A 71342-nucleotide genomic window follows, 5' to 3' on the forward strand; every position below is an offset into this window, starting at 1 on the left:
TACTCTGTGCATAGAGCTCACCACTCCCTAATATGAAGCTCATAACTACACACCAAAGCAGCACAGAATCGGAAAAACATAAAAGCTAAAACCTGAGGCATCATTTCCCTCCTTTAGAGCTTCAAAAGGCCTTTATCTTGTTGAGTCTCTATTCTAAATATCTACTAACAATAGGTAGCGCCCTGAGCCCTGCCCTGACCCCCACCCCACAGCCAAGAGCTCACTTTTCTCCCAAAAAGTCAGAATTTGTCTGTGGAACACAACAGCAGGCATGAGTACCCAAACCACCACCCAAATTTAAGATTTTCTTTAACAAGTGGCTGAGTTAACAGGAGAGGCTTTGATGAGGCAGAGGGGGTTGAAGTGGGAGCTGGAGGTCAGACCTCACCCAGAGCTCTGCCTCAGGTGTACATGGACCTGTTGGAAAGGCCACAAAGATGCTCAGAGGGCTGGAGCTGCTCTCCTGTGGGGCCAGGTGGGAGAGATGGGGATGTTCAGCCTGGAAAGGGAAGGGGAGACCTTATGGGAGCCTTCCAACACCTGGAGTGGGCTTATAATAAAGTGGGAAAATGACTTCTTACACAAGCAGGTAGTGACAGGAACAGAGAGAGTAGTTTTAAATTTAAGGAGAATTAGAACTAAAAGATATTTAGACTAGATATTAGGAAGAAATCCTTCCCTGTGGGGACGTGAGGCCCTGGCACAGGGTGCCCACAGGAGCTGTGGCTGCCCCATCCCTGGAAGTGTTCAAGGCCAGGCTGGATGGGGCTTGGAGCAACCTGGTCTGGTGAAAGTTGTCCCTGACAGGGGGCTTGGGACAAAATAGTTTTTAATATCCCTTTCAGTCCAAATGACTACCATTCTATGATAATTCTATCACTAGCTAGTAAAAAACCCAATTACTACTGAGAGAAAAATAAAATTTAAAAAATCCCAACAGTTCCAGCTGCTCCTCCAGCCCTCCTGATGGGCCCCCCTCCCCGAGCACAGCTCCTGCTGCCCGTCCCTGCTGCCACCCCAGTGCCCAGGCCTTGGGCAGCCCAGGGCGCTACAGGGAGTGCTCGTGAGGCTGATCTGAGCAGGGATGGTTGGGGCCAGCCTGGGGAGCCCAGCCTGGACACTGAGGCAGCTCCAGAGCCTGAGGGCACAGGGGACACAGGCACAGCCCTGCTCATCCTCTGTCAGCACCCAGGGCATCCCTCTGGCTGTCCTGAGCGGCCCAGACCCTGCCAGGGGGCTCAGAGACCCTGGCACAGAGCCCAAGATGCCCCTGTGGGTTTGATTATGACCCATGGAGCAAGTTACCAACCTTAGATGAGGATCAGCAAGCCACAACAGTTTAGGTATAATAATAGTGAAGTTATCACAGGGTGGAAAAGTAGATTTTGGGGTTTGTGGTATGGGGATTCAGTGGGAAAAGATGGAGGGATCTGGGCATGTCCAGCCTTTCTCCTTCTTCTTGGCCTCCATCTTCTGCTGTGATGCTGGCACTTTTGGATTGGTTTAGAGTAGAAGCTCACTGTCTAACATAGGTGATGGGTATTGGGAAGTTACTGTAAACATTGTACATGTAGTTTTTAGTATAAAGACATAACACCACCCCAGGGGCAGGCAGAGTGCCTGGAACTGTCCTGCTGAGCAGACCTCAGCAGGACAAGAGAATGATTTTTATAGATAAGGAACAATAAACAACCTTGAGACCAAGAAATGAAGAGCTCTGACTCCTCCTTCAAGCTCCAGGCTGGGAAAAGAGACTTTTAACATTTCTCGGAGTCACTGTGACCAGCGAGAGATCCCGACAATCCTCCATCCCACACACCTTCCATCCTCATCCTCACCTGCAGGCTCTCCTGCAGCAGGGCTGTTCTGGACCACCCTCAGCAGGTCTGAGCTCTCTCTCCTTTCCAGCCTCAGAGTCGTGGCTGCAGGGAGCAGGCTGGGGATCAATGCTGCCTTTAAACAGCCTGCCCCAAAGCCTCTCTAAGCAGCTGGCTCTGCCAAGCAGCAGTAAAACTGCCTGGCTGTGAGCTTTTCTATCCAAACATTTCATGTTAACATTGCCAGATAAACTCTTCCCTTCCTTTCCAAGCAGTGGAGGCTGACAATACCTGTCCCGTGAGGAAGACACTGCTGCCATCATCAGCTTTAATGGGAAAGGGTCATTACAGCCCCACATCCTGCACACCATGGGCCAGCACAGCCTGGGATCACCCTGAAGTATCCCAGGCATTTTTTCAGAGGGAAAAATCCCATTTTCCCATTGGGAAGCCAATGGGGCAGAAGATTGTGCTTAAGTGCTTCCCTGGCTTGGGGCTTGTAGTTGCTAATAATCACAGTTCATCTCTGCCTCACATAAGTCAGCCTGCACACACATCTCATTTAAGCTTGATAAGATATGCTTTTGTTTACTGCAACCACCTCTGAGCCATCATTTTCTCACAAATGGCCTATGAATCATCAGTTATGTGCTATTAATGTTGTGTGGCAATGCTCAGTGACAGAGGAGCAAAGGAAATCTACTGGTCTTCAAAGGAAAGCCTTGAATAACCCTGTGCAAATCCAAGTGTTTCCAGCCTGCTGCCAAGGCTATGAATATTGCAGATATTACATGTCTTTGTATGGTATCTGTTAAATAATTTAGGTGGAGGAAGATATTTTAGCCTAAATGGCTGCTTGGAGCTGCAGCATTAGAGGCTTGCAAAATTATTGCTGGGGACCCATAAACACAGGCTTGCTTTTGGATCCAGTCTCTTAACATTTTGTATAGATTAGGCAGATGTTTCCCAAAGATCAAGTGCAGGTTCCAGCTCATCCCACCTGGAGTTGTGATGAGACAAAGGAAGGAAGAGATAATGAGTGGACAGCAGAGTCCTGTAGGGCCAAGAAAATCCAAGTGTTCTTGGGAATCACCTTCAATGAATTTGTACATTGTGCAGAGGGTGGTTATGGATTGGGGTTTTTTTAAATATTCTCAGAATTCCCTGAGTTGGTACAGAGGAAAGTGAATTTTCACAGAATCATAGAATTGTCAAGGTTGGAAAAGACCCTTAAGACCATCAAGTCCAGCTGATAACCCAGCACTGGCATGTTCATCAATAAATTATGTCCCAAAGTGCCACATCCACAACACCTTTGGAACACGTCAGGGGTGGTGACTCCACCATTGCCTGTTGGCACAAACATCTTTTATGGAAAATCCTTTCCTTAGGATTTTTTCCTCCTGAGAAGCTGGAGGCCTCAGGAACAAAATGTAAACATTGATTATCTGCTGCTGTGGAATGCAACAGGTGCATCTGTGATTGGTCTCATGTTGGTTGTTTCTAATTAATGGCCAATCACAGTCAGCTGGCTTGGACAGAGAGCCGAGCCACAAATCTTTGTCATCATTCTTTCCTTTTCTATTCTTAGCCAGCCTTCTGATGAAATCCTTTCTTCTATTCTTTTAGTACAGTTTTAATGTAATATATATAATAAAATAATAAATCAGCCTTCTGAAACATGGAGTCAGATCCTCATCTCTTCCCTCAATCTGAGACCCCTGTGAACACGGTCACAGCCTGTTCCAATGCCTGACCACCCTTTCATGAAGAATTTTATTAATCTTAATTAAAGATTAAGATTAAATTAACATGAAATAATGTTGATTATTTAACATTACATTAAATCTAAACCTACCCGGGTGCAACTGGAGGCCATTCCCTCTTTTCCTGTCACTGTTACCTGAGAGAAGAACCCAACTCCCACCTGGCTGCCCCCTCCTGTCAGGGAGCTGTGCAGAGTGAGGAGATCCCCCCTGAGCCTCCTTTTCTCCAGGCCGAGGAACCCCTGATTTATCCCCTGGATGGAACTCCTTGCCCTCCTGTCCCATGGCTCTTGCTGTCCCTCTGCTCAATGCAGTCCCTTGGTGTTACCAGGAGCTGCTCAGCTCCACCAGAGCCCTGGAGAAGAGCTGCAGGATGATGCCAAGCTGAGACCAAGCCTCTGTTCAGCAGGTTTTCACAGAATCACAGAATAGTTTGGGCTGGAAGTGACATTTAAAGGCCATCCAGCCATCCCTCTGCAGTGACCAGGGACACCTTCAACCACACCAGGCTGCTCAGAGATTTTTCCAACCTGGCCTTAAATATTTCCAGGAATGGGGCATTCACCAATTCTGAACAACTTGTGCCAGCACCTCACCACCTTCATCAAAAACAATTTCTTCCTTATATGTACTCCCCATTCGTTTAAAATCATTACCTTTGGTCTTATTGCCTTTTAAAAAATTCTGCCTCCACCAGTATTTGATGTGTTAAATTCATCAGCAGCTGAATTCTCCTGCTCTGGGGGGTTGCACAGCCAGACCTGGCCCATGGGAGCAGCTGCAGCCCTGGCTGGCTGGCAGGGCACCTTCACAGCTTCACATGGGGCTCCCAGGTGTGAGGGCTGCTGCCAACACCCCGGGGATTTTCACACATGCTCAGGAGCAGGCAGGGAAGATGAACTCTCTCTGGCAACTCCGTATGGTTTTGTCTTTCCCATCAGCATCTCCTGGGAAATGGGCTCCATCCTCCCCCACCTGCAGGCTGTGGCGCACAACATCAAATTATTCACCAGAAAAAGAGCAAAGGCAACTTCCAGCAACCCCAAATGCTGGTGCAGGGCCAAACCCATCCCAGGTTATTCTGTGATTCTGCTGGTGCTGTAGCCCCTCTAAGCAGGGGAGGAGCCCCCCAAGCACAGCAGCACCCCCAGCCCCCAAGCTTGGCTCTTTTTTCCTGCAGTCACCTTTGGGCCCTGTCAGTAATCTCGAAGCATCTGCTCCAAATCATCCAGGATTACAGGAATTAAAAAAAAAAAAAAACCCAATTAGAGACCCAGGGTCCTGCAAGCACAAATCCGTTTAGCCCTAATCCAGGCTGCTGCCCCTTCCCAAAAGGCAAAGGATGGTCCTTGGGGGCTGGTTTTTGTGTGCCCCAGCACCACCTCCTCTACTCAGCCTCAATTTACCCATTTTTGCCCCAGCAGTAGCGCCAGGACCTGCTCATGTCAGTGGGGAAATGGAACTCTTGGCTTTGGGCTCTGAAATCAGGTGTGGGGGCAGTGCCAGCATCTCCCCCTGGGCACACCCAGAGGGGCTCCCAGAGGACTGGGGATGGCAAGGGGGGTGCAAACACATCTGAATGTGTCACAGAGCATCATTTCCATTCCTCTGTGCCACCAAGGCCACCCTCAATGCTCTGCCATGCTCTGCAGCCTGCAGGGACTGGGACACCTGCAGTGCCATGCTCACCTTGCTGGAATTCAGTGTGGGAATGCTCTTCTGAGATAACTCACAGAAATTGGAGTCTTTCAGTAGAGTGAGGGTAGAGACTGAAAACTCATCAGAAAAGCATCTCCTTCCCTTTGAAATCCTCTATTTCTTTCAGTGCTGTTGGGGTCTCCTCCAGCTGGTCCAACCTTTCACCTGCAGCCCTAAACATCCAAGGTAAAAATGCATTATCCATGGAGTGTCCCAGTATGCCCATAAACTCTGAATAACACATTTGAGTGAACATTGGGTCCCTCTCATGTGTGGCAGCCTTTACATCAGTTTGTAAATTTTACACCCAGAAGGAAAACAGTCAATGTTTTAATTGTTAATAATGGGAAAATCTCTGAATTAATATTCAGGAACTCAGGGGGTTTACATGATTCTAAGAGATAGGTGCCTTTTACAGCAGAGACAAACAATGTATTTTTTTTTTGTTGGCTTTTTTTACTTATATATGATGCAAGAAAAGGTGCTCACAGCAGAGGTTCCAGACAGGTGATGCTGTGCCAATTAGCACCACGTTTGGGTGTGCTGAGACATGAGATGCTCTAGGTGGAAAAAGCTTTAAAGTTTTCACAATTCAAAGGGACATTTGTGAGTGGGAAATCCTTTTCTGTCTCAAAAGTGCCTCCCTGTGGGGATCCTCCCAGGACCCCGATGTTCTGCTCCTTTCTGGCAGCTCCTCCTCTGCCAGGCCACGTTCAGCTCTGGGCTTGGTGTGACAAGGACAGCTGGGGGCTGTGGGAAAGGTGGGTGCAGGTTGGTGCCAGGTGTTTCTGTGAACCCCAGTGGGGATCAGATCAGCTCCAGAGAGATGTGGGGAGAGGGTCTGCCCAGGGGTGATGGGAGAGGGCTGGAAAAGAGGAGGAGAAGAAAGGAGGGGTTCAACCACAGGGGTTGAAAAGATGCTGAAGCAAAGAGCACATGGGCAAGGGAGGGTTTGTAATGAGCAAACAGACACTGCAGGGCAGTGAGCCACCATGAGAGCACCCAAGTGCTTCAGACTCACCCCAAATCCTGTTGGTTTTGGGGTCTGGCCCCTCCAAAGCCTCAGTGCTGCAGGGACCCCAGAGCCCTGGCGTGGGTGGCACTTAGAGGGTCTGAGGGTGTTGTCCCATGAGCAATGGCAATGCCAGGATGTCTGTGTGCTTTGTTCTCGTGGGACACCAGGGCCATGACCGACCCACCATGTCAGCAAAGCCCTCAGCTCACAGCCTTCTGCATTTGCTGACTTTACTGAAAGCTTGGTTAATTTAAGTTACTGAAGGCTTGGTTAATTTGGTGTATCCCTGACTTAAAGGTCCATCAGCTTCCTTGGAACCTGGAGCTTTCCTCTTGGGTTGCTGGGAGATGCCAGCTGGATGTGATCAGTCCTGACTTGCTGAGAACAGCACCCATTGAAGGATTCTCCTTGAGAATAAAAATTTGCAAATACAGGTAGCTCATTTTTCAAAGAGCAGTTTCTGAAACTTCTTTGAGGCAGAAATGAGAGACAGGAAGAACACCACACAACACCCAGAGCTGTGTACTTCTTCCATCCCTCACCAAGATGAAAAGGCTGGCTGTTGAAAATAACCCTGGACTTCTGCAGAATGGTTAATTTTAATTTGACTGGGGCTGTGGATGTCCCATCCCTGGCAGTGCTCCAGGCCAGGTTGGACAAGGCTTGGAGCAGCCTGGGATAGTGGAAGGTCTCCCTGCCCATGGCAGCAGGTTGGAACAGGATGAGCTTAAAGTCCCTTCCAAACCAAACCATTCCATGATTCTATGATTTTATCCACCTTGTTACCCATCACAAGAATTTCATTCTTGCTCCAGGAGGGAACCATCTCCAGTCCATCTGCCCAAGGTCCAAGGCAGTGAGAGCTGCTCTCTGGATGTTTTTAATACCCAGCAGCTCAGCCTCTTCTGGAGATATGATGCAGAATGCAAGGGTGGGAAAAGACTTTTCTTAGGTTCTGTTGTGCAGCTTGTTAAAAAGCTTTTAATGTGTAGGTAATTAAAGCCCTGAGAGTTGCATTCTCATGCTGCTGTAGAAGGATTTGATCTAATGGCCATGGAAGTCAACAAGAACCTGTTTTCTGCTCTAAAGATGTGTTTGGTTCTGGCTTGAATTGACAGCGAGATGCAATGTAAATCTCAGCAATTAATACTCAAGGAAGTATTGCTTATTTAGCTATGCAACAAATAATTAATACCATTCTCCTAAAGAAATGAAAGCAATTTATTAATCATGTCTACTTTGCAATGTAATGAAGGAATCATTCTGCTCTATCACTCTTGGTGAATTCTGATGCTTTGCTTGTGCTGCCAGGCATTTCATGTCTTCTCTGAGCCTTGCCCTCATGGCTTAAATAAATATTCTATAAGAGAAAACAACATCACCAATGCCAGTGTGAGCAGCTGGGCCAAGGCACTGTGCTCTCACCTGTGTGTACTTGGAAGGTGGAATTTAGAAACCTCCCAATGGCTGGGTTGGTTCTGTAACACAGACAAACCTGAACAGACAAAATGCATCCCCACAACCCCCTGTGTGTAGTGACACACAGAGGTGACACGAGAACAGCCAGATGTAATGCCTGGAAGGCTGTGAGGGCCTTGGCAAGGTGACTTACTCGTAACAGAGCACAGGAAATTGTTGAAAGCAATGAAGATAAAGCTATCAAATGAAAACTGTGCTGCAGCACTGCTAAGGACAGTCTTTCTTGTGTCACCCTGTCCCACACAGTGTGGGTGTGCTCCTGCAGCCCCCCAATGCTCCCTGGCACCACAAACACCCCAGCAGGGCTGCAGAGAGCCTGGGGATGGCTGGCCATGATGTGACTGTGCAGGAGCAGGGCAGCACACAGTGACAGATCTGTCCTGCCCCTGCAGTGCAGGAGAGCAGCAAAAAAATGGCATTTTTCTGAAATAGTTGGAGCAGTGGGGATTTACTGAACCCGTGTCACACTGCCCATGCAGCTTGCTCAGTGTGCTGTTGCTAGCAATTCAGATATTGTCCAAGCTGTCCTGCTCATCAGTGCATGAACTCTGAAAACACTTAGCCACTACCAGCTCTGTGCATTATTTCAGCTGGAAGAACCGTGGTTGGTAAAGCAGCGACGATGTGTCTAAACGATAATAAAGTCTCCCTGTTAAAAATTTAAGGTGCTATACAACTATTTTTAGTGACCTCTCCAGCTGAGATAATGCAGAAAGCTAACTAGATGTGAACATCCATCTTAGGAGAATTGATTCCTGCAGTTTGCAAACCAAGGTGAGCTGTGGAAGGTTAATGTTCATGCTCCAATACAAGAGGTACCAGCTATATGAAAAGCTGTAAACTGTACATGTAAAATAATAACCTATTCAAGGGCTAATGTGGACGCAGTGGTTTTTTTCTTCCTCCAGCATGTTTATTTCCATAATGGACATTTAGTTTAGACAGAACACTAAGAGCTCCCTCCATCACAGCTTTCTGTGTGTGTGGATGTGTGTGATGAGTGCGGGCACGAGAGAGGGAGGAGAACCTGGTTTTGATTCAGGAAAGTGAACATGCAAGCATTCAACCTAAACTTAAATTCTTGGGTCAGCATTTTTAAATTCAGGCTTTTAAAATGAGGCAACTGCATTTTGTGGCTTCCTAAAAAAAAAAAAAAAAAAAAAGGAGCTGAGCACTATGAGCATTAGCAGCTCTCTCTCTGCAAGGAGATGGAGAGCACTGGGTGCCACTGCAAAAACGCAGCACATATCCCAGGGCTGCTACAGCAAATTCTTTGCTTCTCAGAGCTCATTTATCTCACAAGGGCTCCACATCCAGCAATGCAGCCTGCTGCCCTGCCCCTCCAAACCCTCAGATGGCAATTAGCAACATCAATAAGTAATAGAACAAATACTTTGTCTCTAAAAAAACAGCCCACAGGCAGAGCAGCTCATTCGCTTTACTCTGAGGCTGTGCTAAAAACATTTAATTTTAATATTTCATCTGCTTAAAGCCCCTGTCCTACAAACACTTAATTTTGAGAAGAGACACTTGAAAGCCAATGTGTGATGAAGTAAAGGGGAAAGGCAAGACCTGATGCTTGTAAACAACAATATCCATCAAGTCTGGTGCACACCAAGGATGCCTCTGTGGGAAGATTTTTAGCAGAGTTTGTGTGGCTCATCTCTTCAGCAAAGAAACAATGATTTTCCATCAGAACCAAGGCCTAGAGAAAATGGCAGAAAACAGCTAAAATACTGTAATAGGAACGTTTATTAGATTAACTTGTAATAAATTGAAATATTGCTGGAAAAAATAGCTTTTAAAAAGTTGGAAAATAATGAGATCCACCTAGAAGCCATGGGCTTTGTGCTCTTATGTAGCAACGTGGCTCTGGTGTTGCTTCAAGAACCATTCCTTGCAGAGGACATCCCACCACTGGAGCCCTGCAGTCCCTCTGACCCACAGGTGACCTGGCACACGAGTCTGCCAGGAAACACTCCAGCAGTTTAAGCTTAACAACCAAATTGGTTTGCATCACTCCTTCAGCACTTGGGGCTCTCAGGGGATCAAAAGGATCATGGCTGAGTGGGAACAATACTCACAGAAATCAGCGCTGCCCTCAGGAGCCTCCTCTCACTCTGCGGTCAATAGGCAGAGCCCAGCCGTGGCAGACAGTGAACTTGATTAGAGAGATGATCTTGGTTAAAACTGCCTGGATCTCCTTGCTGCTGAGGACATGGGGGGAGGAGGCTGGGGCTGGATCTCCGGGCAACAGAGCCTGATGGACAGGGCTGGATTACTGCAGCAGCGTAACCAGAGCAGGATTAGGTGCCCTGGGGCACCCACCTGAGCCCTGCTCTCTCCCACTGACCACACGGCAGCCTGGAGATCAGCCCCCACCAAGCAGGGCACTTTTGGGGACATCTGTCCCCAAGGTGACTCCAGGCCTGCCTGCTGACCTGCACTGGTGGAAGGCGTGGTAGAGAAAATGGTTGCAAGCCAAGGTAATTTTGAAGAACCCATAAAGTCTTCAAGTTGACTTAATAAATGATCTGGCCTGAAGAGCAGTTTCCAATCTAAGTGTCCTGATAGAGATGTTTATGAGGAGGTTTTTTCCCAGCCTGCAGACTCTGTGATTTGCTCCCTGAGGAATGGTTGTGTGTTCTTGTGTTTCTTTAAGGTGCCTGAAAGCCACTGGAGCTGTGTGTCCCTGTGTGTCCCTGTGTGTGCCTGGTTCTCTGTACATTTAACAGGGAATTGCCCTCCCATACAGGGCTCCAAAGAAGAGCTCTCCTTCCATCCTCAGCTACCTTGGTATTACAGCTATGTGTTCTGAAAGCATTTCAAGAATAGCTTCTGAAGAAGCACATTGCATTTCAGTCGGTGACATTGGGAGGAAGGGTATGGCTTTGTCCTGAATGGAACCACTAATGGCATTGAAAGAAGATTCAGACCAGCAAAAGGCTGGTCTGAATAAAAATCTATTAAAAAAAAAAAAGATGAATAAAAAAGATGAAAAAACCACCCGAGGTCTGCTCTCCTGTTGTCTCCTATTGTAGAGCTCTTCTTGAAATCAACAGGTCTGGAAAAAGAGAAGGTAGTGCTGGGTTAAAACTTCCTGCTCATTCTAGAGAAGCCCCAAATCGTGTGCCATTGAGGTTACTATGGAGTTATTGAATAAAGGCTGAGAAGCTTGTTCTGCTGATCAATACCTGTGTGTGCAGGCAGATCTCAGCAGTGGCTGTTTGCCTCTCAGAGGCTCCACTCTGAAACATTTATCCAGCTTTTGTGGAGTTTTCAAAGGGGTTGAACTTCTCAGACCAGCACAAATAAGATGTGGGTGCTCAGGACAAACAGATGCTTCCATTCTGCTCCTACCTCTAGATTATTACAACCTCTCTTCTCACACCTTTGCTTTATATTAGACTGCTAAAAAAAAAAGGAGAAAAAAAAAAGGAGGTATCAAGAGGAACAGCTTTAAATGGAAATAAAGAGATGTGTCTAAATCCTTTAGGCTGTTTGGGATGTCTCAAGTGATTTAGTCTGGCTGTATCTGTACATTAAAGCATATGAGGGCACTGAGGTTCATCACTTATCCTATTAAAACGTTAGAAGAGTCCCTGGCTGGGGTTTGCCTCAGACCAGGCACGGCTGTCTCACACCATCCCTAGGGCAGAGCTCAACAGCCAGCAGGGCATGCAGAGTCCTTCCCATGGACTCAGCCCCTTTTTGGGGCCGAAATCACAGAGAGGTGACCCTTCCAGCAGGCAGCAGTGTCAGGACAAGCCATTTAATAGCACAGACATGGCAGAGTGCCTCCCTGCTCCATGGCAAGTCTGCACTGTGACAATAAAGAGATAAAACCCTGCCAGGTGTTTTCCAGTCAGGAGAGGGTGCTGGATGAAGGTGTTCATAAGGAAAAAAGAGACCACCCCATAAGTCTGCTCTCCATATGGACACCCACCTCATAAGGCTGCCCTGATTGCCTGAAAAATGAGCTGCAAATCCAGATTTTGGAGATAGTGAGTTGCAAGTCCTGTCTGACACCATTTGTTTGGCTGCCTGGTGGGGAGGGGGTGCTGGAGGTCCCACCTGGAGCATTGCTGGGAAGGAGATGCTTTTCCCTCAGCAGCCAGTGGGGAGGGTGAGGATCCCATGCTGGGTGTGAGGGTCACCCACAGAAGTGGGTTTGGCTCAGCTCTGTCAGACAACCCCAAGATAAAAGACAAGTAAAACCCCTGGGTTTTGCTCCACACAGTGAGAGAGGAGCCTGTGCAGGGAGAGCAGTGGGTGACTGGCACAACTTTTAGGATTTTTGGGATGGAAATAGTGGGAACAGTGGTGAGGGCTGATGCTCTGGGCTGACTCCAGTGGGATGGAATGGCACCAGCTCTGCTAAGTGTAAGGAGAAAATTAACAAAGTGTGGAGGATTATGAGGAACAACATCTCTCTCCTACCTCTGGGAAGAGGCAGAGATGACAAATATGTGAATCCACTTTGCTTTAACATGGTTTGAAGCTGAAAATTTCCTTTCAAACCATATTTCTTGAAGGGGAAAGTGTGTGCCAGAAAGGCCTATGTCACAGATCAGAAGGCAGCAGGGTTAAAATGAGCTTTCTGGGGAATTTCTGCAAATTGGGGGAGTTTAAATTGGATGCAGCGAGTGATGAAGGAAGGGGAGCCTTTTCCTGGCCTTTGGCTGGGGGTCTTGCAGCCAGTCCTGACAGAAGGGAATATCCATCCACGGGCTTTTTCTGTCCCCCCCGGCGCCAGGAATAAACGCTGATGGAGTGCAAAGTGCTGCAAGCCTCGGAGGATCTGAGAGGAAATGCTTCTTCCCTGGATCCTCAGCTCGGTCTCACCCTCCGGGTGGGGGCACAGCAAGGGCAGCCCAGGGTTCAGGCTCCTTTGGGGTGCTGGGGCTGCAGGGCAGCCTTGGGAAAGAGACGAGAGAAAGGACAGGTCAAAGTTTGGCAGCTCCTGCACCCCAAATGCCCTTTCCCTTTGGCCTCTGATGCTTCCATCTCCCTCTCCAGCAAGCACACCTGGATCTTTAATGGAAATTAAAGAAAGAAATGACAGGAACGGGGCAGAGCGGTGCCGGGCACTGCTGGGAGGCGGGGCAGACACGGCTGGGAGTGTTCCGCTCTCTCTCACGGTAATACCCCCGCAGCAGCCAGGGGTAACGGGATCTGCGAGAGTCTGATCCTCCCAAGCCCTTAATTGGATGCGGGAAACGTCCAAAATGCGGCTCACTCTCCTGCTTCCCACAGCCATGGCACACACACCGCTCTCCTGTTGTCACACCGGGGTGTTTCCCCCTGAACCAGCCCCTCCCGCATCTCCCAGCACCCAGGGCAGAGAGCCAAAGCTGACCCCATGTACAGGAGCCCTCCCAGATGAGAGAAGTGCTGCTGGTGGTGCGATATTCAATAAATTTACAGACACCCATTTTTCTGTTCTGCAAAGAAAACCCCTTGGATAGGCAAGGGGCAAAAGGCAGAAAAAGCAGAGATCAGTGCTTTTTGTGGGACTGGGCTGTGGGATGGGGGTGGGATGAAGGCTCTGCAAGGATTGTGCAGACTGGGATGTGAGGATGAGTGTGCAGGGAGCACCCACGTGGGCCAGGCAGCTGCTGAGGCAGCACCCCCTGCCTGGAGGGGCTGGTGTGTCTTTTCCAAGGCTCTTGCATCCCCCAGCCCTCCCTCCATGGCGGTTTCCACTGCAAACAGCAGCAATCCTCCTCTGCAGTGCAGGACTGGGACAATGCTCCCTGGATAAGTGGGCCTTCTGTCCCCAGCTGCACCAGAGCCAGGCTCTCTCCCCAACCTGCCTTTTTTTTTTTTTTTTTTTTTTTTTTCCTCTTACAAAATCAATTTACAGACAGCTCACTCATTTTTCCCCCTCGCAAACTTATTAGGTATTCAGTCCCGGCTAGCACTGGTAAGCATCCTTTGTCCCAGGGAGGGCTGGAGACCCCTTCATTAGCAGTGATTACCTCTGAGCAGTTTGACAGCCTCCCAGCCCGCTTACAAGACTCTCCCATTCAGCCCTGCCCGGGGCTGCCCCGCTTCTCAAAAGAAACGGAAACATTCAAACATTTCTCCCCCCTTCCCAGCTGAAGAGAGGAAAAGCTGTTTCTCTTTTCCGCCTTCCCCATTCACTTCACTTTTGATACAATATTTTCCCTCTTTGTTAAGCCGGAGAGAGAGGGGTCAAGGCAGACTTTTTAGTGACCCTTTTCGGAGCGTTTTGTTTAATGTAAATACAAGCTCCTTCACTCTTACCCGCTTATAATTATTATTATTTTAAAAACAACCAGAGGCTTGGGAGGGCGATGGCTTGGGCTGATCTTTAGGGGGAAAAAAAATTCCTGAAAAACCTGGGGGAGGACATTCAATAAGGGAAGGGAAAGAGCAGTTGGGAAAAAAAAATAACAAACGAGGGGACGGGGTGGGGAAACTGCGGGGTTTTGTTTTGGGTCTTGTTGGTGGAACTGAAGGCGCGGGCGCAGCCCCACGGCCCACGGGGAAGAAGAGGAGCTGGGAGATGCGGAGATGCTCGGTTCTCCCGTTCTCCCACAACAAAAACGGCCGGGCAGGGGGCTGCTCTTCCCACAGGGGCTCCGTGCTCCTTTCCCCACCCCGGCCACTCTCTCCGAAGGTTGGTTTGTGCTCTTGCCACCAGCACCCGCAGGAGGGTCCCTCCACTCACTCCCTGCACTCACTCCCTGCACTCAAGGGAGATGCCGCATCCTTCACGACACCCAAACCCTCTGTCGAAAGAGACAATATCGTCCCCGCTGCCCATTGAACAAATTCCAGGTGTTTTTTAGTCGCAAAGAAATCCCGCGTTAGCAGACGCTGAGCGCATGTGCTCTCTGCTCTCTTTATATCTTTAATTCGCCACAATAAGCGCTGCTACTCTGCCCGCAGAAGCCGGTGGAGAAATTGAATCCAATTCACCGATTTTCCGGGAAGGAAAATAAATAAAGAAAGAATAAATAAAAGTGTATTTCAGCAGATTCCGTTTTGAGGGCGAACACCGCTTTTGCTCCCAAAACAAACTCATGGGTGGGAAGCGTTGCCCATCAGCGAACCCCAAACCCAAGGTAAAACCCCAACCTCGTCTGGCGCTTAAACAGCACAGCCGGGCTCTTCTTGCTCGGCTTAAATCCAGAGGAGTTCAGGAGGCAACAAACCTCAGGGTTTGGGGTGCAAAGTGCTCTCCTGACCCTCCCGTAGGTGGGTACCCCAAACTCAGGTGGAGACCCCTACTCTGCCCGGCTCCCCTCCCTGCGATCCGACCCTCAGCACTCCTAAAATGTAAATTATTTGCCTGTCCACCAGGAAAAGAGCTGCCTGTAAATTTACTTGAAAAAACAGTTTAAAAATTCCTGCTACCCGCCTCATCCCTGGAATAATCTGTAGGGAAAACCAAACATGCATTTGGGGACGGAACGCAGCTTTAAGCATGGGGGGTGTAAACGCCTTGAATCCAGGTTTAAATTCAAACTTAGAGGGGCAGAAGTCACTGCCTAGAAGGGAATATCCGTCCCGATAAAAGGCAGCAGGGCTGAATTAAACCATCAGGGAGCTGAAATGCCCCTGCCCCTCGCAGGCAGCCGGAGCCGGGGCATCTCTGCTGCCAGCGCTGCCCGGCTTCCCCCGGTGCCAGGCTGCGGCTGCTAAATAAATCGAGCCAAGCAATCAGCTTACCGGGGAGGCATCTCTCTGAGGACAGGCAAGTAAACGCGATGAGACCGAGAAGACAAAAAAAGCACAGCTCAGGCGATTTAAAGATCAATGTCAAATTGTATAATATAAAATCCTTCTGCCGGGGAGAAAAGCTTAGCACGCTCCTTGGACCTGGCGTTTGGTCTCCTCCAGCAAAACAAAGCGAGGGAGGCGGATGGTGGGGACAGCCACGGGCACATCGCAAAGGTACCGATTTGGGGTAATTTAGCCCCCTTTATGGCCTTTCACTGGCGTGGAGAACTGTTAATTCTCCATCTTCTCCTCGCCTTTGCCAGGTGAGGGAGGAAGCTTAGTTTCCCCGGCGGGGCTGTGCCCCAACCATTCCTCTCCATAATATATATTTTTTTTTCATTTTCTTCCCCTCGTTCCTCTCAGAAAATTCGCCTCCGATAATCCCCAGCGCTTCAGCCCTTGGAGGAGAAGAAGCCGAGGCGATGCCGCCTCCTTCCCTTCCTCGGGCACCCGCATCCCCCGCCGGCCCCGTTCCCGCTCCTCTCGCCTCATCCCGGCTCCTCCCAGCTCCCTGCCTGGCAAAAACATCACCCCCGGTCCCAGGGACCGGCTAGTTCTGTCCTGCCGAGCTGCTGCTGAAATACCCGCGGCCTCGGAGATCTGCTCTGCGTAAACCGGCGGGCTTGGAACCGACACCGTCATTTCAAAGCAGATGCGAGGGGTCGTTCACCAAATATTTTATTATGGTTTTAGGCTGCTTCATACAGTTTCGTCCTGCACATGCTCTACAAGTCACCTGTGCACATAGAGAACAAGCCAAAAATAATAATAATTAATAATAATAATAGAAAAAAAATCTACCATAGCAATCCCTTAAATAAGTAAATAAACATTATATATATATATATATATATATATATATAAAACCCTTTAAAGTAAAGCAAAACCCAACCAAAAGAACAGCGTCTTTTCAAACATGAAACAACCCCGCGTGATAAGAGCGGGGGCTCAAACATTTTGCAACTTGGCATTCGGTTTCTTGATGATTTTTTTTTTTTTTTACGTTTTCTGGGCTTTCTTTAATTACTTCTTTTTAGGCATCAATTCTGCAAATCCTTCGAAATAAAGGCGACAACGATTTTAACGACGTTTTTTAATGCAGTCTGCCGCGGGGCTGGGAGGGCGGCGCGGCCGGGGAGCGCCCCGTACCCCGCGTTGGGCACCGCCAGCCCCGCCGCTCCGGCCGCGTCCGAGGCACCGCTGGGCCGGGCCTCTCTCTCCGCCCGCTTTGCCGTGGCCGTGGTGTCAGATGTCACATTCACTGTCGCTGGATGTGATGGAGATGGCGGAGGTGGCCGCTTTGCTGGAGAGGCTGGCTGCGGGGCTGGAGGCGGCCCCCAGCGCCTCCCCGCCGCTCTCCTCCTCCGCTGGCAGCGAGCGCACCGAGCCCTGCGTTAGGACCTGCTGCTGTAGCCTGCAAGGAAGCGGCACACACAGCATCACCGCCCGCCCTCCGCACCCCCGTGTCCCCCCAGGGGCTCCCCCGGCTCTCACCGCTTATACCAGCGGTGGGAGAGAGGAGGAGCAGGGTGGGCACCCGGTTCCTCAGCTCTGTCTGAAAAACAGGGTGCCCACCCCAGGGTCAGCCCCACTCCTCTGCTGGCACGCCCAGGGGAAAGTTGTCACCCTCCTCTGCAGCCTGTCCCCAAAGCAGGCCTTGTCTTAGGGGTCAGTAATGCCCGGCGGCAGCTCCCGGGCGGCGTCTCCCAGCCAGTAGGCCTTACATCTTCCCTTAGCCGGTAAAAAAGGGCTCGGGGTGACAGCACCCACGTCCTCGACGTGCGACAGTCCAGCTGAGGGGTGGCAAGGGGAGTTTTCCCCACCCCGGGGTCTTGGGCAGGAGATAAATGGGGAACTCTGCTCCCTCCCCTGCTTGCCGGGCCGCCTGCTTGTGTCACTAGTGTTGGGATAACGCTGCTCCTTCAGAGCCGTGATTTTGTTCCGTAACATACATTTTTTAAAATTTTTTTTTTCAGGTTGTATTTCTATTATATATTTATATATATATATATATAATAGAAACAAGAACAATATCCCAAGGAGTGTTCCCGGATGGCTCCGGTGGAGGAGCAGGGCACGGCGGCTGCGGCAGGGCCCGCAGAGGGCATGGCTGGTTCTTCTCAGGATGGACATTTCTCAAACCAGTATTTATATGTCAGGGCAAAACTTTGGAAGGGGTTTGTCTCTGCTCAGCCCCTGAACATGGCCCTTCTGCAGCCAGGAGAGTTCCCTTCTCCTGCTCCCCCTGTCCCGCTCCCCCACAGGGCAGCCAACAGGGAGCCCAGGGCGGGGATCTTCCCCTATTAAATCGAAGTAATAAAAAAGCCTTAATATTTTCCCGCTGCTCCTGCTTTATCTCACTGAAAAATCTCCCGGGATCGTTCCCCCCATCCTGTGCCGGCAGTCTCGCACCGCCTCCCCGCAGGCTCCGGCCCCGGCGGAGCTGTGTCCTGCACCTTACCTGTTCTTAGCGGCTGCTGCCCTGTCCCTTTGCCGGCGGTTTTTGAACCAGTTGCCCACTTGCGTGGGGGTAAGTCCCGTGGCCTGAGCCAGTTCCCGCTTTTTGCTGGGGTTGGGGTAAGGGTCCTGCAGGTACCACTCCCGCAGCAAATGCCTCGTCCGCTCCTTGAAGCAATGTGTCTTCTGCTCGCCGTCCCAGATGGTGCGCGGCAGCGGGAACTTCTTCCTCACCCGGTACTTGTCCACCGGCCCCAGGGGTCGGCCCCGCAGCTTCTCCGCCTCCTGGTAGTGCGCTTCCAGCCAGAGGGCTTGCAGTTTGGCGTGGGACTCCTTGGTGAACTTGTGGTTCTCCAGGATGTGGTAGAGCTCCCGGTAGTTCCCAGTGTGGAAGGCCACGATGGCCCGGGCTCTCAGCACCGACTCGTTCTTGTTGAGCGCCTCGCAGGCCGCGGGGGCCACGGGCAGGGACCAGAGGAAGCGCCCCAGGCGCTCGATGTCCCCGCTCTCCTCCAGGGTCTCGCATACCCCGGCCACCTGCTGCGGGCTGAAATTGAGGATGGGCAGCTGGAACATGGAGGCGGCGCCGGGCTCCGCTCCGCGCTCCGCGCACCCGCGGCGACGCCCGCCGCCACCGCGCACAGCCCCGCGGCGGGGAAGGGGCAGCGGCCCCGGGCCGCCCCTCGCTCCGCTGCTCCGGTGCCGGCCGAGCTGCCGCGGGAGGGACGGCGGAGGGCGGAGAGGCGATGGGGAGCGCTCGGCAGCTCCGGCGACTGGGGGCGGTGGGCAGGGGCGAGGCGGAGGAGGATGGAGCGAGGAGGGAGGGCGGGAGGGGGGGGAGGGATTGAAGGGGAAAAAAAAAAAAAGGAGGAAAAAAGAAGAAGAAAAAAATGAAACCAGAAAAGGCACAAGCGCAGCTCCCCGCCGCCGCCGCGCTGCTGCGGGAGCGGCTGATTCGCTGCGGGCTCGGCAGATTGGCTCCCGGGTTTCCATGGCGGGGCTGCCACTCACTGCCAGCCGCTGCCAATCACGGCGGAAGGGCCCGCACCGCCCCGCTCCCCGCCCCGCTCCCCGCCCCGCTCCCCGGGCACCGCGACCCCGCCGCCCGCCCCGCCGACCCGGGCAGGGCAGAGAGCCCCGGGGAACGCAGCATGAGGGGAGGGAAGGCGGCTCCCTCCCAGCTTGGAGGGAGCGGTCCCAGCGATAGGACGCCCGGGACCCCCGCACCCTCCCCGGTAAAGCTGCGGGCTCCGGCCCGGCGATGCTCGCACAGAGGTCCTCGCAGCCGCGGGCGGAGCGGGGGACAAGGCAGAGCTGAGAAATCAGATAAAAAGATTGGCTGCGTAACGGTGACAGTGATGCTGGGAATGTCACTGACAATGGTGCGGCGGGAGCACGGCAGGAACAGCCGAGATTTAGGGAAAAACTCTCCCCTTTCCCCCTGCAGGTGACTTCCCATTTCTGTTGAGACGAGGAATTATCTGCAAAGAGCCCAGTGCCCTTTCCCGTTCAATCACAGCGCTATTTTTTAATTTTTTTTTTTTTTTTTTAACATTTAAACCCTTATTGTTTTCGGCTGAATGGTCCTGAATAGACGCCGAGAATAGTCGCGAGGAGTGAGAAGTCATTTGTAGGTCAGGAAAGCGACTTAAAGCAGATTTCGGGAATCTTTTGAAATATCGATCACCTTGTAATAATCATCCCCCGTGGGTTTTTTCCCCCCTCGGTGCCCCGAGAGAGCGATCGCGGGGCTGGGCGCGAGGTGAGCCCCGGCCGCCCCTTCGGAGGAGCGGGGCAAGCTCCAGACGTCTCGGGGTGGGATGAAATCTCTTTCTGAGCTACGAGGATACAATTTATTTTCCGTAGAGAACGGGCGGATGATCAAGAAGCCACTCTTTATTCTACAAATAGCTGCTCAGTGGTAATTTCTTTCTGGAAATTAAGGACCATGCTCGGAAAGGCAGCATATATTTTGAATTAAGCTCAATATGTTCTCCCCTCTGCTCTTTGCAATGTTTTTTTTTTTCCTAGTATGCTTGTCAAAAAAATACCTTCTTAATTTGATATCTTGTTATTGTCTCTTCCCGCCCCCCCTTATTATTTTTTTCCTATTGTTTTTGTTTTCCTTTCTTCCCCTCTTTAAGAAAGCTCCTTTGCTAGTTGCCTGTAGACCGAAATTAAACAGATTTACATTTTCTCCAATCATTTCTCTGCAGAAATGGAGCTGGACTGAGGCTCGCCGTCTTTTCTTTAGTATCAAGTACAATTTGTCTTTTGCTTGTGAAGATTTGGTAAATCAGAAGGCAGATAGATAGCGCAGATGGTCGGAGGTGTCGGGTCAGATTATGGTACGCCTCAGTACAGTGCTAAGCTCATTCTGACGGAAAACCCTGATATTATTTTCACAGATCTACACAGTTCACTTGAAAAAAACCCTTCGAGCCATTTACATCATTTATGTGAGGCTCACAGCTAGCGGGATGGAAAAGCTTTCAATACTGCTCATTTTCATAAAACCCGACAGAGCTGGGGAGACATAAAAGCGCACACAAAACTCACGAGTTCAGAGACACTCCACAGAAACTTAAAAAAATAAAAGGAGTGACTTTTCGGCTTCACCTTCATGCAGGTTTGATTTGCCGATCTGCTTAGGGAAAAAAAAAAAAAAAGGGTAGGGGAAGAAAAATTATAGAAGAGGAGAATACAATGTATAAATATTGCTGAGGGTCCTCTTCCAGTCTTCCATCCCACCACTGTCCTCTCCCTTAGGGAAAAACAATAATTTGACCAAGTCAACGAAAGATCCCAAATAACCTTTTCGGGCAGGAATTTAAAAAGCCTCCAGACCTCCTCGGTATGAGCATCGGGCTTCCCCAGCGAGCGGGTGAGAGGGCGGCGACCTCGGCGGCTCCGGGCGCGTCCCCGCGGGCAGGAGCGGCCCCGCCGAGCCCCGGCAGCGTCCCGGGACGGGGCCGGTGGAGAAAAACCTCTGCTGGGAGAGAGGGAAGGATAGAAAGTCTGTGTTAATGGGTAGCTAATTCAGAACGGACAGATGATGGTGATGGTGATGATGGAGGTGATTACTAATATTACTGAAGGGGTAATTTTTTAAGTTTTTGCTATTTTTTTAAAGTCTTGCACATGATCTGGCGAGGGAGTTGCTGGGCTGCAGCCTAATGACCATGAACAGAGCGAGACAGGCTCCGTAATGAAAGCCAGGACTGTAGGCTAAAGAAATGAATCCTCATTAAGTGCGGCTGGCAGGGGCGAGGGGCTGTCCCCCAGGTCCCCAGCCTTTGTTCCCCAGAAACCGGCCCCGATGGGGCGATCTGGCAGCGCTGCTGGGAGGGGAGAGGGAGAGAAAGAAAAGCGACACCGAAATGGACCCAGGAGCCTTGTGTTAACCATTGGAAGGGTCACGCAGGGCGGAAAACCAGCCCAGCCCCAGTAGTCCTGCACCCTCTCCAGATGGGAGCTATGGGTTCTGATTTTGGGAAGTGGCACTGGTGTGACAGGATTGTCCCTGTTTGGGAAAGGATCTTGGGGCTCCTTGCTTTGTGCCACCAGGGCCGAGAGAGATGAGCTTCAAGGGGGCCCCTCCATCCCTTTCCAAGCTCTCAGGGAATTTTATCCATGGTCTGCACCATGACAGGTTCCCCGTTTCCCCGCCGCTCCACAAGAGCTCTACAGCCGGGCCGGGCCGGGCTGGGCCGGGCTTTGCCTCCGGAGCGATGGCAGCGACCCCAGGAGCGACCCCATCCCCGTGGGACGCGCTGCCGGACCCGAAAAGCCGAGATTCCTGCCGTGCCCGAGCTCCTGCCTCAGCCCCGGTGTCTTGCTGGAGCTGCGGCCGAGCCTGGGGTGCACTTGGCCGTGCCCTCTTCATTTCGACCCTTTCCCCCTACTTTCTTCTTTCCTATATAATAAACACTACTTGTGACATTAATAGCCGGCAATTATAACTATTTTTATTTAGATGACAGCTTTGACCCTTGCGATGAGTTAACCCTACAGAGACAAACCCACTGGAGAACAAGAAATAAAATTGTCCATAAAAAAATATTTATCAAAAGTATGACAGACACCTGCAGCATCTCGGCGGCCTGCATGGACACGGGGGTTCTGGCCCCAGGATAGGACATATTCCCCTCTCCTCGGAACCTTAAAGCAAAAATACGCTGAGCAATATATTTATACACCTTTGCATCAGCATTTGTCAGCTGTCCTGGGTCCTAGAATCTCAGTCACTGGGGATTATTTATGTAGACGGAGTTTCCAAACGCAGCAGAGGTGCGAATACATTTTTAAAGCCCTTGATTGGCGTTAAGTAGTGTATTAAAAAATACCCTCGGGAAGGAGAAGCCTCTCTTTAAAGTCTCGGTGGGGTTGTCAGAGATGCAGGAGTTCATTAGGGGACGCTGACGGGCAGAACCGGAGCGCAGGCGGTCCCTGGGGCGGATATCTGGGAATCCAGCCGGGATTTCCCGGCCTCGGACGGGTCTGGGCTGGTGCCGCGGAGCGCTGCGGGACGGGCCGGGCTGGGCAGGGCAGGAGGGTTCCTGTCCTTCCCCGGCTGGCTCCGAGCAGGCGGGGGATGCTCAGCCCGGGGACAGTGCCCGCTGCCGCGGATGGAAAAGGTTACGGAAATGTCAGCCCCCCTCGGGTTCTCGGGAGCGTTTCCCACCGAGCCATCCCGGAGCTTTGGTGGAGAACCTCAAGCTCGGGATGCTGGAGTGGGGGATGTTTGGTGGGGAAACGACCTGTGTTTCCACGTTCTTCATTGCCCTACTATTTTTAAGGGCCCGTTCATTGTGGAAGTAACAGCTTTCAGTCCTTTCGTTTCCTCCTAAAATGAATTTGCATTTAAAACTGTAATCTCCTTAATATTAGAGAGAGTGGGCAGGTTGGATACTCACTCAAGCTCCTGATACCTATTGAAAGCACCAAAGAGTCCCTAAAACAGGAACAGAGAGAGATGTTCGCCCACTTTTTACTCTCACACCATATATTCAGTAAATCTTTGTTCTACGCTATATATTCATTAAATCTTTGTTCTTTGCTGTATTATTTAAGTTACTTGTCAAAAAAGAAGTATCAGGCCATGGCTGGTATATCTGAAGTTAAAATAAAGATGCACTGAAAACACAAAATATTGACATTATTTTGAGATTGGTAAGGAAAGGCATTCCTTGTACAGGCCTCTGGTCAAGGCCACAGCTGCAGACAGAAAGGATCTACTGATTAATCTACAAGATTAATCTTTAATTTTTTTTGGGGTGTGTGAAAGGTTTTTTGGGTCTGTGTGAACCTGGTTTTAAAGTTTTGAATCCTTTGGGGTTTGTTTGGCTGCTGCCTTCACCTGCAGGTAAATACGCACACTGCCAAATCTCCTTCTACATTGAGATGTTCCTGTACAATCTTCAATCTGCTTCCATCAGGATTTCACTGAAAATTTCAACAAGAGCAACAAAATCACGAAGTATTCAAATATTCAAGTATTCAAATAAATAGATTTTTTTGATTGATCGTGCTTTTGTCTCACATTAAGTCTCTCCTCTCCTCTCCTCTCCTCTCCTCTCCTCTCCTCTCCTCTCCTCTCCTCTCCTCTCCTCTCCTCTCCTCTCCTCTCCTCTCCTCTCCTCTCCTCTCCTCTCCTCTCCTCTCCTCTCCTCTCCTCTCCTCTCCTCTCCTCTCCTCTCCTCTCCTCTCCTCTCCTCTCCTCTCCTCTCCTCTCCTCTCCTCTCCTCTCCTCTCCTCTCCTCTCCTCTCCTCTCCTCTCCTCGTCCTTTAAATATTACAAGTCCTCCCAGGATAGGGACGAGGGTTGTCACAAAAACATTTAGCAGAAAGCAGGAATGAGGACAATTCGCGGGTTTGGGGAAGATGGAGACCCACGTTCAGATACCCTGGGGTGTCTAAATGTTTCTGGGAGAAATCCCGTGTCCCGGCTGGCACTGAGCTGGATTCCAGCCCCTCCTGGAGGTGACTCGCTGTGGTTGAATTGCTCAGGAATTGGGGTCGCTCTTTTCTTGGGAGGGAGCTCCTCCGCAGCTTTGGGTACCATGTGAGAGTCAGGGGCCATCCCGGGCTTGGAAACAGGTTTGGGGCCACGGCTGCACAGGTTTGGGGCCACGCTGCCTGAGCTCCAGCATTACAGGGCTGCTTCAAGGAGAAAATTTATCTCGGAGCAGCTTAATGAGGACAGCAATCTTCCATCCCTTACCAGACAGCGACTTCCCTGTTTTCTCCTGGAGGTATTTGGCTGGGTGTCCCCAGAGACCTTCCCGAACTCGATCACTGCTGGGGGCACTGGGTGCCCTGTGCGGGGAAGGTCCTGGGTTTCCATCAGCTGGAAGGGGAGCAATCAGAACCGGGACGCGCAGCCAGAGCACAGGAGAGGGGCAAGGAGCTCAACGAGAGGCAGCAACGGGGCCGTCCAAGAACAGGATGATGGATTTAGGAGTCTGCCAGCAGTGGGGAGAAGGTTTGGGAGCCTTTTGTGAGCCCTGACTTGACTAGGTTCCTTTTCAGAGCAATACAGCCCATTCATCATTGATTAGAGATGATAACTATGAAAGAGCCCTTCCTTCTTGCCATCGGTAATGAAAGTGGTTGTTTACGGCTTTGGGGTTAGCTGGGGACTTTTTAGAGGGATTCTGCTGGGAAACAAGAGAAAAAAAAGTCAGAACAAGCAGCACACAAAATCCCCCTTTCTGCAGCTTCAGAAGGTTTTTTTTTTTTTTTTTTTTTTTTTTTTTTTTTTTTTTTTTTTTTTTGGTGGGAACAGAGTGATAACCTCGGTTTGAGAGTCCTTACAATAAACAAATGGGTAAAGGAGCTCCCGGGCCCCGCCAAGCCCCGGTGGGAACAGGCCCTAGGAGGAATTAACCGGGAAGTCGCTGCCGGTTTTATCCAAAGCCTGTTGAACTGACCGAGCACCTTCCGGGTGAACTGGGGTCTGTGGGAACCTCAGCCTCCCTTGGCACTACTGAAACGACCGGGACACGGCCAGGTGTTCATGAACGTGTTATCAGTAGTTATACCTGCTGCTCTGCTGCTGAGCTCCCATTCAATCGAGAAGTTTAGAGGGTCTTTAAGGAATTGCTTAAGGCAGGTTAAGCTTTGAAGCCGTTTCTCCTTGGGGAAATGCAGAGCTCCAGAGGCATCTAGGAATTAGAATGTCCCTAGGGAGCAGGGCAAGGAGGAGGCTCTCACTTTCCAGGACAGGCAGGGAGATAAGGGGAGACGTTTTGGGAAGGACTGAGCCTCACCACGGAGCAGAGGCCGCAGACCTTCCAAAAGAACACGCCTCTTTCCATATTCTTATCTTTTTTATTTCCATTCCTCGTGGCTGACCAGAAGCCAAGAAGCTTAGCTATTTCTCTTTGAAGCTGCATTTCTTGTTGTTTGAGCTGACTGTTCTGAAAGCAGCATCGCATCTGACTGTCACCTGGGCTGCCGTTGGCAGAGAGTTTTCTGTGTGTCTCTCTCTTCAGTCCTGTTTCTATTTCTCTATCCTTTCTTCTTTCTGAAGAAAGCTGATGGGTTTCTTCCCCCCTCCAGCATGTACCCTACCCCAAATTTATTTTCCTTTCCTTACTGATAATCTTAAATTCATCCTCTGCCTCAGTAATCTCAACTGGGAGTAAAAACCAACCAAGTGTAGATGGAGGCATCATGTTCTAAATTCTTTCACACCTGGGTTTTTTTTGCCTTATAATGCTGCTGTTCCATAAACAAACAAACACACAACCTGTGTTGAGGCAAGGGGCAGCATTCCACAGCATCCTTAGTGTGAAGCACTACTCCGGGATGAGAAGGGAGGTGCTTTAATGCCTTTTAAAACTATCTGAGGGCCGGGCCTGTGAGGGATTGAGGGAAGGAGGATTTAGGCTGATTTCCACCAGCTGGGTCAGCAACACGAGTAGGACCTGGAGGGTTGGATAAAGCACATTACATTCTGCAGCTCCTTGCTTTTGTGCCACATCCCAGAGCGTGTATGTGTGTAAATAACCCCCAGTAGGCTTCCAGACGATGTCCCGTTCTGGCGGCGCTGCCTCCTCTCCCCGCCCGGCCACCGCCCACCTGCGCGCTGCCCCCGGTAGATGGAGCATCCTCATCGCTTTTCGCCCGAAGCCCTCAGAAATGTTGCTCTTTCCCTCATAAGTCCCGCTGTTCAGGCAAACGGGTGCTTTGGAGGGCACATCCGCCCCGCCGATGTGTCTCTGGGGGAGCGGAGCGCCGCGGCCCGGTTGTTCCCGCTGGGTGAACGGGCTCAGCCCCTTCTCCTGACAGCCGAAGCTGCTTCGGGTTTGCCCGGCTACCCCGGCTCCTGTCGCCCCTGCCCGGAGCGCGGCGGGCAGGTGGCACCTGCCGCACTCTCCGCACCTTTCGGCGGGGCTGGGGTGCCCCGGGCCGCGGGGGCTGCCCCGCGGGGCGCGGCCGGCGCTGAGGGGTCGCGTTCGGCGGTGAGGTGGGGATTTGGCAGCTTCCTCCTTGGGTGAGTCTCTGGAGGCTCCTCGCCCTTTCCCTTCAGGCAGCGCCCGAGACGATGCGGAGCCGCCGCGTTCTGGTCGCTTTCCCGGTGCTGATGGCCCCCCAAAGGCAGAGGGTCCCCTGAGCGCCCCGGCCGCGCTCTCCGCCCTGAGGGACTCGGGCCCCGGTTCTCACGCCGCCATTTTGTGGCGCTCCTGTCCCACAGTATGGGGGGTTCCCCTAATTTTTTTATCTTTTAAGAAAAATAGTTTTAATTTTTAAACCTCAAGACTTTAGGGAATCATCTGCAGTAAAAGCCTTCTGTTTGGTATGTCCTGACTAAGTAAATTGTGGCAATCCAATGGGTTCTTGGTTCAGGTCTCCTCATGGAGTTCAGCTCTTCTCCAAGGTTTCCTAAAACAGTGTGGTAAAAGAAGGGCAAAGGAGCATAAACAACACAAGGAGAGGCACATTTTAATTGTATTTTATCAGCAGAGATAAAAAGTCACGAAATGTAAGCTCTTCTAAATTTCAAGAAGATTCACACAACCAGCCCCTTTACAATAATGAATAGCACGGGAGAAGCACAGGTTTGCTCCCAAAAGAGCCTCCCTAAAATGAAAATTATTAATATAGAGTCAGCTGGAATTAATACTGTTTCACAGTTTACAGCTGGTAGAATCGAGATGTGATTTTAAGGAAGATATTTACCTCACAGGTTATGGGTATTTTCCACCTTTTAATGAAGAACCTGGCTGTTGCCAGATGAGTTTCTGAGAAGTGACATTTTTAATGTTAGTGCTATAATGGCTTGAGACCACATCAGGCAGTTTGTTTGTGGATTCTGCACCCAATACAATCTCTTAATATACCAAACTTTATTGCCATGATTGAATTCCTTGTAATTACATTAATGCCGTGCAAAAATGCAAAATGCACAACAATACTTTCCTCCTGGCAGCATTCTGAATAGCCCCATTAGAAAGAACAGATGAAGTCTGAAGCTGCTTTACCCGGTCACGTGTGTTACATATTTATCTTTAACAAAAATATCAGTCACATAGGAGAATTTCCTCTGAATCAGCCAACATCCTGAGCTGGCTGATGGTTTGATGCTACTTTTCTGCAGTGTGTCCAAGAACCAGTCTTTGCTGCAGTCATATCCTGGAAGACATCAGATGTCAAAAGTTTGTTACAGGCTGGTGTTATCTACTGTTTTAAAAGTCTGCAAACACCATATATATTACCAGTGCCATTGAATTTCTCAGCGTTTTCTACTGGTGACACCTGTATCCTCATAATTCACAGCACAGAATAACATTTGACATTTGCAGTTACACGACTGCTTTTTAACAATACCAGAAAAATAAATATTTTACATATTCATGCTTTCAGAACCACGATTTTCTGCAACTTTACAATTTTTATGAATTTTATTGTAAAACTACAGTAAAAGAAAATAAACACTTTCGTTCTCTCTACAAAATCATTAGCACTCTTCTACAAAAATATTCAAAAGGTAAAATTATTTGTATTTTTTTGTGATAATACAGTAGTCTCTATCTCAATAATATATAGCTATACAGTCTGGTCTATTGATGAAATTTGTGCTGCAGTTTATAAATAACAGTAAATAAAATTTCTTTACCTAATCTCTTACAGTTTTTATGGGAAGTTTCAGAAAACCAGCTAATAAACACTATTAAATAGTTTCTTGAGAACACCTTTTTCACCTTTTTAATATATGCTTCTTTTTTTTTTTTTTTTATTCTAAGGAATTACTTTGGAATTTTTTTTTTCACATGGTGAGAAAGCAAAAATATTCTGCCTTGATCTGCGGCTTGAGGTAGTATTTCCTCGTATTTTTCTTATTATTTTCAGAAGATTTTTAAAAATTCGCTACCTTAAGTGTTTTCAGGCACGAGGATTTAAATCCTTTAAATACATTTGGTAAAACTATTATCTCTTTCTCGGAGTTTTTACCGCAGCCTGTGCTAATCCAGTCCCTTGGATTAGGTGTTCTGATCCCCCCTTAGCGATGAGACAAATTCATTTCTGTCAAACACCCAGCGTTGAAACGCTGCCTCGCCCCTCCCGCTCCCGCTGCCCCAGTGCTGCAGGATGGAGCCCTAATGCCACTTTAGTCCAATTCTGCGGTTGTTTTCTATTCCCCTTGATCCTGGATTAGGGTCTCATCCTCAGCACCGGTTTGCCGTGGCTTTGCTCCTCTCGCCGTGTGATGGGGAAGCCGCGGTGGGACAGTCAAAGCCCAACTTTGCTCGTTGTTAATGCACCTGAATGACGAGCTGTGCCCGGAGCGTCCTGATGAGCGGTGTTTGCAGCCCTTTTAGGGATCGCCATCACCCCCCAGCTCCGAAAACTGAATTTCTGCACGTAGCAGCACGGTACAAACAGAAGAAAGGATTTATAACACTCCGTTTTCCATTTAGTGAGAATTGTGTCTTTAATCACACCTAGCATTCCCACACCTTTGATTTAAATGGACTTGGTGGTTGGACAGGAGGAGTGTGCAGGATGCTGGAGGAGCTTTTCCATCAGCAGCACTGCAGTCCAAAGGCTCAGTAACCAGCTGGAGTACAGGTTATACATCTTGTACACAAACATCTCTCCTTGCTTTCTTCATTGCCTTCTGAGAACATTAAACCTCTCAAACACAACTGCTCCAGGAGCAACGTTTAACCTAAATTATAAATGTCCTGTTTCCCTAAGTGTGGTTTAGACTCTTACAACTCCCTTATACCATTAGTGAGAAATTTGGTTCCACTAGATAGTAATTCAAATGCAGCTAAAACTACTTTTCTCCCTTTTATGTTACAATGTGTGGTATTGTCTTGCAATCTTTACTTGTTTATTGTGTCAACAAGGCTTTTGACTGTGTAAATCCTTGAATTGCATTTTTCTTTTGAAGTTTAAGAAATGAGTGGCAAGGTTTCGATCAGCTTGGACAAAATTCTGGTCAAGTTTGGTAGGTCATTATATCATACATTTTTTTATTAACAATTACTTATGCACTGCATACAGTCTGCTTTATTTTCTGCTTTAAACAGTTATATTAACTTCAAATAAATGTATAATATTAAGCTTTTGTTCTTTGGCTACATAATGTTAGCTGGGAGGTTAATAATAGTAAAATTTCTATTTAGATATTTTGCTAAAATAATTGTTAATCAGAGTTTGTGCAATTAATGCTGCACAGGATGTTTGTTTCACAGCTCCACTCGTATATATGTATATAATGAAGGGTTAATTTCTTCTTTAGCTTCCCAGATAGAAAAGAATCACAGTGCTAAGGAACATGTGGACCATCAGATAAATTGTGAGTAGTGATAAATGATCATTTTACTGGATGCTGAACACCGATTTTGTTTGGTTAATCCTGGGACATGCTCCGTGTCTCGGGGGCGGAAGCGGGATAAACAATGGAAGCTGTCCCGTGTCCTGCTCTCACCCTGCCTCGTCTTTAGCCATCAATACTCGCTCATTCTCCCCAGCACACTTTGCTTTTGCTCAACACTTTCAGCCGAGGCTGCTCAGCTGCCTCATGGACAGGCAGCTTCATGCTGCGCCATTTCCTGCTCTGACTCTGCAGCTCCTCACAGTCACTGGCAGCCTTTGATTCATCTGTGCTTGCTCAATGCATCTGCCACTTGCCTCCCTTTCTTTCTTCATAGTTTTTGTTCTTTCCAGATTTGGACCTCTGCCTCACTGCATCTTCTCCCTTTCTGTTTTCTTGACATAATGCAAGTTCTCTCAGTTGCTGCTACGTACTCAAGCCTTGTTCTTCTTTTTTTGCTATCAAGCAGCTGGTTACTTTATTTGAAATTCAAAACAGTAAACCCAAAGAGAAAGTCTTGCTCTGCATCAAATTTGCTCTGTCCCAGAGCTTCCAGACAACACAATACTATGGACTTATGTCTGGACTGATTTTTTTTAACCATATTACTAAGTGGAATCATTTCATGAAGCCTGAAGAATAGTTTCTCTACCACAAACAATCTGAGAACATCTGTGCTCACCTCTGGTACTTCATAGTAGATATTCAAGCACATAACCTCCATAAAACCTCTATTAAAAAAAAAAAAAAAAGCAGAAGGGAAAATTCTGGTCTAATTGGTGTTCTTTTTGATTACAACTTTTCTAATAATCTTCACTGATATGTCCAAGTACATTGAGAAGATTATCACAATTGAACTGAAGCACCTTAAACATGAAAACATCTGTAACACTAAATCTGGCACACCTTGGATTCTGGTTTAACTCTCCAGTCACACAACTGAACCTCAGAGATAAGGCTTTCCTTAACATTTATGCAGGCTTAGGGTAAATGCTCTTAGGGAAAATCCAAGGGCTGTGTAGTAACATGGCATAGCTGCTTTTGTGTTCAGCAATACCTAAATATGTGTAAACACACAGCCAACACTCAGGCTTTTAGCAGTTTGGGTTAAGTCTTCCAAAAACTCAGCAAAAAATAGTGACACTGATGTAATTTTTTCTCAGTGTGAGTATTACTTGGCAGATGAACAGCTGTAGCATTCAGCCTTGGACTTTTGGTGTGAGATCCATCAGGCTATTTGGCTACAGTCCCTTTCTTACCAGTGGAGGGAAACAGGCACTTTTAGGATGTGATTTACCTTATCCTGAAGAAACAGTTTAAAGTGGGTTAGATAAAGTAAACTTTTAAAATGCCAGCTTCTCTCAGCTGGGTGTAGCTGCAGCCATGGGGGAGCTGTTCTGAAGAGGGTCCCTGCACTTTGGGGTGAGATGGATCTCACCCACCAGGTCCTTGGGAAAGCACAGGGTGAGTTGGACAGCTCACAGAAGTGCTTATCTGTAAAAAATACTACATGAGATGTGAAGTGTTTATTCTATTAATAATGTTATGTTTTGATAAATCTCAAAAAGTCATCTACAGAGTTCTGCCATACTCAGCTGTTTATTTACAGAAATGAAGCCATGTCAGTTGTCCAATATTTATGCTTCATGCTGAGTAAAGACAAGTTATTGACTTTAGATATTGAAAATATTAAGGGACTGAAGATAACCCAAGGATAACCCAAGATATTAAATGACATTAAATTGAGAAATTTTTGCTTTTCACTGACTGACATTTCTCTGTGAGAAGTGGTTTATTTTCTGCTATAAATGCAGATGCTGTTGAAAATTAATATACAGCAAATAATGCAAAACCAGAGCCAAAATTCAGGAAAATTGAAGTTTCAGGGCAGTAATTCCAACAACTCCAGACCCATCTTGCATCACTAAGATGCTCTTCCCAATGGAGTAGATGAGAGAAGTGCAGGATGTGATTGACTTCTGTGTTGGGCCACCTGCTCTGGCATTTAGTGCTTCAGGGAAGCAGTGATAGCAAGGGATGGTTTAGCACTGATAAATCTAAAATCTTGCATAGAAAAAAAGAATTTAAAAATGCAGAGAAAAAGCATTCACCAAGTTATGCCTTGCATTGCAAGGTGAGCATGCATGACAGCTCTCACAGCTTTTATTTGTGAAGAAAATACTGATCATTTTCAACAACATGGATTCTCCTCTAGCCACTCATTCAGAAAGTGCTATCAGCTGTCTGCTGTCAGAAGAGGCAGAATTAAATTTGCCTTAAGAATCTTCACAAATATCATAGTCCTTGAGAACCTGTCACTATAATGCACTTTTTAATTAATTAACCTGTGTCCTATACCAATTTATCACACATTACACATTCCTACATGGAGTAAAATTCCTTTTTATTTTATTTTTTCTCTTTCTGTTTTCCACTAATTGTTTATATGCCTTTTGTGGTGTTTTTTATTTTTTTCTTTATTGTAGTCAGCTTTCCCACTCAGAATATTTGACATTCTGGGCTTCTGCAAAAGAATACAAATGTTTGAAAGAGGGTCCTGGTTCTGGCTAGAGAGTGAGGAGTGTTTCAGTGGGAGCACAGAACTGGAGAATATCACTAACAGTTATTTCAGTTCTGTACAGACTGGGACTCAGAAACAGCACAAACCATGGCAGTCTCACAATATTAGATGATAATTAAAGTTCTCACCACACAGCTGAAAATCCCTATGTTTTGGCTCACTTTGTTGTTACCTTGCTTAACTGCAGGCTGTCCACTCACCTGGCATTAATGAAGATTAAATTTTTTTTAGGAAGGAATTTTCAATCATTCTAAATATAGAATTTTGCTTCATGGATTTGTTGAAAATGCATGAATATACTTTTAAATTTATTTTTTAAATTCCAGCGTACACTGCAGAAATCACAGAAAAAAAGAATGAAATTGCTTGGTTGGAGGAAAAGATAAAGAAAAGCAATGAGGCAATTGCTGATTTGCAAAAGCACAACGAGAACAGCAAGAGGCACTGTGATGCGTGAGTATGGGAGAGCCTGAGCTCTGAGCTGGGGCTGCCACTAAGGAAGTCACTGAGGAAGGAAGGGAAAAATAAATGTGGGTGTGTTCTGACAGCAGTGATGTTAAAAAAAAAAACTTCAGTATTCTCCTGTTTATTTTAAACTGCAAATTTTAGGTGTAAAAATTTCGGTATTAACCATCTGCTGAAGAAGAATTATAGAAAAGCAGACTACATTTGATTTTGGGTTGGTTTTTTTATTTAGATCCCCAGTTTTTAGAAGGTACTATCTTTGCAGCATGCTAAAGTATTCATGTAGTAAGGTAACAGAAGAATAATTTTTCTACACTTGGATGCACCTGAGTTTTGTCCAATTTGACCAATATTAAGAATGCTGTTAAAAAAAAAAAAACTTCCTAAAACTGAACATCCTTCTATCCTTTCTTCATAACATGTTTCAAGTTACTTTTTCTCCTATACAGATTTTTACACAAGATGTGCCATAACTGCCTCTCCACACATGGGTATGCTTCTGCTGGCAGATTCCAGTATCAGTTTTGCTCCAGACTGCAAAATTTGCCTTCAGGGCACAATCCTTTGATGAATGCAATGGGCTGCTATTCACAGTTTTCCTTACATAAATGTTTGTATCAGATAAGTAGTTCAAATTTTAAATGCTGATCACTTTTGGATCTTAGTAATTAGAAGCTTTTCAAGACACAATTTAGCTACAAGGAATTTCATCTTCCTGACACGTAACTTTTAAAAATTAAAACCTCAGGTGTTTGTCAAGGGTAGCTGGAAAGGCAAATCTATATTTGACAATACAGGGAATTTTTCCCAGCTGATAAAATCCACCAGAGTTTTCCATTACTCCACAATCTGACTAGTTCCTCAGAAGCTGGAGTGAGGATTTTTTTGGCAAATTCTATTTTGTTTCCTTACAATTCTATATCTAAAGGTAAGTACTTCAATAAAAATATCTATGATATACTTCAATAAAAATATCTATGAGATACATTTAAAATTTTTTTTGCAATATGAATGGAGAGTGTGGGTGTTTCTGAGAATAAAGATAAAAGTAAAGATGGCATTGGGGTCCTTTCTAGGTTTATTTTGAACTCTCAGAAAGAAAAAGCAAGAATGGAATCATTAGTGAATAAAGCTGGTATAGTGGCTGGCTTATTTGAATGAGTTGCCATTCAATACTGATTTGTAGCTTTACCATTAAATAAGTTGGGAAAAGATCTGACCTTGGTAAATAAATTCTATTTTTCCATCACATTAAGTTCTTGCCTCCAATGTAGTATAAAATGGACTCTTACACAAGTTTATGAAACTATCCACATTGCTTCCCTTGATATCTTTTTGAGGCTGCAAATCTGTTTGCAAATGACAAACTGTTAAGTGATGCAAATGAAGGAGTAAAAAATTAAGGGTAGGACTAAGGATCTGATCTAAATTTTAATCATTGAATTCAATGGGTTTTGGCTCAAGTCCTACAAAGAATAATTAATGGCATTAGTGTAAAGAGACTGAAAATGAGAAGTGACTCATTAATGAATACATGTATTCATAGAAGGACAATGCTTGCAGAAGAGTAGAGACTTTGTGTCTTAAATTATTGGAAATGTCATTTAACGACAGACTGAAAACTGCAATAAACAAGCCCTGGCTATAAGATCAGACAATTAGAGCACTTACACAGTAGAATCACCCCAAACTTCTAAAATTTATTCTAGTTGACACTCCATCTATACTGGACATGATTCTGATGTTGGTTTTGTAAATTCAGATACTGTTTTGGAGTCACAATCACCCTCACAGCTGACTAATTGCCAGTGATAGAGCTCAACAGAGCTCTCAGAGAAGCAACATTTTGTCTGGGTTACAAGACATTCTGAGTCCATTGAAGCAGTTTTGAAGATTTTGAACAAAATACAAGTTTCTTATATTCAGCAAGTCTAGAGAAAATATGATTTATGGGAGAGATGTATTGGGATAATACTGTGTTTTCTGAAGAAATCCATATTGGTCTATGTAAAAAAGACCTGAAGGCAGAAAATGACCCAAACGAAACATATTTTTAGACAAGTGATGACATTTTGCTAATATTTAGTTTCTTGAAGGATTCAAACTAGAAATGTTGATCCCAGAGCAGTAAGAAAGGGTGAAATGCTGCTGATGGAACCTATTCCAATTTTATTGTTTCTCTATACAATTTTTAAATTTGGATGCAAGATGGTGGGATTTGGAAATAGAAGATAATTTTAAAAAAAGCCACATGAACTCAGAATGTTGTTAGTTAGGAAAATTGTTGTCCTGTCCCAAGACAAACTGCAGGATAATTTTATTGCTTTCAGAGTAGTGTGGTTAAAGATCTTTTCTATACCCTGGCTGATGAAAGGAAGGACAAATAAATGTGATGGCTACCAAGGACATCCATGAGGCAGTGATGCATTTTGCAAACCAGTAAATGAGCTACTTGAATCCTGCATGCCTGGCTGTGTTCACAAACCACTGTTCTTGTACCACATGTTTTTTCATGTCCACAGAATAGATGTGAATAAAAAAATGTAACTCACAGCATGGCTTGTGCTCTGATTAATAAAATCTCTATGAATTTTGCATCTTATTTTTTTCCCTACAAAGTAAGTAATGGCGTTTTCTGAGTAAAAGAACATAATAGTGTCTGGTGTGCAAGCACATTTTGATATAAGTATATTGGTTTCTGCTTTTGAAAAAAATCTGACCCTTTTGAAATTCAGCTTTCTGCTGAATTTGCAGGAGGAATGGTGAAGTAACATTTTGTAGTTCCACTTTTAATCACCAGTGATGTCCAACAATTTGTGCCAGGAGTGCTGGATGGTTCCTACTTCTTATACCAATTTTTTTCCCCCGACAAGATTCTTTCTTTTCTAAAACTTTTTAATATTCCTCTCCTAAAGATGACATCAGAATTTCACTTGAATCAGAAAGTCTATCTGCCTGTTTTTCTGGTATTCCCATATCCAAGGCAGAGCTATCTCTAATGCCTGGATGTTGAGAAAGTCCTGCTCTTTCAATAGTGCCAAGAATTTTGTGAAGCTGCTCTGCTCTCAGTACCACCTAGAGCCTCCTGCTGCAGGAAAATCACTTTGATGCCTTCTGAGCAGGACTTGCTTGGCAAATGGGGAAATTCTGAGTGCATTGGAAATTCTGAGTGCATTTGGGTGTGAGATGGGTGCTGGTGATACTGGTGAGAATGAACTTGTGGGTGTCTCCAACAAGAAGATTCAGCATATCTAAAGGATTTATTGATGGTGATGTGTTGAGGACCAAAATGTGGATTTAGATGCGTCATTACTTAGCATTAGCTCCAAAAATTTGTGAAGTTCATTCCATTAATTTCTTAAAAAGTGCTTTGTAATGTTTCTTAATTCTAAATATATATATATTTTTATTTCTTCTTGAATTTGCAGGTTTAAAATATTAACAAAATAAATGTATGCCTGCAAAAGACTTCATTTATATTTAACTTTCGAAAAATTAATAAATCATTTGCAAGCTAGCTAAAGTATCTAGGTGTTTTCTTTTCTGAATGTTTTTTTACTAAGAAAGACCACTAATATGCTTTTATTTTTTGTTTACTTTGTTCACAGCTGGAAGTCCACCTATGTAATTCTTAAAAAGCATGGAGAATATTTGAACAATGAAATGAAAGCTTTAGAGGAAGCCACAGAAACTGAGAGGTATCTATGATCACATAAGATGAGGTTTCCAGCAGTAGTACTGACTAAACTGATCAGCAAAACTAGTGCTGTCTGCAACAAAAAAATTGTTGCAAACTTTTCAGCTTATAGTCTCTTAGAAGAGACCGAATAATTGAAAGAATTTTTGTTTACATTACTATGAGATCATATGCTATTTTTTAATTGCTAAAGAAATATGATAAAATATGAATTCTTGAAAATCAGTTGCTTCCCATTGTAATGCCTATTATAATTTTTCAGAGAATTGTATGATTGCCTACTGTATCAAGAAAAGCCCAATACATAAAAATAATTAATGTTTTCAAGTAACAGTAAGAAGCATTTAGATAATTTTATGCTTTTCCTTATTTTTGAATATGAATTGCATGGCATTATCAGAATATACAAATCAAGTTTTTGTATACTGTTGTATATTCTTCAAAATAACCACAAAACATGCAAACTCAGTCTTAGGTCCTTAAAAATGAGAAAGTGGCTCAGAAAAGCTTGGTCTAAAATAATTTTAAGACTTGTTGTGGGCAAGCTTCTAGTCAGCATTAATTGCAAATTCAATTCTGTTCAGTGAGGGGCATCTCAGGTGTTTAATCTTCATTAATTAGACTCAGCATGTAAAAGAAATTAATAATTGTGTGATGTAGCTGCCTACAGTCAATGAAATAAAGAGCAGACCCTGAAGATTCTCACAGAAATGAGAATATGCTGTGCCAAAAATGCTGTGCCAAGGAAACCCTGCAAAGTTCCACTGAACAAAGTAAAACTGATCTGCAGTCTGGGGGGGCTGCTCACCTGCCCTGCTCTGCCTCTGAGGGGGTGGAGGCTGCTGCTCTGTGGTGCAGAAGTCATGGCAAACCCCTCCAAATACCTACATACCAGTTAAAATTTGTAAATTTAAGTAATTTAAAATATTGGCTTTGTGTTTTTTGCAATAATTCTTTTTGCCAGTTGTCCAAGACAGCAGAAACAGCATGCCTGAGAGCCTTTAATTAACTCACTTAGTAGCTTATCTTTCTTCTTCCTGTTCAGAGCTCTAAATTTGGTGAAAAATAAGGCTAAATTGGCTTTCTATGAGTATATGATTAAGCTTTTTTGGCTTTCACTAATTTGAGCTGACAAGCCAAAGAAGCATTACTTTTAAATTGCTTCTTTAGATAACTAGTTTCAGTTCCAACATGAAAGTGTTTGATCTGTTTTCCTGAGCTTAATTGTGAGACATCATGAGTATAAATCACATAATAAATTTCATTCATGCATTTTTCAAAACTGTGCCCCAAATATAGTCTCTCTGCACCAAAGCATTTGATTATATGTTCAAGTCAGCAAGACGTGCATTCAGTAAATTCTAAATATTTAAATTAGGAAGAAAAAGAAGTGTTTTTAGAACTTTATGAGCTGAATGTTCTTTTTAATCTGACTTTTGGGGGCACTGAGGACATGCTGCTTTAGATGGAAAGACGTGTTTTAAAGATGGGCAGATCAGTTCATGTTTAATTAGGCACTTATAATGGAGGTTTATAAAATGTTCAACATTTTTTTGTTTTTATTGGTTTCAAGAACATATAAGAATGCATTTATGAACTGGAAGTTAATCCTGAAAATAAGTGATATGAAAAGGAAAAAGTAATAAATTGCTATCCACATAATGTTCAGGGGGTTGTGAGTGCTGCCCTTTTCCTGTTGTAATTAGATTAAAACTTTTTCTGATTAATGTGAACAGTGGTGAATTCTAAATAGTCTGTGTTATCTGCAAGAACTGCAGGATGTAAATTACTCAGAGAAAATATTAAAAATAGTGGTGATTACTCAAGACTTCTAAACTACATATGGCCATAAATATTGTCTGTGAAAAATAGATTTTGGGAAAAGAATATAAAGTTTTAGGATTATATTCACAGGCTTAACATGTACCTGCTAAAACAAATTCTTTTACTTATTTATATTATTTTAATCTATTTGTAATGCATTCTAAGTTTATCAGCAAATTTATTTTTGATCAGTGATTGCTGTAACATCTATTTAATTAAACAGAACTGAATATTTTTCATCTTTCATACCTGAAAAATTTTGTACAGTATACAGAAACATTAAGCAAATAAAAAAACCTTAAATTCCTGAGACCACCTGTGTAGAAAAGCACATAGATTAGTGTCATTTTCTATGTGAAGTTTGGGAAATATCAGTTTCTAGGTTTGATTCACAGTGTTGACCTACAGCTTCTCTCCCCTACATTTTAACAGTCAGTTCAACAGGAACACTTGCCTGGAGTGCAGTTTGATTTGAAAATTAGAATCTGACTGTGTTTTGCCTTGTGAATTTGTTTTCCTTCTGTAAGAGCAGAAGATTCTGGTATTGAATGTAGACATGAGTTTTTCTCTCTGCCATTGCCTGGCACAGCCAGTGGGCAGCCAGAACTCTCAAATGCAGCCTTTCAGTCATGCTGCAATTAAATGATAAATAGCAGTTGGAGATAAAATGTTCCTTAAAGGGAAGTCCTGTGAGCTGTGCAAGTGGTGAGAGCTGTTCCTTAATGTAGGGACAGGTTAAGAAATGGGATTCTGGCTTTCATTGCTTTTATGCACCCTAGTTCTTCCCATAAAGGATTTTCTTGCTAATCTTTAAGTGTACTAATAACTTAATATTTTAAAATTTACTTCTGCATTGAGGTAGAAAGCTCTACCTTCACATGAGCTTTTCCTGCATTAATTGATGTGACCTACTTCATTAATTCATAGCTATGTGCTCACATGGTGTCAGTGAAGTTACATTTAGTGTAACATTAATTTACAGGGCAGCCCCACAAGAAGCTGAGCATTCTGGCTCTTGGCCACTTAAACATTTAAGTGTTTGCTTAGCCCTAAGTGTGAATAGTCCTGTTGTTTCAGTGTGACTGGTGTGTGTGTTTAAGGCTTCCCCAAGATTACTCAGCATCTCCTTGGAGGCAGCTCTCAGTCAGTCCAGTGGTGCCCCAGGCTGCTCTAAATATGGGAAGTTTGGCCAAATTCTCTCCCCCTGTAACTTTGATCCAGCTCCACCAAAACTGATGGAATTGTGCCAAATGCACCAGCACAGACTTTGGCCTGCAGTGAGTTTCATGATAATTACACAGCCAAAACCACATTTGTCATCTGCCAGGCTGCCTTTGAATATGGTATGGTCCACATTGCCCTCAGAACAGGGAGATTTGCCTGCTTTTTACATCATATCCTTTGTTACATACAGCATAGTCTTCCTTGAATATAACTGGAAAAAAAAAATCAACCCAAATATTGCTATATATATATAAACTGACTTTTCTCCCTATGACAGCAGCAAATTAACTGAGCTGATGCCAGAATTTATAGGTTTTTTTTCCTTACAAACAATGGTTTCCTGTGAAAAAAAATTAAATTACATGTATTTTTATAGGAAAATATATGAGGATTCCATAACCCAGTGTAGGATGAATTTGGAGGAACACCACAAAAAATATACAGAAACTGCTCTGGCCCAGAAGTATTACCAAATAAAGGAAGAAGTTGAAGAAATTCAAAAGGGAGTTTTGAAATACCTTGAAAAATACAAATGGAAAGAAGATGCTTGCTTGGATATTCTGGGTACTGCTATTGTCAATGCTTTTGCAATAAAGCCTTTTGGCAGTGCACTGCACATTAAAGGTGTCATACAGAAAACCTCCAATTTTCCAAAGTTTCCTTTACACTAATAAAATATATTCTCTTTGTCACACCATTTTTAGAAAAAAAAATCTGTAGCAAATAAGAATTTAGATTATACATATTGATACTGCTTCCTACAACCCATAAATGTAATGGGGAGAGATTTGTCATTGAACTTCTCGGGGTGAAAAAGTTCTAAGATTTCTTTAGATCGAGCCTCTCAAAATTATAAATTTAATTTTCATCACATTGTAGTGCTGTTATACTGCAATTTTTGTTATCTGTACCAAGCCAGGATAAATGCTCATGATCTATTAATTTATCTTGTATTTGCTTAAGAAAATTGATTTGTTAGTTAATGATCTGAAGGTAAATTTTATTTTTGCAGAGGCTGTTCCTTTTGCATCCATAAATAATTGGGCTGTACACATGTATCCTTGATTTCTAGTGTTTGCTCAGTTGTCAGGAAAGAAGTTTTATATTCACCTTTCAAAACTTTCTATTAGAAAAGATAGTAATTATTTATATATATATTTATATATTTATATATTTATATATTTGTATATGTATACATTTATATATATTTATATATTTATATATTTATATATTTATATATTTATATATTTATATATTTATGTTTAGAGTGGCAGCATTAACATTTCTCTCTGAGAAAACTGGAGGTCAAAGTCAGCTATTCAATTTGAATTTATGGGAGCATTTTGGGTAAAGAATACAAAATTTCATTTAATAACATATCCATCAAAATGCTTCATTTAGGAGAAGCTTAATAGATGTTACAGTTGAAAATTTGCCAAGAAAATGCAGATTTATCAGGGCTTCCTGCACCTCTAGCATTTGTGTTATGGCATAGAGAGGTCAGGGATCTGGTGGCATCCCTTGCTTGAGGAAATATATTGCAAAATATATTCCATATATTGTTGTAAAATATATTCCATATATTGTTGTAAAATATATTCCATGACTTGGAAGTGCCTCTATGAGGAAAAAAACACAGGAAACCCTGCAGCTTGCTGAAGCTGCTGCACAGGAAACCATCAAACTGGAAAAAGAAGCTGAAGAATTACAAATGAAATTTGACTGTTTAACAAAGGTAACTGTATCCTAATTTTATTTTATATAAATATGTGTTATATATGTGGTCATACATAGCGCAGTTACATCAAAAAAGTAGTGTATTTTCAAGCTCACAGACCAACAGGATGATCCCAGCCTTATAATTACATTTCTATAGCATCACATGTGTTTTCTTAGAGAAGAAGGGGCCATGGATGTGAAGGTTTTTACAGTTTCCTTTCTGCTGACCTCAGTTTGTGCCACAGTTTCTGCCAAGGCACCGTGTCACGATGACTTTGGTGTCAGCTCAGGAGAATACACTTGAAAACAGATCAGGGCCACTCCTCAGGGAGCCCCAGGGTTTGAGTGTGTAGCTGTCACACACTGGGTGAAAGCTGCACACTCTTTTTCCTACTGGGTTTTTAAAGGTTTGCATTTAACTAAGCATGCTTTACAATAAGAATAATGGAAATTCCTTCTCTCCTTATTTTTTTCACCAAAATGCATGTGTGGGTATGTAACACCCAGAAGTAAAACTGGCTGATTGACCAGGAGAAATGCTGATTCCAAAGGGAGAATCTTCAAAATAATCAAAGGGGTTTTATCAGTACAGATTTTGGACCTACTCCTCTGTAAAAGGTCTCTTCTAAGCCTGAGTAGCCCAGTCTTGTAAAGGTTTAATAACTTTTTATGGGAATTGCATCTGGGTGCTTTTACCCATCTGTCTGGAGCAGATCAAGGACTCCATTCACTGCCTAGTGCTGATAGCAGCACATTTTGCACAGGTGCTTTTTCTGTTTATATTCTGTCATCCTGTTTGACACTCCTGGTTCCAGACTGAAGTTCCCAATGTGGTTTGTGCTGTGTAAACACACAGGGAGAAGGGAGAATTTCTTGAAGGAGACCATGCAAAGAGCTCCAGGTTCTGACATTTACACCCATGCTCCAAAACTTCTCTGTTGTTACAGTTGACCCAATAAAAAAATTTCCTCTTTTTAACCTTGTTCTCCCCATTTCTTCAGAACCTCTTGGCTACAGAAACTACTACTATTTAGTATTAGTTCATGAGCACTGATTCAAGAAGTTTAGAAAACTTTTGCAGCATGTAGCTAAAATAGTTCAAGTTTTGTCAGTTTTTATGCCATTTGTTCTTTATCTTTTAAGAGCTTCAAAGAGACTCAAGAAGATCAAAATAATTCCGAAAAGATTGAAGGAAAAAATCAGAAAAATCTTGAGAAGCCAGAACTGTTTAAAGAAAGGTACACTTCAAAATATTTTTTGCCCTTACTTTTATCCAGGATACTGTGTCAGAATTTACACAAAGACTGCTACAAAACACAGATTGCTGTTCAGTAAGGACTGGAAAGCTTCTCTAATCCTGGTCATGTGATTTAATTATGTAATTTTAAAAGTTTTATATTTCTGAGGGTTAAGATAGTGACAACTTTTGATTCTTGGAAACTCAGTGTATCTGGACACATTTTCTATACTATTTGGTAGAAGCATTTTCTCCTCAGCTACTGCTGAGAGATCTGTGTGAGTAGCTTTGAATAGAACTACAGGGACTGTGCAGTCAGAGATAAAATAACACTAACTCTACTAAATATATGTATTTGGAAAAGGAGTTAGGGTTCCACATGTCAGTTGTCTTCACCTCTGAACTACTTAAGAAATTTAACTCTTAATTTAGCACTTAAAAACAAGCATGAGTGAAAGTTTCATAGACAGGATTAATGGCTTAGTAAATTAGTCAGTGATCATTTACAGCTGGGACTCACTTTATTTTCAGCTCAATTACAATGACTGAAAATCACCATGAGGACTATCTTGCACTTATCTGGAGTCCTTGGGAATGTTAAAACATCTCCTGTTGATCTGGCATTTTTAGACCAAAATCCATTTTAAAGCAAAAATATGTCTGAAAGACTTTGTCTAAGTGATTTTATATTATGGTGTTCTTGAAAAAGAATCCTTTTAGGGTTTTAAATAGGCATTTAGTGGAACATATCTATAAAAAAGTGTCATCTTAGTAATTCCTAAGATTTTTTTCACAGGGACCTTTTAAGTCTTTAGTATCTTCTTACAGACCTATGAATCATTGAGATGAACATTTCTTTGTGGTGTAGCCTTTGCACCCATTTTACCTTTTCATGTAAGAATTTTGTAACTGGCAAGAACGGAAACATGGGGAAGCAAGAAATCCCCCTAGTTTCAAGGCAAGGTAAAAAAAAGATGGAAAGCACTCTGAATTTTCAAAGAAACCCATGTGTGTTGAGTCTGCAGAACACAAAACAGCAGTTAAAGACCTGTTGTAAGAGGCAGAGATTCATGCTCCGGGTGTGGAGGGGTGAGAATCCCTCAGTGAGGTGTGTTGGCTCTGTTTTGATTTCTCCTTGCTTTTGACTCCCTGCATCTGAATTTACAGATACACCAGCCCCACACATCTTGCTTTCTGTAGCATTCATTCTTGACACAGGTTTATCTAGAGCTAATGTAACTGAAAGATTTACTCTGGATTTTAGTTTTTTAGGTGGTAGATGTTTTGTACAGTTTGTTCAGTCTCAGTCCAGCACAGCACCAGGTATAAATGTAACTGCAAGACAAAATAGTCCTTTTCATCAGAGATGCTTGGCTGAGGTGCTTTCAGGGTTTTATGACAGCACAGTTCACACAGCTCACATGTATGCATATGAGTTTAGTATGTTAGGTCCTTATATTTAGCCAGATCTTCTCAGTGGTATTTTTTAATTAGTGTTGCTAATTTTACTCCACACTATCTTAAAAATTGTATCCTACATTTCATCTTATTCTTGTTTATGGAGAATTTCAAGAGGAACAAAAAGACTGACTCAGTTCTTCATTTGTTCTGAACAGCATTGTTCAGTCAACTACAAACCAGATGTTGTAGCTAGAAGCACAGATGCACTAAGCAGGAATGCCAAAGAGAAAATAAAATAGAACTCATTATTCTAAGAAATAGTAAATGTTCCTTTGCCAAACAGCCACTTTGCTCTTCATTGTTCTGCTAACCTTTGTCTTTCTGCACTGTAAAGGGCTCTTTACCCTACACAGATAATTACCCCACAAGTGAAAACACTTGCTGCAGTTTTCTCTTTTGTGTATGTGTAGTGTGAGTATTTCAGACAATCTCAGAGAGAGAAAAAGTGGTTTTAAATGTGAAAATGTGATTTCAGAACTATAATGATGAGGCACTTTGATTAAAGTGTAAAACTCCACAATATTTATTCTTTTCTTTGATACTGACAAAATTTAGGCCAACTATGTTCTTACGATTGGCTTGTTACTCTTCATGGCTTCTTTTCCAGAGATATTCTCTCTCCCTTATATTATTTAAAGAAAACTTCATTTTTGTCAACTACTGGTGCTGAAAGTGGTAGAACTTCCTTGACAACATCCAATGCCCTTCAGAATTCCACTTATTTGAAGCAGCTATATTTTATGATTTCTTTTCTTTTGCAATGAGTAATTTTTCTTTTTAAATTTGTTTAGGGTGTTTGAAGAGCGTGAATGCCCATCTTTGCCAAAGGGGAAACATCAGCTGTTTAAAACATTGCATGTCCCATGTATTCCTCAGAAATTTGTCCAGTCTGTACAGAGTTTTCGATTCTCAAAGCAAAGACCAGAAACAGGTGCAGTGTGTTTAATGACTTCAGTGAGCATTTTGGGTTATTTTTGTGCAAAAGAATGGGTAAGTGATGATAACAAATCTAGTGAGCTGCTCAACTACTTATATTTGAAGCCAGGCTTTCAATGAAAGTTGGGTGCTTACCTTTTTTTATGTTCTGTGAATCTTGTGTGTCTGATTTTTCCCTTATCTGTGCAATGAGTAAAGTAACATGACAGATATACCCAATGTGTGGTGTCAAAAACATCTGAAAAGAATTTAAGCTCAAATCTAGAATACCTTTAACACTGTTTGCATTAGTACAGTAAATATTAAACAGCTGTTATTTGTTTTATACTTTCATACTTTGTGAGAAAGTTTCTTTTTGCTCTCTATTAAAAGGAAAATTTATAAGGTTTGTTCCCAAGTTTGACAATGCCATACTTTAGATACTTAATCTTACTGACAATATTATGTAATATTTGTAAATTTAGGGAAAGAAGAAAAAGAGAAATCAGTGGAACTTTCAGTGGCCACCAGCAGTTCCTCTAACCTTGCAAAAAATTTATCACAGGTGTGTTGCTCTCCCACTGGTAAAAATATGAGGTTATATAATCTGTTTTATGTGGTTGTTATAATCTGTTTTATGGGGTTGTTTAAATTTAAAACACTTCAAATATACCTCATGGTATTATATCTTACATAAAACCTGTTAGCACTGTAAATTGCTAATCATGGTAATCTGCAATTTCTTGGTAATCACAGCAAAAATCTTTCTTTGGTGCCTTTGCATTCTGAAAATATCTCTGTTCTTAAAAAGTGCATTCTAATGCCAAAATCGAGGTGGATCATCTTAGCAACTCATTTTGTATCACAGTTTTTATAATTTAAAATCACCTCTGTAGATTCTGTATGTAGCAAATATTTGGAACTCTAAAGGAGGATCAAACCCTTCTGTTAACGGTGAATCATGAGCCATCCACCCCATAATGAAGGGTTTCATAAAGGACTGAGTGTACAGGACAGCCCACAGCTAACAACTCCATTCTGAGGTTTGACCAGAAACAGAAATCTGGGCTGAGAGGGATAAAACCATGAACAACATCCTTGGTGCACTGCAAGAGCCCACAACTCCATTTTCTATCTCTCACCCATAAGACTGTAGTTACTATGACATTTTTGAAATGGTGGAGTGAATTGAACACCAATTTGATGAACAACAAAATTTAATGAACAACAAAAAATCAGTTAAAAAAAGTTAGCATAATCAGCTGTGATTTTCTTAAGAATTTCAAGGGAACTGAAGAATGAGGTGAGCAATCACTAAATGGTTTAGAATGAAGTCTGTGTAGAAGACAAAGCCTTCATAACACAAAACAAGATGAAGGACAGTGACAGGACTGAGTGGGGCAAGACCAGAAGAAATTTCAAGCAATTCTGATTTGTGACTGGCTTAGGGAGTTGGAGATGATGAGGATGATGGCAGGGCTGTTGCCAGGGTAATCTAGAGATGAGACTGGGAGTCTGGGACCTAGAATTGCACTTAGACAATTGTAGGAAGCAGTAAGTCAAGGTTAAGAGAACTTTAAGAAAGGGTGATGGCAACAAGGAAAAGAAGATGGAGCCTGAGGAAAAATAAAAAGATTGGAAGAAAGAAGGTTGCTATGCTTCAGCAAAGGTGTGCTGTACACTACAGGAGTCCAATGGCAGGCAGATTCTGCAGAATCAGCTCTTTTGTACCCTACCCTGAATAGAAATCAGTTTGATACATTTTGATAATTAAAAAGAAACAAGAACTAGACACTCCCTGTAAAATAATGTGTTATTTGATGCTGAGGCATAGATTCCTCACCCTGCCCTGAAGGCACAAATACATGCTACAGAGAAGAGTGATGGCTTCTGCTCTGATGAAAGTCTGTGAGGTTGGGAGTATTTCTATATTTTCTGCAGTTTTTCAATCTCCACATGAGACCTGTGCTAGCTGAGGCTGATGTGGATGCTCAGTTGGCCTCCAGAGGCAGAGCCAGGCCTGGCCCCAGCCCTTTCTGTTTAAAAGAAGGGATTTCCACAGTCTCAGGAGAAATCAGAGTGATTTCTGAGAAATCAGAGGGATTTCTGGCCCCAGCCCTTTCTGTGTTCTCAAGCACAAGCAACCAGGCTGCAGCAGCAGCCAACTTGCAGGAAGTTTGTAAATGGCACAGCACTATTGGTGTTACAGTGAAAAGTTAATTAATCACATCTAGTTAGCAGAGCTGTGACTAAATATTAGAAAATTACAGAATGTAAGGTATCATGCTGTCAAAATGTAGGTAAAACAAAGAAAAAGTTTTAATGTTGTCTGATACTTAATTTCTGGTTAAAAGAAGGGATTTCCACAGCTTAAGGAGAAATCAGAGTGATACTGTTGAAATGCAAATTTCACTTGCTGCCTCATGTGAGTTTTTTCTGTTTTTTAGACAATGGTTATTGAGACTGCAGGGACTAATCGCCCAGAAATTGCCCAAGTTCCATCAACAGTAAGCATGAAAAACCAAGTGAAATTCAGGTAAATTTTCTTTAACAAAATAGCTTTCATTCCTGAGGCTGGGGTTTATGGAAATAATTCACATTTTAGCAAATATTAAACTTTGTCTTTTAGACTGTCAGATCTTCCAAAGCAGTTGACTTCCTATCAACAGTTTGAGAGTGGAAATGCAAGAATGGGTAAAGTATTACTGTAATGTTTTTAATAAGGTTGGATCATATAGTTATAAACTAGGAAATTCTAGGCACCAAATTTTAACTCTGGCATTGAGAGGGCCACCATTTGCATTTCTTTTCCACCTTGATTGTTTAGCTCAAAATTTGAGTATAGCAGACAGGCAGAGTCCTAATTTAAATGGAGACTTAACTGCTCAGTAATGTGGGATTTAGTCTGCACTGACCATTGTGAGGGAAAGGATCTGTCCAACATCTCTTTTAAATTCACACCTGAATTTCAAATTACTTGGGTAAAATGAAATCCAGTCTTAACATCTAGCCAGAAGGCACAAGAAAATGCAAAGTGAAATATAATAAACCCAGTAATTTAGGTATCTTGAAGAATCAGATCAAGATTATTAAAGATGAAAATTAACTGGAGAAAAACATGCAGAATGCTTGCAGAAAAAAGCCAGGGTACTTACAAATACACCTGTAGTTTTCGAAATCACAAGGAACTGAACTTCAGTTTAAATATTTGTTTTTCTAATTGAACTTCTAATTCAGATGCATGTAAAAGATTATAGCCTAGATTTTTTTTACAAATAGAATATAGGACCTTAACCCACAGTGCCTGAGACATAGCACAGTCTGAAATTTAGAGCAGAGACTCTGACAGCAGCAAGTCTGATAATGTTTCTTCTCATTTCTCCTCCTGACTCTTGCCCAGTTCTTTAAACTACACTTCATCACTGTCACAGGGATGTGCTTTTTATATTGTTCCCACCTGTTTCTATTGACTATTAGCCCTCTCAGAGGGTAATAGCTGGAGTAGACAAACACAGCACTCTCAGGAACAATGGGCAGGTTTGAAGAACGCACCAAACCACAAGCAGCAGCCTGAGTAATGCTTTGACAGCAACGAGTGGCAGAACAAGAGGTAATTGTTATGGACAGAGCCACAAAATGGGTTGTTGAGAAAACCACAGTCAGAACACTTCCTTACCAATAGCAATGCCAAGCTAGTGAACTTTTCTCAAGAATTCTTTCCCACAATGTCATTTTTATGAGTCTGGTTAAAATGCTGTTATAATACAGGCAGTGCTGTCTTTTTTGTGCAGCAAGCCAGGAGGCCAAACATGTTGATGAAGAAGCAGATGAGCACATGGACTGTTTGTATGTACCTCAAGTAAGAAAAACCTTTCTTTTGTCATGAGTAAGAAGTTTATTTAGAATAGTCTAAGTATTTTGACATACTTCATTCAGTTGGCAAGAAACTGGTAAAGTGTCAATTGGTGTATAACATTTTCACCAATGTGAGCTGGTGAAATGTTTTGAAAAAAGTCTGCATTTAAAATTCATTTCTTGCACAGAAACAGGCTCAGTGCTGGCTCCACTGAGAACATATTTACAGTTAAAAGGACTAATGGTATTTTGGGAAATGTTGTATGTTATAAACATCATTATTTGTTTCTTTTTAACAGGATGTGCACACAGGTTTTAAGCCAAATGAAGATAATCCTGCCATAGAAGAAGAAAGTGCAGAACCTTTCTTAAGAGCACCTAAAACACCTGACTTAAAGGGGAAAAACCCATACTTCTCAAAAACACCTCTATTTGACTCGTATGATTTCAGCTTTTATTTTGATTATAAGCAAAATTTGTTCTCACACTTATTGTATAAATATTTTTACTGTTTTTGAAAGATAGTAATGAAATAATTTTCTAGAAAGCTCTTCTAAAAATATTTAGAACTTTTTCCTGATTTATGCTTGATATTTATTAAGTTTTCTTCCTACAGTATCATTTCCAGTTGAAGCTGTTTTGAAAGATCAGTACTTTGCTTAAAAACATATTATACACATTGTCTTTTCCTGCAGTAATATTTGTCACTCTGATTTCAATCTTTAATAGGCTTTTAGTTTTTTTTTGTGAAGAGGGCAGGGAGTTTGTAAGAACATCACCTCCCATTACTTTAAATAATTGTGTTGTCTGTTCTGTGATGCAAAAAAACAATTATTGATAAAAGCTATGGGGATGTAAAACAGTGAAAAAAGAGGAAAAGGAAAAAAATAGAAGGGAAAAAGCCATCTACACCACTTAAAAAGCTATTAATATAGTTTCTACATTTCTGTATTTACAGCATTCAAAATTTAGGTTGTGAAGAAGGAACATCAAAATCTCCTGCTTTCTTTTCTCACATGAACTTCACCCAGAAGTCACCTGGCTTTAATTTGTTTGATTCTTCTCTGTTTGGAGCACAAAATTCATCTGATGAGGTAAAAAAATGATTAATTGTGAACATTACATTTCCACAAAGCAAATATGGTGAACAAAACAGCGTTGACACTGAATGAGATTTTTCAGAGTGGTTATCTTTGCAGCAAACATTTTTTTAATGTCTAGGTTATGAATCTCTCTCACATGGATCATGTACAAATATACAGTGACTCAATTCACCAAAAGGCTTCTGGTTGAGTGTTACAGTGCAAAACTCAAGTCCTCTAGCAGAATTCACAACTCACATGCTTCTCCTGTGTGGTTTTGTCTTGAAGTGAAGAACAGTGAGAAGGGAAGAAAGGAGAGTCTATTAGGGTTACTGAACAGCAAAAATGGATTAGCCATACTCAAATGGAGGAGCTAGGCAGGCAATTAAATGGAGCAGGGAATGGAATCAAGGTCTTCCATTTTCTTTGCAGTGCTGCAGAGTAATTTTTCCTCTCCTGGGCTCTTAGGTAGATAACTGGGGATTCAGGATAGATGCATAGGACAGGGCTTAGCATCGCCTGTGTGTAGGAGAGAGCACACTGGTGTGTGGTTTCTGAATTGTTTAGGAATGAGGTGTGTTTAAAATCACCCAATGCTCTCAGAACCCACAATATGTTGTGCCTGCTTAGCAGCAGAAACCAAGAATTTACCAGGCTGTAGCAGATCTGGGGTTCTTTAAAGTTAGATGGGAGTTTTGAAGAATTTCAGCATCTATTTGAAATCTAAGAACTCATTTTAAGAGTGACAAGTGGTTATCCTGCTACTCTTTCTGGCAATATGAGGCTCTATTCAGTAGGAAGTATTTGTGTTGTTGCTTGCAGATTTTATAAAATGTCACAATTTGAATAGTTTTGAATAGTTTTGGTTTAAAAATCAGCATTAAGTCAGGTCAGCTTTTGGACTGTTATCAGTCTGTTTTTTTCCTAGAAGAATGGAGGAAGAGTGTTTGCAGCTGTATGTAAATATCATAAAACCCATTTGATCAAAGAACTCGCCTTACAACTTTAGGGACTAATAAATACCTTTAAATCCAGATTTTGTAAAGCTGCTAACATTCACTGAGACAGTGTTTTTCTCACTAAAAGCAGATACATATCAGCATTAAAGTTTACTTTTGCCTTTCTCATTTGTTAAATAAAAAATCTGTTTACATTTCAGACAGAGGAAAATTATCCTGTGGGAAACCTGAACTCTCTATCCTCACATGAAGATATTGGTAAGTCTGAAACTCAGATGTACTTGTGTATATCAGCTCTTTTCTGCTTGTGCTCCCATGACTGACAGGCTCATGATCCAGCTTAATAGAGCTCCTTTGGTTGTCTGAAAGGATGTTCAGCTGTGATAATGTAGCTCAGTGGTTTATTTGTGTTTTAACTAAACCTTTAGCTTAAATCTTCCCTTGCATGTTGGGCTCTAAACATCTGATGGATCATGGAAAAGAAAAGGTATGAGAAAGAAAGAAAGAAAGAAAGAAAGAAGTAGGGGTAGTGTTAGGTGTGTTTGAAGCAAAATGAGAGGATTTGCAAGGGAGAGGACAAAGTCCAAGTATTTCAATGAGTCATCACATTTTTCTCTAAGTAAACACTTTTGCAGATTCTATTTACAAACACCTCTGTTGCAAAATGTATCATGCAGAAGTGTTCTGTTGTTCTAAACCCTTCAAGTGCTCTACACTTTATCCCGTGTCAATTCTAATAACAACTCCCTGGAAATATCATCTCTGGTGGAGCACTAAACACACAACTGTAGGGTGATCCTCAGTGGGATATTTGGCACAATATGTTAATAAAGAAGCATGTGCTGAATGCAGTATTCACTCAGATTTAATCTAATAACAAATATTATCTGTATTCCATATAGGAAGCTTCTTTGGGAAACCAGAAAATGAGGATGCATTTGCCTTTCCCTCCCCCTCGGAATCAACTTCTCATGCATTTGGAGATGGAAAAGATGATGTTAGTTTTTCATTTGCATTTGGACAGGATCAGAGATCACCACAGTCTCCTTCTATGAAAGGTTTTCATTCTTCCACACAAAATACAAAGCCATTTACATTCTTTTGAATACCTTTGACTTCCTTTAAATTATTTTCCTACTTAGCCTTGACAAATGTTTCCAGTTTCTTGAGTTAAAGAACAAAGTATTTCTACTCCTTCCATTTCTTATAAGAATACATAATTGCAATTGCTGCAAAGTGAGTTCATCAACCACACATTCTGAGATTTTCTTACTTATCTTTGAAATGTGTTTGTTCATAAACTGTTATTATATGCTCTTGCTAAATTGGCACTCACAAACACAAATATCATTTTAGGGTAGTGTGTTAAGTCAATATCTGTGAGAACATTCAGCTTCTGATATAAACTTGTTTTTTCTTATATAATTACTTGTGTTATTAAGAATGACTGTTGTAGCAGTTAAAGCTGAATTTGAATTAAAGACAATGTTCTTGAGTATTCTGTGTATAACAGCTGATTCATAAAATATTTGAAATAAACATTTTTATTAATGTTATGTTAAAGTTTTGTAGGTATTTCTTAATATCTGAAGTGGAACAATGATGCAATTGTAATATTTAACATTTCATTCCCTTTCCCCTCTCCTTTTCCTTTTCCTTTTCCTTTTCCTTTTCCTTTTCCTTTTCTTTTTCCTTTTCCCTCTTACAAAATTTCAAGGGGACCAGAGTCCCTTCCCCTCTGCTGCCCTGCAAACCCCTTAATGACCAAAAGCTTGGTTATCTATGCCACTGTTTCTTTTATGCCAATATCCTAAATTTTAGAGATTTGTGAAAATTTGATTTTTTTAAACTGGAAGTGAATCAGGAAGTTTTAGTGAAATCCTACTGAGGTCTACCTACTAAGAAGTGAGACAGTTTTTCTAATCTCCTGCATACCTGTCAATCTGAAAAACCCAAGGTAGAGGCAAGTTTGATTCTCTACCTTTTATTTTACACTGCTGATAAATATTCTGAGATTATTTAGAAACATAAAAGTTTGATGTTGTTTGCTCAGTTATTCCATAACCAAAGACCTTTCCTGATGAATTCTGTTATCCATGCCTAAGATGTTACAGGGTAGAAGTCAAGGCTGCAGTTGAAGTGGGAGAAACCTCAGTCCTAGGTCTGACACAAATTGGATAGGCTGATTAATAGCAAAGCAGAGAAAGCTGGTTCAGAAGAGGCAACCTCTCAGCATTTGGGATACTTTTCTGAGGCCTAAGACCATGAGCTGCTTATACACACTGGCATTTTTTCACTGGTACCTGTCAAATTCCACCTAGAAATGATCCCTGGTTATGCCTATAAATCAATAGCAGTTGTGTTGATGGGTTGCTGACACTGGTACACCTCTCACTGCCCAGTGTCATTTTGGGTTGCCCCTTACACACCCAGCCATTACATTTTCACCCATTTCTAGCCTGAAAGCTGAGTGGAGAGAGATCCCCTTGTCAGTGTAGCAGGGGCTGCTGGAGGGCAACCACCAGGTACTGCAGGTATCCCACACGTGAGCAGCTGAGCTGGAGCCCAGGAAGCTGCAGAAGCAGCAGCAGCTGGGAGCTGTAATCCCTTCAAAGCTGAGCAGCTGTCAGCAGAGTGACAACGTGGTGACACTGTGCATGGTGCTGGCAGTCCTTGCAGGTGGGGGTGCCTTTTTGCTCCCTCCTTGGATTGCATGGAGTAAAACAGAGCTCAGGCTCACAGCCAAGCCCAAAGGTACTAACAGCAAAAACTCCTCTTGAATAAGCAGGGCAGGATTTGGACTTTGAATCTCATAAGTGTATCCTAACCAGAAGGTAAATGTTTATTTAGAGCCCTGGTATCTTTGCTGTTCCACTTAGGTTTTAATGATATTTTTGACAGAAAACCACTTCACTTAAAATACTGCTTGTAAAAGCTAATGTGCCACACTCCATTAGGTTAAATAAATATTATAATAAATATTTTGTGTCACCAACCTTGTAGGAAATACAATGATACCTGAATAAATAAACTTTTGAATCTCTAGAGTAAAAAACTCTGAAGAAGTTTACCAATGAAATTTGCAGTCTGCTCTGCTGCATTGGTGAGGAAGACATTTATGCCTTGGTTTTCTTTTTCCCACAGAAACAACAGCTATAGGGAAATGTCATTTTTCTGATCAGAAATAACATAGAGAGCATTTCTACACATCTGCCTGGTCCTGCAAAGTGGTCTTCCAGTAAAAAAATGATTTTAATTTCTAAAGTAACAAAACATCTGGAGCACCATCTACTATTTTACTGATATGTAAATGTAAAGCATGTTTATAAACAGTTAGGGATATTTGGCTGATAAACAAGCAACTGCTGGGTAAGTTTGACTCTAAAAGATTAATTTAGAAACTATGAGTTAAAGACTACTGTGAAGACTTCCAGGGGTTATGGAATATAAGATTCATTTTCATGTACTGCTGTTTTATGTCTTCAGACACCACTTTTAATAGGAAATAAGGCATTCTGCGAGCTGTTGTCACTCAAAAATCAAGTTTCATGTTCAGAGCAATTTATGAATTTCCTGTAACTTCAGTCCAAGAATATCAATCTAAAGTGCATATACCCAGCATAACACTCTGCAGGACAAATGTTGTTGTGCTTTTATGTATAATACTTAAGGTGAAAAAAACCACAAAAGTTATTTATATTTTATAACAGAAAAACTGGATGAATAGGGCAACTGAGAGTGTTAAAATTGTCTCTCAACCACACTGAATTGTCAATGGCAGTGTGTGAATACTTTGAGGAAAACAAAAAGTTTATGTCATGATAATGTAGGGTCATCTAATTGCTCACTGATTAACAAGAGAAACCAGAATTCTGAGTTGGAAAAACTGTAGTGGCACAAATGATAAAAACCTGGAATTACAACCCAGAGAGTAGATCAGAGAATGTTGTATAGAATAGTGGCTTTACTTCTAACTACCTCTTAAACTACAGCACTGAACCCCATAGAAATCCTCTCCATCCTTTCATCCCCAGTCTGGGCTCTATGCAAAGAAAAAAATAGTTTGAACTTTTTCATTTCAAGACCATGAACATAATTAAACCTTTGTGTTGGGAGCAACAGGACATCTCTGCATGTTTGTGTGTAAATGCAGGCTTTGGGGGCAGGGGCAGGTGAATCACTGCATCCTAAGAAAACAATCTTACACTACAGCATTAATTCGTTTAAGTATTTCAAGGAAATAAGCTTTAAGTGCTACATATTGTAACAGATTGGAATGTGTAGACTTACAGTATTAGATGGTCATAATCCCCCCAGTGCAAGGCTGATTGCAGGGGTAGCAAGAGTTGGCTAATCCTTTTGGGCCAATGGCATAAAACAAGGATTAGTTTTTCATTTACTGCAACTGAGTGGGTCATTAGGATCCAAAGACACTAATGAGCCTGAACAGGCAATTGGATTCTGGTTTCAAAGTTATGGGCTAGTTTGAAAGGAGATTGATTGTGTCTTTTAAGGATTTAAAACATGATGTTTCGGTGACCTTTTGCCTGAGAAAAATGAATTAAGGATGTAACGGTGGAAAACAAACCTGGAATGCTGACTTTTCTCCTCCTGAGACTTGAGTTGTTGCCAGATTCGTTGCCTTAGAGGCTGAATGGCTCATTTAGAAATATCTCTGTTGCCTTGCTTTTATGTTCTGCTCTTGATGTCTCCAGAGTTGACACAAGTCACATGCAATCAAGTCTGTATTCCTGGTGGACAGGCACTGTCCTAATATTCTCTGACTCACACCCAGGTTGTTTGCAGCTCAGCAGTTCTGCTTCCAGACACTTCACTTTGTGTTCTGATGCTAACATCTTGCTGAGAAATTGCCTCTTGGCACGTTGTTTCTTGGATCCTGTACCTTGCTTGATTTGATGTGAAGATGATGCTCTTTTTAGCACTTGCAACACGTTACCTTTGGAAAGGTAAATCTTTGCCCCCACCTTGCTACATCCCAGAATTTTTTCTTTTCAGGAATCACTTGAATTCAGCAGTAATACATAGCTTCTACTTGGTTTCATTCGAATTAAACAAGGGTATGAAAGAAATATCAAAAGATGCTGATGCCATGCTAATAGAATGTTTAGACATACACAAAAGTGAAATACTTTGACTGTTATGACTCCATAGGAGAAATATGGAGTCAAGTGTGTCAAAAACTTTAATAACATGGACTTCATTTTCTGTATCATACCACAGTCCATAAAGCATCCATAAAATTATTTCATACAGCACAGGACTTGATCCATAAACCTTTGAGGCTTGGCTTGGGGAAGGGAAAGAAGTAGAAGATTGAGTTACAAAAAGTTCTTGCTAGTGGGGAACCAGCTGCTCTGACTGGTGGGAAGCTTGGAAGCTGACAGTCCAGACTGAAACTCAGTTTTGAGCCTGCAGTTCTCATCTGCTCCCTTCTGCCAGAGCAGGACTGCCTTGAGCTAAGTGTGGTCTCTTGCTGCTCTCTTCTTTTTCTTGAGGCACATATGTGGCAAGTTTTAACTGTTTCCACAGAATTCCTCATGCTGTGGTCAGTGCTGTTGCTCACTGCCACAGCTCCTGTACAGAAGTTACAGGTAAAAAGTGGTTAAAAATGTATCTTAACAATTACAAAACCCCTGGAAGTGCTGTTTCCATTGCATTTCAGGGAATTGCCAAGCCTCTGAAGCACTCTAGCCATTACCCAAGCTGTACAATACAATTTCAAATTGTGCTACAGGGACTTCAAAAGTCCCTGGGCACAATACATTCCTCAAGGTGATTTTTTTTCCAGATCCATGGTTCTTTGACTTCTAAATTTTTTTCTTCTTGACCTAATACTTGTGATTCATCATCAGAAACTAAAGAGCAGTAGGGTTCTGATTAAAAAAAAAGGATATCAATCACAGTTTACATGGAAATCACCACTGAACTTCAGGGGTGCTTTTGAACCCAGGCTGGCCATCCAGAAGCTGGTTCTGTGAAGTAGGTCATGAGTTCATGTAAACTCCACTTCATCTTAGATTGTGCTCTTCCCAGCTTTCCAAAAAAATAGATCCTTAATAAATTTCTAGCACAGAAGAAACATTCTAATCACTTAAACAGGGGGATCAATGTTTGGGTAGATTTTTTTGATTCTATCACTTGTAGACAGAGTGATGTCAAAATTTTCAATTGTAGTGACAAGTTTTGGAAGAACTGTTGAAAGAGCCAATACTTGGCTCTTGGACAGAGGAGATTAATTCTCCAGATCTTTCTTTTAAATAGTGCTGAGATATTCTTGTTGCTTATCAATATGACTCTTATATTATTTATCTTGTGTTACATTACAATTATATATAGTCCTTAGGTGAGTTTTGCCACATTATCAGTCATTGACCATCCATAATCCTCATTAACATAACAATGAACAGAGTTTGGGGTTAGATTGTTCTAAAGAAGAAAAATTTCTGTGTTGCCAGAATTTCCTTGGAATTACCTTGGGAGTCTCTGTGATGCAGAGCAGAAGCAGAGGGTCAGAGTGTGGAAGCACAAATCTTTTTTTGGTGTGTGAGTGCCTTGTTTCCAGCCCTGCAGAGCTGGCAGCAGCATAAGCTGCCCTGAATGTTTATCACAGCTAGCTCACATATTGCAGTGTCAATATTTTATCAGAGAACACTTTACAACACAAAAAGGAAGGGAAAAAAAAAAGAAGGATGCTCCAGTGGATGCTGTATATGTTTCAGATTCCTCTGTTGAGTTTTATCTGAGCTGACATTACTGGAATAAAGTAGATTGTCAAAGGCTGGGCAGAGTGCTTTTATCATTTGCAAGTATTGGCATAGAGTAAAATAATGATGCAGATTTCTGTTTTCTGTCTTTTGTGGATTACTCTGTCAGTTACAGTGATGCTTTTGACAAGGGAGTGCTGCTGGGTTAGTGATTTCTTCCAGAGCTTCAGAAACAGTGAAGTTATCTGTTATCATCATCAGATCAAGGCTGACAGTTGACGGTCAGTGCTTACATATTGCCTTTGTAAATTACAAAATGAAGTTAGGAGCAGCAAATGCATGTCTCCCCTTTTACAAGGCTAATTCCATGGGATTATTTGCCATCTACTTATATCCAGACTTGGTAAAATTTTTGGTAGTAGTTAAGTTGTGCAGAACAACCTCAGATAAGATGTTGTTTGAGTTTGATAGGTGGTTTTTAGTTTGTTTTCTTTTTTATTGTTTTGGTTTTTAGGCAGGGAAGATAAAAGTTCTACACTGAGCATATCTATTAAAATATTGTAGTGTTATGGAAATATTTAGATCTCTACAAGTTCCTGAGTGGAAGCTGTTATTAAAACAGGTGTGGGCTTCTATTACTTGTTTTTGGGCTTCTATTACTTGTTTTTTGCCACATGTCACAGTACAGTGACTCTGTTGAGTTTGTGAGGGTCTCCAGGACAAGGTGAGAGATGAGAATCTGACTCCATGTTCTCAGAAGGCTGATATGATATGTTACGATATTATATTATATTGTATTGTATTATATTATATTATATTATATTATATTATATTATATTATATTATATTATATTATATTATATTATATTATATTATATTATATTATATTATATTATATTATATTATATTACATTATATTATGTTATGAATGTTATACTAAAACTATACTAAAGAAAGAGAAGGATACAGACAGAAGGCTTTACAAGAATGAATAATAAAAACTCGTGACTGACTCAGAGAGTCTGACATAGCTGATAGTGATTGGTCATTAAGTAAAAACAATTCACATGAAACCAATCAAACATTGATGAGCTGGTAAACAATGTCCAGACCACATTCCAAAGCAGCAAACACAGGAGAAGCAATCAGATAATTGTTATTTGCATTTTTCTCTGAGGTTTCTCAACTTGCCAGGAGAAGAAATCCTGGCGAAGGGATTTTTCAGAAAATATGACAGTGACATGACTCTGTCACCAATGCAGCTTTATAACCTAATGATCCACCCAGGTAACATTTAACTATACATGAAATATCCCCAGCTGAAGCACTGCTCCTTATATAGACAGTTCTGTTACTGAGGGTTGTAATATGAATACAGTTTAATCAATGTACCAGCATAGTGCAAGGGCACATAGTGATGGGACAAGGAGGAGGGGCCCTAAGCTGAAGGAGGGTAGATTTTGATTAGGTATTAGGAAGAAATTCTCTGTGCCTAGTGAGGCACTGGAACAATTTGCCTGAAGCAGCTGTGGAGCATCTTCCCTAGAGTTGTTCAAGGCCAGGTGGGATGGGACTTACCTGGGACAGTGGAAGGTGTTCCTGCCCATGGCAGGGGGTTGGAATTAGATGGTCTTCAAGATTCCTTCCAAGCCAATTCTTTCCATTCCATTATTCTATAATTCTATATTGAAAAAAAAAATAGGGAGGGAGAACAGAAATTTTTAATTATTGCAGTCTAAAATAGCTAATAATAGCTAATAATAAAATAGCTAAAATTCACTCACATGACAAAATGATAAATAAGTATCAAGGTATACAACTAACTGTCTTGTGCTTATTTGGAATGTAGACCTGTGCAGTTGTAAAGTATAATCAGTGTGGCTGAGGTCTGGGCAAGAGAAAACTATAGTCACTGCTGGATCATATTGATAAATGTGGCTGAGATTTCAGGAGTCATGTAATAAAAAAACTAAAAAGAAAAAAACTAAGTAAAACTTAGTTTTATGCAATCAGCTACTCCTAAATAAAATAATCAGCTGACTTTTTTAATCACTGCAGGTGAATCACTGGGTAAATTTTGTGTGCATACTCCTAATTGGAAAAACATCACTGCTGTTATGATTGACAGATTGTTTTGTGATCAATTCTTCCCATTCCCCATCAGTGGAAGTAGGGATGTGTCTGAATTACTGTGCAGTTATAGCTGGGGGAGCCATGCAGCAATTATCATTTATTTTAGAGTGCCACAGGGCACAGCTTCGTTTAGGGCCTCATTGTCTTACACACAATGAAAGAGTCCAGGCCTTAAACATTTTACAGTTTAAAAAGACTGGCAGACAATGAAGGGCTGGATGATAAAATGCTGAAGTTCTTAGAACCAAAAGTTCTAAGCAACTTGACTGGAAGTCAAATGTGACCAGTGCCTTGCAATACCAGTCTGAGCTGTGTAGAATCCATTAAAAAGAAAGTATCAACTAAAATAGTAAAGAATAAACAATTCCCACTAATTTCATAGCATTTGCAGAAGGGAGAAAGTCTTAAACTAAATTCTAAGCCTTTGGAAATGGTGCTAGTTGGAAATAAAATGGAATTCCTCTCATTGGCCAGGTTTTGTTAGGATATTTCAGGAAGGCACTGTGCACCAAATTCCACCCAGGCCATTTCCACCAGATCAATGTTCCTGACGAGCCGTGCTCTGAGCAGAGTTGTCACCAGGAACTTAAGCTGGGAGAAATGTATAAAATCTGAAAAACAGCAGCTTTCAAAGTGTTGAGTGTCCTTTCAAGTGCTTGTCAGTCCAGGAAGATGATGAAAGAACAAATCTGATGAGGGAGAGAGAGGCAAATGGCAAGGAGGAAAAAGTTGTAGGAGACAAAAGAGACAGACTGACAATTAGTGCCTGAGATGTAACACATTTCCTCCTGCTTGCTCCAAGACTGTGATAAGATTTTAGGCAGGATTGATCAGTGTCTGCATATTTCAGTGCTTTCAGAGGTGGATTCAAGCAGGGAAGGTGGATCTGTGGCTCAGGTGCACATCCCCAGCCCTTGGCATATTTCCTTTTATCAGGGGCTGCAGCAACAGCTCCTGTGCAGGGCAGGGTCAGTCACAGCATGAGGGACTCCAGACAGCCTGGGAAACCAGCCTTGCTTTTCCTATCATAAATACTGGCTCTGTTGGGGCCATTTTTATTGTCATCACTCCAGTCAGCCCTGCAGCCTCTGGCAGCTGCTGAGGGAGGTGGAAAGGAGGGCGCCCATATGGCCAGAGCATCGGACCAAAGGTGCCTCGGCGTTGGGGAAGATCCCTGCAAATGTCACTGGTGGGTCACTTCAGGCCTGATTCTAGTTCAGCAAAGTCAATAGGGATTTTGGCATTTATTAGTAGGAGCAGAAACAAAACCTTAATCCCTGGTAATTCTGTTTGTATTACATTATATGCAGTGTCACAGATGTGCACGGGATACTGTGAAAAACATGGGGTCATGTGCTGCTGTCACTTGCTCTGCCAAAACAATGGGACTGAAGCCAGGGTGGACCTGCAGGAAGGCAGACTTGGACCACTCTTTTAGGCCACCAATTTAATTTTTTTTTTCCATCCTCTGGGAGAAAAAATACATTTTGGGGAAGTAGGTGTGTGTCACCAAACTTATTAATGCCACTTCCAGCCTCACTGCTGGTGTGCTCTGAAGATGCTGGGAGTATCATTTGGATCCAAACACTTGGATGCAGCCCTAGGTCCTGCATGTGTTGTAAGATCTGGAGCAGAATGACAGACACGAAGTGAAGGCAGGGGCATTGAGACAGAGCCTCAAGCAGGGGAGGACAAGCAGGAAAACACAAAATAAGCAAGGAAGCGGGATATGAGAAAGAGAACAGGATCATGAAGCGTGAAGAAGGAACACTGGCTGGGAAAATAGATCCCCAAATGGGTCCTGTCAATTCCAGCTGAGTCACTGTTCTTTGACCCAAATTCTTGATCTCCTCAGTGTCTCCTCCCTGCTGTGTGCTGGCTCCAGCAGCACTGGGCACCACTCTGAGGCCGTGCCCAAATCCTGCCAGGCAGGGACCTCTGCCTTCCTCCTGCTTTTGCAGCTTATTGTGAGGACCTCAATGGCTGATTACATCAGCTTAGATGGGCAGTGAGCTGAGGAGATGCTGAAGTAAAGGCTCAGCAAATAAAACCATTGCTGAGATAGTCAGGGGCAAGGAAATGTGGAAAGCCTGGTGCAGAAATGCCCGAGTTTCTCTGTGCTCCCACTTATGTAACTCCTGTGCTGTGCAAAGTGCCAGCCCTGGCACTCAGCACTGCCACTGGCCTGGCCTGACAAGGCATAAAGTATCTTCTCATTTGTGCTGGCTGACAACGTGCCCTGTTGTTGTGCAGGGCTGACCTGGGCAGGCCCGAGCGGGTTTGTGAAGTGGGCTGCACTTAATCCAGGCACTGCTCCAGCCCTGCAGGCTCCAGGGAATGAGGGGCTGCAGAACAGCACCTGTGGCTGGCCTGGTCTTGGATACACTCCTGGGAATGCAAGGACACCAAATGGAGGATGCCCCTGTCAGTGTGGTGGGATTCTTGTAAAGCATGGAGCAAAATCCCTGAACTCAGAGCTCACTTCTTTCTCCATCTCTTTGTGACAGCCAAAAGTACCTGCTGAACTCCAACAAGTGATTTTGTTGAGACAGCTATCCATAAGTGGCAATATTTATAATGTGATAAATTTGTTTTGTATGAAGAGTTTGTTTAATAAGAAGTCAAATGTTAACTGAGTCTGGTTGCACTCCAGAGCCAGGGAAAGCAGGGCAAGGACAAAGCACAAGTTGCTTTTCAGCTTTGTTCCCCTTGCTGTTACTTACAGCCCGGTACAAGCACCACTCACACGCTCTTTTATCTGGCAGATCTGGCTATTTGTGTCCTTATGAGCACAAGAACTTTGTTTTCATAAACTGAATATGTGCAAGCAGAGGTGTGTGCACATGGAAGCAGCACAATCCCTGTTCCACTTCAGCTGTCAGCTCCTGCTTCCCAAGGCACATGTGGGTGCAGAAAGGTGTGGAATCAGTGCAGAGTCCGAATAAACTGGTGGATTTAAGCCTCTAACAGGACCCCAGAATGGCTTGGGCTGGAAGGGACCTTAAAGAAGATCTAAGACAATTCCAACAGCCCTGCCATGGACAGGGACACCTTTCACTAGAGCAGGTTGTTGGAAGCCCCATCCAGCTTGGCCTGGAACACTTCAAGGGATGGGGCATTGACATCCTGGTGTGCTAGTGCCATTCAATTAACTTATAATTAACAACCATGTCACCATTTCTGGGGCCAGTCTTATTTTATTTAGGTCAATGGCAAATCTCTAAATTTATTTGTTTTATGTAACCTCTGGAGAGCTGGGCTGTCTCTGGACAGTCTCCCACTATCAGTTGTTTTCCAAGGGTGTAAAAATTAATGTATTAATAATGGCTTTGTCACCATAATTGTTATTTTTATGTGCTACAAGGTCCCACACATTTTTGAACACTTCCAGGGATGGTGATTCCACAGCTTCCCTGGGCAGGCTGCTCCAATATTTTTATTAGACTGAACAAGTGGGAGAAAAAGCTAAGGTGGTTTAATTTGATGTAATTTCAGTTGTGATGGTGCATATTTTGGTTGTTTGAGCTGCATATTGAACAGGGTACAATAAATCTTTTCCTGGAAACAAGCTGAGTGCCTCTTACATAAAGGCTTATCCTCTGAGCATGGAGTCATGACTCTGATAAAGCTGAATTATGATCTTAATAATGCACAAACATGATTCACCCCAGGATTCCACTGAAAACAGACCCATACGCCACTGAAATGCCACAATCATAGAACATTTATGAGGAATAAATACTGTGAAGCTGTGCTGAGCTTTTAGCTCCAGGAGTTTTAAGTGAAAATCTGCAGCAAGCAATTCTAAGTTTTGGTGGAGAAAAATATTTTGGGTTTTATTTATTTTTTGTTATTTATTTTTATTCAGCAGGAGCACAGTCCTTCTTTCCAGGGAGGACATGGACTTTCTAAAGCTGCTGGCAGGAAGAGCCAACACTGCTCACTGGGACGTTTAAGGTGTGCACTCATGCTGGGGCTCTTCCCTTTCTGAGCGCCTGGAGCTGCTGTGGGTGCTGTGGGCACGAGTTTGGTCACATCAGCTTTTGTCACAGCCCCAAACTCCCAGAAAGGGCCTCCCTCTCCCCAGCAAATAAACTCTGATAAAAGAACACACTAAAGATGATAATCACTGTCAGACCATACCCCTGGGTCTTTGTTTCCTTTATTTGATCAGGGAAGGTATTTTGCTAACACTGGGGATGTATTTGAGCCACTCACCTTCCCATGCTCTAATGGAAAGACTGAATCACCCAGCATCCAATCCTCAGCTGGGGAGGCAGAAAAACCCCCAATTCCCAGAATTTTCAGCAATCAAGATATAATATTTATTGACTATTTTCTCTTACATCTCAACAATCATCCCTTGTGCCAGAACATCTCTGAACTGGTCTTTTCTTTGCCCCACAGATGCTGTTTCCAAGAGCAGCTCACCTCCTGCATGTGCAAAACAAACCAGACTCTGCTCTACTTTCATTGTGCTTTGTGTGTGTGCTTGTGACATCATTTAAATAGGCTTATCCTGCTCAGAAAGAAAAAAAAAACAAACCATTCCTACCACAGTTTAGGTAAACCAAGCAATTATTCTGTTACTAAGTGTAATTAATGCCTAATGATTTGCTTTGATTAATAGGACAATCAGCATCTGCTCCTAGAAATAGGGATTAGTAACCCAAGCCATCCCTAGTATTAGAAGGTAGGGGGTCCTTTTGTGCTAAACCCTATTTTTCCACATTCATCTGCAAGCAGGAAAGCCCTGTGCTGTGTTCTAAAAGCAGAATAAAGGAAAGGTAGTATATTTTGGAAAAAAAATACAGAGAAAACTTTATAATGTTCTCATGGATTTGTGGTTTTTTTGAGTAAAATCAGTGCATCTCCATCATTTAAGAAAACAATTACCCTGATCTATTTCTCTGGTAATTTTTACAAGCAAAATTACAGCCAAAACATTTAAGATTTTGCATCTGCTAAGCTAGAAGAGCAAGCTGAACTAAATAAGAACCTTTGTTTGATATTTGTGAGAGGCTGAATATTCCCAGTATAGGAAGCAATAAAATGGTGTTTTATAGACACGATGTTAATTTTTCTAAATCCCCTGATCAGTTTATCATTTTTTCTCCCCTCTGTGGCTGAAGAACCACAAGACACAACCCAGCTGCAAGGCTAATCATTCTTTAGCATCTTCCATTGATCCTGGAGACAGAGCTGGAGTGGGGTTAGGTCCAAGCACTAATCCAATCGTATAACAGACATCCCCATATGGTTCCTCCCCAGCTTTGCCTTAAGCCAATCAATAATCACTTTGACAAAGAAAAATAGGTTTGGATTTTCTTTTTTCTTCCCCTGTGGAAAGGTTGGGCTCTGAATGCGCCATCTACCAAGTGTTCTGGACTTCTCAGTCACTTCTGAAACAGAGCTTGTAGATAAGCAAGGGAATGGTCTCATTTCTGGGATTAATACAGAGCCAAGGACAGAATTAACCTGAGTCACACTTCTTGCTTCTAAAAGTTGTTAAAAGAGACTGAAAACCTTGTAAATGAGTTGGGTTTTCTTTTTAATACAAAACTCCTTGAAGGAGCAATGTCAGTTGGAGCTGTTGGACTTGGGAGGTGTGTGGGGCTCACCTGGAGGCTTCTCCTCACTGCTCAGGGTCTGGACAACACAAGAGCACAGACAGGGTCTGTGTTGGGCACCTGTAAGGCCTTGGTTTATTCCGTTTATTGAAGTTTTCACAGGAATGTTCATCTGCAGTGATGTGTGCAGTGCTGAATGCAGTGATGAGACACCATAAATGCCAACTTTTCATGTGGCTCTACTTCAGCTCCCCTCTGAGTCTGGCTGCTCGGGGGCTGCCTCCTGTCTTATGCTACAGAAACACCAGCTCTGAGTCCACAAACTGGGTTTCCAGTCCCCTTGCACAGGAATTCATGCTGCAGCTGCAGGAGGACCCTGCCAGGTCAGGGCTGGTGGTGATGGCTGAAGATCAAACACTCCCTGGAGGTTCAGGTTAATCCAGGGATTAATTCTCTGCTACCTAAACTTCAAAATTCAGAATGAACTGCCTTTGACCAGATGGGGGCTGAACCAAAAGGACAACACATGGACAGTTATAGGCATTTTTCCCCAGCAGGTGTTTAAATTAGAGAATCTGAACACCAGCAGGTGCCAAGCACTCGAGATGTCAGAAATATATTTGTAAACCAGAATACTGCAAGGTAGGAACCCAGCAAAATTAACCTGCCTAAGAGATGACAAAATTCAACTTCTGGGCAAAGCCTTTCCTGATCTTTCTCCAGTTGGAGGATGAGAATGTTCAGGTGTGTGTTCTCCAGTGGGTCCCTGCATTCCTCATTGCACTGTGTTACATTCTTCATTGTGTTTATAATTAGACTTGATTTGGGGTTGATCCTGACAGCAATTTGAAGTGAGTTTTGTTCAGAAATGTCACAGGAAGTAAATTAATGGAGAGATCCCAAAGGTTTTAAAAGATATGAAGTCCCATGTTACAATGGAGAGAAATTCTTGTGTATATGCCAGTGCAATCTTTGAAATATAAAAGCAGAGACAAAACATCCCTGGTGCTTCTTTCCTCCCTTGAATTCCATCTTTCACCACCCTATTCCCTTTGCAGGTTGGTGAGTGGCTGTTGCTAAATATATGCATAATAGTGAAAACCACTACAGAATGCAATGCATTGAGAAAAGGTCCTGCCAGGCTTCTAGGTCAAGGGAAGGAATCTCTCTTTCTTCCCTGGTTAGCTTATCTGCCCATTTGTCTCCTTTTGCTTTATGAAAGAGCTGATGGGGAAGGTCTCCAGCTGATGGAGCTATTCAGAAAAAGAACTGACATTTTGAATCAAAGTTCAGGCTGCCTCCAAACATCGTGTCCCTGGTGCTATTAAACAGTAATAAAATACAATGAAATTCATATTTACTCTGAAAACAGAAGGTACACAGGTATTTGATTTCAGAAAACCCAGGTAATTGACTTAGAAATGAAATCTGTGACAGATGGCTGTGGAATGGATGATTTAGGCAGAACATGAAAAAAAGTCATGCTTAAACCTTTGGGAAGAAGAGACAAGAGCCAACAGCAGGCAGAAGCACAGAGGTTTGCACTCTTATTCTATAGAGACGTGCATACAAATATGGGGGAGAAGGCATGGAAAGGGATCCCCACTTCACCAAAATCCCCCACTGGGGTCACAGTGAGTGTGGTGACAGACCCAGCACAGCACACAGTGCCAGGGACTGTCCCTGCCCGCCTCTGTGGCACTGACAGTGATTTTAACACCACCCCAGGGTGTTAAATTTGCACCTTCAGTGTGTTTAACACCTTTATTGTGTGGCAGTGAGGACCTGGGTGACACTGAGAGGATATTTTACCACACTCTGCAGGTAAAAGTTGAAAGTTAGAGAGAAAAAACAGTTAAAGTTAGTAGACCTAAACCAATGGCACATGTCTGCCAGATTTATGCCCAGATTCCTTCTTTGCCTCAAGCCTGTCATCAGTTTAAGCCTGACTTTGTGATAAATCCCCCACTGCTTGAGAGCTTTCTGGAGATCAGCAGAGGCAACAACTCAACCTGCATGACAATCCATCCGCATGTGGATGTTTCAAAGGAAGCTGTGGATAAACATCCCCAAAACCCAAAGCTGTCAATAATTGTGGAAAAAAATCCTCTCAGAGCCTTGGAAATGGTCTTTCAGACCTGCAGATTTTGTGGTTTTGTGGTTTTATCTTGCTGATCTCACCACCTTCCTCAGATCCCACACAGTCCTGACAGAGATTCTGCTGCCATGGAAATAGGCCCAGACCAAGCTCTGTCCCACTCCCCTGAGCCTGGGGATGGAGCACCTGAGAAATGTCTCTGTTGGGGTGACTCCTCCATCCCTGGTGCTCAGAGCTGCTCCTTGTAAGGTGGTTCCTGAGCTGGGAACTGATCCTGTTGCATGCCCAGGCAGGAATTACCAACATGTGCTCGAATTCCTGACCATGACAGGATGTGGCTTTGTTTCTCCTGTCCCACTCATGGGTGTGTGATCACAGGGGATACTGAAAGAGCCCAAAGCCAGGCAGGTGAAGAAGGGCTTTGTGTGCACTTTGTCACCCTTTAAGTGTCAGTGACAACATGACCACACTGCTGCTGCCAGGAGCTGGAATGAGCTGGAGCACCACAAGGGCTGGGAGAGGAGCATTTAGGTGAAGATCCACCTAAAAACCTGTACCTGTCCCACAGAATTTCACATTTTCATGTCCCACAAAATTTCACACAATTACATGTCCCACAGAATTTCACAGTTTCATGTCCCACAGAATTTCCCACGATTTCATATCCCACAGAATTTCACTCAGCCAATACTGGTATAATGCATCTCCAGACAGGGTAATTCTGCAGATTTGATGACCACAACCAGGGGTGGTGCAACTCAGAGATGCTTCCTGACCTCCCAGCTAACAGCATCCTGGGACCTGAGCCCTGCAGCAGGATGAGCAGGATTAGGGAGGTGCTGCCATCCCTACAGGATCTCTGGTGCTGAGAGAGGAGAGCCCCAGAGCAGCAGCAGCAGTTTGTGCAGGCAGAGTGGATGCTGCAGGCTGCTGCTCCTGAGGGAGAATCTGTTGGATTTCTCCTGTTGAAATCCCCCTGTAAAAGCTTTGCTGACTCTCAGGGATGTGCACTCAGCAACACCCACCCAGCTGAACTCATCTGCCTGCTGCCTGCCAGGACATCCCAAGGCAGCAGAAGCTCCATGTCCTCCAGAAGCTGGATAAGAAATGTCATTGAGCTAAAGAAAATATCAGCATTGCTAAAGGCATCCTCTGTGCTTCATAAGTGAAGTGACTCCATCAGTTCCTGCTCCTGCCTGCCAGTTGCAGGTTTAAAAATCCTCCACCAATACACACCTTCAAATCTTCCAGGGGCAAAACTTCCCTCTGAGTCCTCACTGCGCCTCTCAGGCTCATGTTCACAAGCACAGGATTCAATGTAGAATCAACACCCACTCAGCACAGAGATCATTCTTGACACGGGAGGAAAAGTTAAAGTTAATGTATGAAGGGATAGAAGAATGTGTAACTGATATTTCCCCAGAGCAGAAAGGAGTGGAGGAATCTGCCACTGCACATCATGCATCTCACTAACAGATCCATATTCATTGTGCTTAAATTTATTCTGGTAGTTCTTATGTATTCCTTGTAGTTCCTAACAATTCCATCTGATCTCTTTGTTAGGGACAGAAAATGCAGGCTTAATAGCATGTCAACAGACAAGGAGTACAAAGTAATTGCCCATTACTCTGTAAATGTGCTATAATCATTTGCCAGAGGGAGAAAAAGTCTAATTGAATGAAAACTCTTGATGGTTTCATTATGCTTCTATTAAAAGGCAGTCAGGCCTCCTGATCCAAAGACAAGGCTTAACTCTTCTTTCATTTACATCTGTAAAAAACTGGGGGCAGCCACAATGTTACTGATGGGTTTGCAGCAACAGAGAGCTGGAGTAAGAGACATCAGAGTAAGCCCTGAGCATTTCTGAGTCAAGATGAAATAAAGACATTTACCACACAGGTGGCAGAGGAAGAAAAGTTCAATACAAACGACAGCAAAGCTGGATAAAATACCAGAGCTGTTCCCAAAAATGGCAAGAATCAAAATTTGTGTGTGTGGAGAAACCAAAGGAAGGGGCTAAACTCTGCACTCGTAAAAATCCACAGTGATGATTTACTTATTAGTTATTAAATAAAAGTTCCTTTTCTCCATCCTCCCTCCCAGTCAGAGCAGAGCTGCTGAAATCCTTTTCTGTCTTTGCCAGGATCAGCCCAGCCTTTCACAGCCCCTCACTGACTCCCCCTCTCTCTGCTGCATCTCATTCCAGCTCCTTGTCCTTGTCCCCGCGCCCTGCATCACTCCCGCTCTCCCCGCATTTCCATGCCCTCTGCACCAGCTCCTCTGCACTTTCCCCTCCTGCCACCACCCACAGCCCTCCCCAGGTGCTTCACAGAGTCATCCCCTCCCTGACTTCCAGCAGTTTTTGCAGACCCCTTTTCTTCCATGACCTTAAATAAACAAAACCCTTGGTACCTTCATCCGCTCAGCACATGACAACGGGGACTGCTGCTCCTCCCTGCATCATCCTGTCCAAATGTGGGTCTCCAGTGCTGTTTGTCCCTGATTTCCCAGCCCATCCACCTCAGTGCCTGCTGTGGAGTCATTTTTGGGCTCTGTGGGTAAATTACAGAGGGGTCTCACCCACCCTGTGAGGAGAAAATGGAGATTTGGGTGTTTCTGACTCCAGCAGCAGGGCATGGTGGGTGAGAGGGGATCAGGCTAGGAAAGGGTGAGGGGTAGCCATGATTTAGGACTCTGGAAGAGGAATTAGCCATGATTTAGGGCTCAGGAAGAATTCTTCCCTGTGAGAGTGTGAGGCACTGGCCCAGCTTGCCCAGAGAAGCTCTGGATGCCCCATCCCTGGGAATGGTCAATCCAGGCCCAATGAGGCTCTGAGCACCCTGGTCTGCTGGAGGCTGCCCCTGCCCATGGAAAGGGAATGGGATTGGGTGGTCTTTGAGGTCTCTTCCAACCCACACCATTCTGATTCCATGGGGTTTGGGTCAGCCTGGGACAGTTCCTGGTCCCCTGCCCCCAGCAGGAAGCCCTCAATGTCCCATCAGCAGCTCACAGACCTCCATGGGACAGGATTTGTGCCTGGGGACTCCTGGACACTGGAGAATTTTGGGATGTGGCTCATGAGGTCAGGCGTCAGAGACACATTTTATGAAAAATCCTTTCCTTAGGATTTTTCCTCCTGAGAAGTTGAGAGGCCTCAGGAACAAAATGCAAACATTGATTATCTGCTGCTGTGGAATGCAACAGGTGCATCTGTGATTGGTCTCATGTGGTTGTTTCTAATTAATGGCCAATCACAGTCAGCTGGCTCGGACAGAGAACTGAGCCACAAACCTGTGTGGTCATTCCTTTCTATTCTATTCTTAGCTGGCCTTCTGATGAAATCCTTTCTTCTATTCTTTAAGTATAGTTTTAATGTAATATATATCATAAAATAATAAATCAGCCTTCTGAAACATGGAGTCAGATCCTCATCTCTTCCCTCATCCTCAGACCCCTGTGAACACGGTCACAGTCAGGGACTCTCCTCAGTGAAGCTCTTTCAGCAAAACCACTTTCAGCTTGTTTTCACTCATAAATGTCTCTTTTTCCAGCAGGAACAAGCACTGAGATTTCATGCCTTTTAAAGGCTGGCTTTTCTTAATTGCCCTTGGTGGGTCTCTGAAGCATCACACACAGATCCCTGAGGATCTGCAGCCCCTGATGGGAGAGTGTTCACCACTCACTCCCTGCCTTCCTCTGACCAGGCAAATTACTGAAGCTGCCTGAGCAGAGCAGTTTGTGTGAGCTGGGACAGCAAGGAGCAGAGATCTCCCCTGCATGGGGATTTCAAAGTGGTTTTAAAGGCAGACAGCTGCTCCTCATGCTCCCTTGCACACATGCAAGGTACTTGTGTAAGCTATAAGACAACAGAAAAAGCCCCACTGGCCATTATATTGGTTGCAGAGATGATGCTCTAACTAGAGCCATCACCCAAAACAGAGCAAAAGCAAATATCTGTATGCTCCTAGCAGCAAATCTTTCTG

At 43.4% G+C, this 71342-nt stretch overlaps 2 protein-coding genes across 2 annotated transcripts; one reads left to right on the top strand and one right to left on the bottom strand.

Moving 5' to 3' along the window:
• Positions 1 to 16772: 16772 nt before the first annotated feature.
• On the bottom strand, positions 16773 to 18560 carry SIX6 (SIX homeobox 6). The gene is made up of 2 exons (XM_058807379.1): positions 17989 to 18560; positions 16773 to 16941 (listed from the first exon to the last, which is right to left on the bottom strand). The coding sequence occupies exons 1-2, from the start codon at positions 18558 to 18560 to the stop codon at positions 16773 to 16775; spliced, it is 741 nt and encodes a 246-aa protein (XP_058663362.1).
• Positions 18561 to 29396: 10836 nt separating this feature from the next.
• On the top strand, positions 29397 to 51938 carry C6H14orf39 (chromosome 6 C14orf39 homolog). Its single transcript, XM_058807693.1, has 17 exons — positions 29397 to 29445; positions 29740 to 29796; positions 32722 to 32848; positions 36469 to 36558; positions 39982 to 40169; positions 40618 to 40660; positions 41220 to 41340; positions 42468 to 42562; positions 44814 to 44953; positions 45423 to 45502; positions 47385 to 47473; positions 47567 to 47631; positions 48729 to 48796; positions 49092 to 49231; positions 49751 to 49886; positions 51034 to 51091; positions 51736 to 51938. The coding sequence occupies exons 1-17, from the start codon at positions 29397 to 29399 to the stop codon at positions 51936 to 51938; spliced, it is 1749 nt and encodes a 582-aa protein (XP_058663676.1).
• Positions 51939 to 71342: the final 19404 nt, after the last annotated feature.

This window comes from Ammospiza caudacuta, chromosome 6 (assembly GCF_027887145.1).
Source record: "Ammospiza caudacuta isolate bAmmCau1 chromosome 6, bAmmCau1.pri, whole genome shotgun sequence".
In the NCBI taxonomy this organism is placed as follows: domain Eukaryota; kingdom Metazoa; phylum Chordata; class Aves; order Passeriformes; family Passerellidae; genus Ammospiza; species Ammospiza caudacuta.

Bases quoted from the DNA above. Each gene is read 5' to 3' on its own strand.
- C6H14orf39 (XM_058807693.1), top strand. From the start codon at position 29,397: ATGAGTGGCAAGGTTTCGATCAGCTTGGACAAAATTCTGGTCAAGTTT. The intron at 32,849-36,468 runs GTGAGTATGGGA...CTTTGTTCACAG, and splicing joins AGCAAGAGGCACTGTGATGC to CTGGAAGTCCACCTATGTAA. The intron at 42,563-44,813 runs GTACACTTCAAA...AAATTTGTTTAG, and splicing joins CCAGAACTGTTTAAAGAAAG to GGTGTTTGAAGAGCGTGAAT.
- SIX6 (XM_058807379.1), bottom strand. From the start codon at position 18,560: ATGTTCCAGCTGCCCATCCTCAATTTCAGCCCGCAGCAGGTGGCCGGG. The intron at 16,942-17,988 runs GTAAGGTGCAGG...GCTTCCTTGCAG, and splicing joins GCAGCAGCCGCTAAGAACAG to GCTACAGCAGCAGGTCCTAA.